Here is a 72,089-nt window from a genome sequence, read left to right on the forward strand (position 1 = left end):
ATTACTTTCAAAAACATATAACACCGATGGAAAGAACAATCAAATTCCATAAAAAAAATTCATATCAGCTGCAAAACTAAATTAAAGGGTACGCAGTTAATCAGAGAACAAACAAATAAGAATAGAAAGAACAACAAAGATGAGGCAATAAGAATCAGGTAAACGATGAGACAATAATAAGGAATGTATATATACTTGCACATTTAGGTAATTGGGTTGGTTTAGTGTTGTTATTCTCATATACAATTGTATAGTTCGCGAACAAATCAAATACTTATAACGGAGTTAGGATATATTATTTATTATAGTTATAATTATTTAGCATTATTTATTTTGATGAGGTGCTTTGCGAATGTTGGACGCTCTGTAATCGCTCAAAAAATGTTTACTTAAATAATATAGATAGATAGATATATATATATAGGATCACATCACCATCATCTTTCGATGTCGGACAATTTTACTATTTATATGTAGTATATTCACCACACCTACGTTATTTTTCAATGTGGGATAAAACATACTAAAAATTACACAATTTTACATACTAAGAACTTTTAATATGTGCAAATAATATGAAATCTATACTCTAATGATAGCATTTTTTACCACGAAGCTAATTATATTATTTTAATAATTTTTTTAACGATACTTTTTTGCCAAGTGAAATGTAAAAGTTTGATATAAAAATTGGAAATATCACTTGAATATAATTTAGGAAATATATATATTATAATAATTAAAAGATTCTCCACTTTATTTTTTACATCAAAAATTATTATTTATGATACTTTCCTAAATTAATTTTTGATGATGTGGACGCTCTTACATCGTTCGAAAAAACTCTCTTTTATATGATTACATGTAATAATACTCTAAGGTCCTTATTCTTTTGTAGTTAATTTTACTGAACTGAATTGAACATATATGAGTTTAACTCTTCTGAGCTGAACATATAAAAGCTAAACTTAACTTATAGGAAAGATTAACTTTTACGAATTGAAATTATAGAAACTAAACTGGATTTATAGGAGCTTAATTTATAGAAAAATGTGTATGAATTCAGCTTAACGTTTATAAACTAAACTTATAAGAGCTGCACTAAACTATTTATGAATTGAAGTAATATATCCTTTTTAACCGTAGTAAAAAAAAAAGAAGGTGTGTGTGTTAACAAATCAATCAAGACCATCAAGTACACATGAATTGAAGTAATACCCTCTTTAACCAACTTTGTATTCTATAAGCTTATATCAACTTTAATAACTGATTCATTTATTATATTATATGACCGTCGTATGGTGTAATCACTTAAAAATGACCATATAATTGTAAAATGTGATCATTTTATGAAGTTTTTAATTTTTAACCTAAAATGGTCACTTTTTATTATAAAATTATCAATTTGTAACACCATATACTGATTGCACCCAACAACCACGATAACTCGTTATTAGAGAACACCCAAAAGCGATGTGCATTATATTATGCATTGTTGTCTTTATACATCTATCCCCTTCTCTGATTTTTGCCACCCGTATTTAGCTAAAATTGTGATGATATCAGGATATTTCAATTTAAATAATTGATGTAATCGCATGTCCGGGTAAAATTAATTGTACTTTGTTACTTGATTTTATATCAGAATGATTTAATACTATTACCTAGTATGTCTTGGCAATGTAAAAGAAAAGAAAAAAGCTCTTAAAAAGTCCTCGTGGGATTCCAACACGTGAAGTTAAGAAAAGAGGCAAAATTATGCTATTTTACCAAACTCAATTATATAGGTTTCAATTAAATTTAAGGAATGGAGAGAGAAAGCTCTTCCTTCTCTCTAGGTTTTCTGGGTTTTTAGAGTTTCTCTTTTCTGTAAATGGCAAGGAGGAAAATCATCAAAAATCCGAGTAAACCAAAGAAATCAAAAGCAAAAACTAGACTTTCTTTTAGCAATTGTTCAGATTTAAACTTAGACATGGAATCTTCAAGTACACCGACTGAATCCGAGCAAGTTCTTCCTAATACTGTTCCTGAGGGTGATATCACGAATGATGCAGAACCTGTGGTACCAGAACCCGTGGTTCCAGGTACTGCAGATGCTAAGACGACAAAATCTGTGGGAGAAATAGTGGGCATACCAGTTCTGAATCTCAATGTCATTGTTGAAGATGCTCAAACTGATTTTGAAGAGGAAATTGAGGCTGATGAAGAAGGTTGGACGAAAGTTGGTAAGTCTCGTTCCCCCTCCTCTTCGCATAAATCTGATGCTGGTATGTTATAATTGTTTCTTGAGGATGTCCTTCCTGAGTTGGAATATTGGTCTACAACAGTGGTATGTTATGTTCTAGGGGGGAATCCTCCATGGGAGTTGTTGTCGGGGTTTGTTAATCGAATTTGGGGGCAATACAAATATGATAAAATCTCTTTTTTACCCAATGGTGCTTTTCTGGTGCATTTCCCTACCTTGGAATGTAGGAACCTGGTTCTTCAACAAGGCTTCCCCATGTTTGACAATAAATCACTTATTGTCAAACCTTGGTATGAGAATTGTAGCATGGCTAAGGAGAGAGTTAAATTTGTTCCCATTTGTATAAGGTTATGTGGATTGGGACTCAAATTTTGGAGTGCTTCTAGCCTGGGAAAATTAGCCTCTTTGATTGGCAAATTCAAGAGGTGTGATGAAGCTACTATGGACAAAACTAGGCTAGGGTATGCCAGAATTATGGTTGAGGTTGAAGTTGGACAATCATTTCCTGAGAGGATTTTTTTCAAAGATGAGAAAGGAGAAGAAATTTGTGTCCCTATTGAATATGAATGGAAACCAGTCATTTGTTCCTTATGCAAGGGGATAGGATATGATCAGGTGGCATGTAAGAAGAAACAAGAACCCATGATCCCACCTAAACAGCAACAAGTATGGAGACCAGTAGTAAAACCAGTTGTTGTGCAACCTAGAGCTTCTACAGCTGCTAGTGCTGAAGTTCCTGCTACTATGGTGCAACCTAGTGTTCCTATAGCTGCTCATACTGTAGTTCCTGTTACTGCTGTGCACTCTAGGGTTCCTGCTACTCCTTTTTTTTCTCCTGTCACTGTGGTTACTAAAATGGTAAGTCAAGAGCATCATCCTTCCACGTCTCGGGATGTACCTAATTCTCCTACCTATGCTGAAGCTCTTACAAGTCCTACAAAAAATTGGATGGGAGACTGGATAAGCAACCTATGATTAATAATGGATAATATAGGTAGCTGGAATGTGAGGGGTATGAATAAGCTTAATAAGAAATTAGAAATAAGAAGGTTTCTCCATACTAATAATGTTGGCTTATTTGGCTTAGTTGAGACTAAAATAAAAACTCATGATTGTTCTGGAGTATTGAATACCTTAGGCCAGCATTGGAGTGGGGTAAGCAATATACAGTTTAATCCTGGGGGTAGGATTTTACACATTTGGATTCCGCAAATTTTTTCTGTTACTATTAATACAGTGTCTGATCAACTTATTTCTGCCAGTCACTGAGATTGCTTCTGGTGATAAGTTTATGTTTACTGTGGTTTATGGTTCTAATGAGGAGGAGGAGAGGTTAAATCTTTGGAAGGATCTTAAAAGAATCAAGGATAATTGGAATGGTCCTTGGTGTGTATGTGGTGATTTTAATAATTTGTTGGATTTTAATGAAAGAATAGGCAGACCAGTTCATTGGAATGAGATTATTGGTTTCAAAGACTGTGTTGACTATTGTGAGATCATGGATATCAAGGCTCAGGGTGCCTATTTCACTTGGAATAATAAACAAGAGCCTGCATCAAGGGTTTTCTCTCGTTTGGACAGATTTATGGTTAATGAGGATTGGATGCACTTGTATCCTGATGCTTATGGTTTCTTCTTGCCTGAAGGATTGTTTGACCACAACCCTTGTATCTGTTATAGGAGAGTGGTTAGACAAAAACGACCTCATTTTAGATATTTTAATATGTGGGGATCTGATCCACATTTTAAAGATATCATTCATCATCACTGGCACAAGAAAGTCACTGGATCATGGATGTTTCAAGTTGTATCTAAATTAAGAAGTCTGAAACAGCCTCTGAAAGAACTCAACAGGAACAGATATTCTGATATTGAAAAAGTTGTGGGGGTTGCAAAGATCCAACTTGATGATTTACAAATTCAGTTTCAAAATGATCCTGGTAACACTATGCTCATGGAGGCTGAGTCTGGTACTGCAGATATTTATAGATCTCTAGCCAAAGCTCATTTTAGTTTTCTTAGTCAGAAATCTAAAGTGGATTGGGTTAGTAAGGGGGATGAAAACACCAGGTTTTTTCACAATCAAATTCGAGCTAGACAAGTTCAAAACAAAATTCTTCATATCAAAGATAAAGATGGTATCCTGCATTCTGATCCTGATGGTATTGAACATGCTTTTCTAGCCTACTATAATGTATTGCTAGGTTCTAATGGTGTCACTCTACCTGTTCACAAACCTATTGTTAGAACTGGCCCTTTGATTAATGATCAACTTAAAGATATCCTTTACAAGTCAGTCACCCCTGATGAGATCAAGAGTATCATGTTCTCTATTCCTGCTTCTAAATCTCCAGGACCAGATGGCTTCACTAGCCAATTTTACAAGGATTCCTGGGAAATTATAGGCAAGGATGTCACTGGAGCTATTTTGGATTTTCTGTCAACTGGTAATCTTCTGAAACAGGTGAATACTACAACTTTGACTCTCATTCCAAAAACTAAGAATCCTGTCAGTGTACTGTAGTATAGACCTATTGTCTGCTGTAATACACTCTTTAAGTGAATAGCTAAAATATTGTGTGCTAGACTGAGTGAGGTACTTCCCCAAATTGTTGATAGGAGTCAAGGGGGGTTTATCAAGGGGAGGAATATTGTGGATAATGTATTAATTTGCCAAGACCTTGTTAGACTCTACAACAGGAAAGCTGCATCTCCTAGGTGCCTGATTAAAATTGATCTAAGGAAGGCATATGATACAGTTGAGTGGAACTTCATCCATCAAATTTTGATTTACCTAAAATTTCCTCCTGATTTTATCCATCTCATTATGGTTTGTGTCTCTAGTCCCTCTTACACCCTCAATATTAATGGGCAATCTTTTTGTTTCTTTCATGGCAAAAGAGGTTTAAGGCAAGGGGATCCTCTGCCCCCCCCCCCCCTTTTATTTACTCTCTGTATGGAATATTTATCTAGGATCCTCAATGTGGTAGCTCAGCAGGAAGGAGTTAGATATCATCCCATGTGTGGTAAGATTAAGCTCAATCATCTCTTGTTTGAGGATGATCTTCTAATGTTTTGTAAGGGCAGTGCTTCTTCTATTATGTGGCTTCTAAGGGGCTTTTCTACTTTCTCCTCTACCTCTGGATTTCACCTTAATAAAGACAAGACTAATATATATTTCAATGGTGTTAAAGGAGATCTTATAGAAGAAATCATCAGTATCTCAGGGTTTAGAGTGGGTTCCCTCCCTTTCAAATATCTTGGAGTGCCCATTTCGTCCAAAAAACTTACTAAGTTTGAAGGGAGCAAGCTGATAGAAAGGATAGTGGCAAAAATCAGATCTTTAGGTACAAGGCAACTTTCCTATGCAGGCAAATTGATTCTAGTGAAGTCTGTTTTATCTACTATGCATTCATATTGGGCTTCTATCTTCCTCCTTCCATCTGGTATTATGAGTAAAGTGGAGGCTATTTGTAGGAACTTTTTATGGGGGGGGGGGGGGGGGTAAAGATGCTTACCTTAGAGCCCCAAATGTAGCTTGGGAGAAATGTTGTATCCCAAAAGAGGAAGGGGGACTGGGTATTCTGAATGCTAAATTATGGAACAAAGCTTTGTTGGGAAAGTATAATAGTTGGTTAGCCACAAAGCAAGATCATTTGTGGGTAAAATGGGTTAATCATGTTTATATGAAAGGTTGTGCCTGGTCTGACTATAAAGCTCCTCTGGACTGCAGTTGGTCATGGAAGAAAATAGTTCAGATCAAGGATTTGTTGAAGTCTGGTTACTGTAATAATGTGTGGCAGCATAGACCTTCCTCTTACACTATTGCTTCAGGCTATCAATGGCTCAAGGGATCTAGGTCTAAGGTCCCTTGGAGATTCATTTGTTGGAATCCCCTCAATGTACCTAGGACATCCTTTATCTACTGGGCAAGCTTGCATAAGCGTCTCCTCACCAGAGATAGGCTGGTTAAAATGGGGGTTTGTCATGATGTGCTCTGCTGTTTGTGTGAAATGGAGCCTGTGACACATGACCATCTTTTTTATGGATGTAAATTTACTAAGAGATGTATGGAATTAATGAAACTGAAGCTTCGAGTCAGATTTCCAGATCATGATATGGTCAGGTGGTTCTCAGCTAGAACACGGCTAAGTGTTTTGCAGAAGCTACTTACATGTGCTTGCTATGTTGGCCTCATTTATGCTGTCTGGTCTGCTAGGAACAAAGCAAGGATTCATCAACAGGTTATTCATCCCACTATACTTGTTCAACAAATTTGGAAGGAAGTTAAGGAACGTTGGAAAATTAGGAACAAGAGACTACTCAAACCTCATGATCAACAATGGATTATTTCTATTTCTTAGCTATGGTTTGTTAGATAGTCGTTTTGTTGTAATCTGTGTAGATGGCTGATGGTTGTATAAGTTGTTCCAAAACATTGTATACCTCTATTTTTTTATTTATATATACTTACCCTTCACCACAAAAAAAAAAAAAAAAAAAAAAAAAAATTATATAGGTTTCTGATTTGGGGGGCTCAATCACATCTCTTGAAACCCGCTTTGGATTTGCCAATGCTACCTCTTTGTATATTTCATATGTAGTTCTTTCAGACTTCAATACTATCTTTCTTTCATTTAAATTGAGTATCAAAACTAAATAAAATAACTGTAAAAGTTTATATATGGCTAGTATCATATATTCATACTCCCTCCATCTCCGGCAATAGTTCACAATTGCTTTATTTTCCCCTCACAAAATAAAGCAAATGTAAACTATTCATTGGGGTAAAGGAGTATACATTATGGATTAACCAAAACTTAAAAGAGATGATAATAGATAATGTTGGCCAAAATATTCAAAACATTCACGGAACACTTCTTGTTTTTTGTTTTCGAAGGAGCAGGTTGAGCAAAACAATGGTTATACACCGAAAAGAAGTGAACTTAGCATCTGGTTGGTTTAGCAGTCTAGGATTGATTTCTGATGCAATAACATATTATCTTGATTTCCAAAACTAACTTGGTACGAAGTATAAGTTGGCTCGTAATAAAATATTATCTTCTCTAAATTATAATCAATTGAACATATCTGATTATTATTTCTAAAATAAAATTAATTTTTACTAAAAAATTATTTTGGGTAGCTTGTTTGAAGGTATTTCGTGAAAGTCAGGCTCTCTATAATTGTTTGAAAAATTCATAAGAATAAATTAGTGCTAGTATTGTATCGTATTTACTATAAAAAATTCTCTTATCATTAATTTATAATGTAAACAAAAATTCATAATGTCCCTAAATAACAATTATGAACTACGGGATAAAATAATGTAAATGATCAAATATCTTAGAATACAAATTCAGAATAAAGATTCTTAAAGATGAATACTCTGATCAAGTAGTTATAATGAAGAAAAGAAATCATGATTAAACTTATTCACGAAAAATAAAATTAAACGTAAGTATGAATGCCTTCTGAAGCAAGTCCACTTAACCTGTTGCATGGCTTAAGATATTGCACTTATCCTAGATGATTGGCCGGCAAATTCAATTATTATCAAAAGGGGATTAGTCAACCAGATTGCAACGATAATGAAAATTAAGATAACTATGAATCAGTTGATAACGTACCACAAACATGAGATTTGTAGGGGCCGGGATTAATTGCATAAATTGTAGATATAAAAGAAGAGTATTAATAGTTAGAGTAATTAACTTCTTGATGATATGGAAGTTATACTCCTTATTCTAGAAAAATTTCTCATCTAATTAGTTCCTTCTCAGTTCCATCTCATCTAATACAAAGGGAATTGGATGAGACCAAGATTATACTTCACAGAACGATTAATAGCGTGCTTGAACAAGGCGAGAAATTGGACAGTTTGGTGGAAAAGAGTGCAGATCTCAATAGGCAATCACGGTTATTCTACAAGCAGGCGTAGAAGACCAACTCATGCAGTCATGCTGTACAATATAATCCTAATATTTCTAATACGTACTCTAATAGATTACCAGTCCCGGTTTCTTTCTCTGAATGCCTTACCTAGCATTGGTTAGTTTACAGAAGACGTTATTCATTGATACACATAATCAGTCGCATTGGGAGCCATTCATTATCCAAAACACTCGAAATCAATGAAAACTCCATTCTGTATTTACTGACATGATTGCATTGTGCTTTGTTATACTTGCATGCATGAATCACATAAGAAATCATAGAGAAAGAATGACTTGAACACGTACAAATTTTCCTTTTATATATGTATCAATTCTTCTATTCCTACCCAAACTGTATGTACTCACGATGGCAATTTGAGTCAAACTCAAACTCTTAATATTGAGTTCAACAACTACTTGTCGACTTGCGTGCATGATAATTGATAAACATGAATTGAGTCAAACTCAAACTCTCAATATTCTATCAGATCATCGGTAGCTTAAGTTTTATTTATCCATCTAATTTTAATCATTTGAAAAAACTTAGGTAGTTAAAAATAATTGGAGTCTCTATAATCGCTCGAAAAAAGCACAATCACAGCACATCATCGGCGACTGTTACAAATGACGAAGCCAGACTAACTAATCTACACTAAGTTTTGATGTATCTACACTAATATTTGATGTATCTAGCCACATATTTAATGTATCTTAACATAGATACACAAAATTAGTTATTACGTACAACAAAATTGATCTGAGATACATTAATATATAAACATGATTTGGTGTATCTAACCAACTCTGATGAATCTGATGGTGGTGACGGAGAGATAACCACCGTCGTCTGGGCCGGAGGAAGGGGAATCGACACCAAAGATTCATGAATCAGAAATGTCGGGATCGATGGTGCTCAATGGTGTCGCCATATTTGAGATGACGGGGTGCTCGCCGGTGGCTTCACGTTTCTAGTGATTGCCGGCGGTAACGACGACGAGCGATGGATGGTAGTTGATGGAGATGACAGATATGGTGAGTTATCGTGTTTGTGCTAAATAGAAATGAGAGGAGAGAGATTGTGGGTTGGGCTTTTTTTATTTAAGTTTGGTGGGTATGTCGTGCGTTATTATTTAGTCAGTTTGGTGTGTAGCTTTGTTCTCACCGAATGATCGTTCTCACCGGATCTTGACTATATATATATATATATAGTCGGGATCCGGTGAGAACTCCTAAATATTTGAGGATTGAGGATTAGTGAATACAATATCACAGGTTCTTCAATACAATATCACGAAAAATCTGACCTTTGCCAAAAAAAATTTCTTTTTTTTTAAAAAAAAAATACAGTTTTTTTTTTTGCACAGATGTTTTTTTTGTGATATTTTATCGAATAACCTGTGATATTGTATTGAAGAACCTCTGATATTGTAACGACATCCTCAATCCTCAAAAAGAGAGTGTATCCTCACATGATCCCATTCCTATATATATATATATATATATATATATATATATATATATATATATATATATATATATATATATATATATATATATATATATATATATATCGAGATCCTAGGTGAGAACCACTAACATAATGAGAACCGTGAGAACCCTCACTAAATCTCCACCAAAACTTGTTTCGAAAGTTTTGATGGATCATTTAGCATTAGTTTAGTTTATTCAAACATATTCTTTAGTATAACTAAACAAAATTTATCGATTTTATTAACAAAATATAAACTTAATATATAAAAATACAATTAGGTATATTAAAACGGCTATAAATGCACGAAAACGAATTCTAGGTGCATGAAATATTACATGCATAAAAATGATTACTAGGTTCATGAAAATAACTGGTTCTAGATGCACGAAAACGAGTTCTAGGTGCCTGAAAATTGTTAGATACTTGAAAATGAGTAATATGTGCATGAAAATTAATAAAACGTATTTCACCTCGATTTCCGTCAATAGTTTAATAATTTTTGGACCAAGAAATATGTTTTCTAGCCATAAACTTCTATGCCGAATCCAAATATGTCATTATTTTTCCTAAAAATATTCCGTAAGGTGGAGTTCTCATGGTTCTCATTATATTGGTGGTTCTCACTGGATCCCAAATATATATATATATATATATATATATATATATATATATATATATATATATATATATATATATATATATATATATATATATATATATATATATATATTTCAATTTTAATTATTATTATCTCATTATTATTTGCAATATTCTTTTTGTTATATTGTTTTCTCCCTCTTATGTTTGATCATTATTATTATAAAAATTTTATAGTTTGACTCCATTTTTTTTGTTCTAACATCACTTTTATTTTTTCCCTGAATTAAACATTGTCTCATCAAGATAATAATTATACACTATGGCGGTCGACCTAGGAACTAATCTACCTTCTTCCTCTAACCTTCTTTTCCACCTTGAGAAGAGAAGGTATATAGTAATATAGTGTTCTTCATTATCATATGCTTAATATAGTTTATTGTAGTGTTTAATTTGATTGTAATTTGTCATTGTTAAAAATGTGCTTATTTGTTTTATCTGATGGAGAGTCGAGGTTTACGGTAAGGCTTTGGTCTCTATATTATCGGAGTAGATGATCAGGCCTTATTATGTTCACAAGTTTGAGGTGTAGCACTATAATGTATGCGAAAAGCCGAGCATGAGATTGACAAGGATTTAAAAATTGAATATACATTTAGAAAAAGAGATCTATGTTACTATAAAATATTTTATACAAAATAGTGTGATTATTTAGGGAAAAAAAGATGCAAGAAAACAAAATAAAATCATATAATCAACCACTCAATAAATATGAGATAAACACAAAGATTGAGTTCTGAGGGTGAATTGATGATTTTTTTTTATGATTTTTAGGAATCTATTAGGGACCAATGAGATAATAATCGTATAAAATACCCCTTGATTTAAATTCTATGATAAGATCGAATAAAATTGACTAATATTTAAAAGTTATAATGAAATGATATCATTTACTTCCTCCATTCAACTCCACTCTATCTATTTCACTTTTGTACACTATTCACAATTGTGTATTCAATTTCGATTTTCTCTCGATACGTAAGTGGAAATATATTCATGTGGGATCTTGTTTGATTCGTCTTTCGATTAAATTAAAAATATCTAACTTTTTATAATTTTTGCAAATACGTAGCTAATGATATTTAGCGCGTAAAACACGCGTTGGCAAACGTGAAAAAAGAAAGTGGTAGAGTGGAGTTGAATGGGGGAAGTAAGAAATTGTTCTTAAGTAAATAGCCCGTCATTCATTATATATATATATATATATATATATATATATATATATATATATATATATATATATATATATATATATATATATATATATATATATATATATATAGGCGGGATCTCGTGAGTTTAGTTCTTACGGCGAGTTGTGAGTTTAGAAAATCTCAACCATTAGATAAGTAGAAATACACGGCTGAGATGAAAACAAAACACGCGTTCCCTCTTCTACTCCTCTTATGTTTACTCCTCTCTTCTCCATAAACGTAACTCCCTGTCAAAAAAATCCCCAAAAAACTTTCAGATTTCAACAATGGCGATCTAATTTAATAAACCTAACTCCTTGTCGGCATCGGTAATATTAAACTAAGAAAACTGAATATTGATTCTTCCCTTTCTTCTTCACCTTCCGAACAACAACCAATTCACCATTACAATAATCCAGATCATTATCACCACTACATTTATCTTCTTCTTGAACACGATCAATCGGCCCAAACAAAAATTGATTAAACCGAATAGCGGTTTATATCCTAGAAGACTCCGAAAGAGCACGAATAAGAAATTTGTGCTCATCTTCCGATGTGTTTAAGAATCGTCTCAATAAGCATTTTTGATGTTGATGATAATTCTCTCTCCTCTTTCAGGTATCTTCTGCTGATTTTTGTTTGATTGTTTGTTTGATTTAATTTTTATTGTGTATGATGATGGTTTCTGGAATTTTGATGTTATTTTATGATTTGTGAAAGTTGGAAATATGTGTTCTTTTTTAGTTGACGAGACGATTTTCATCACGGGTTATTCAGAAAACAGTCTCTGATGAGTGTTGTCATTACATGGGTAAGGTTTCAGACCAACGATTTCTTTAGCTTTCTTAGACCAAGGAAAGCTAAGAAAATGATCCCGTTTCATCTCTTCATTGTATTCACCAAAATAGGTCGGGTGGTATGTGACATAATACCAAGCTGATGCTTTTGCATACATTCCTCATCGCCTGAAACTTACTCATTCTCTCGCTCGTTGAACCATGTTCGAGCAACTTTCCTCAAGGACTTCACAGCCATAGTAACTGCTTCACTGTCTTTCCTCTTATCAAAGGACTTGGACATCATCATTATATTTCCACTCATAATCTCGGCTTCAGTTTTGATCCCATAATAATCCATCAGCTGCCCAAGCCTGCGGTCATAATTATTTTTATAATATTAGGCATCGGAAACATAATCCTCAAAACCATCATACTCCATTTCTTCATCATAAGCTCAGATAGCAATTTCCCGGGTGAACTGTCTTATGGAGGGTGCCCGAGGTGATTTTCCTGCCACTTCCCTAAACAGCTTTCCGATCACATTGTTGGAAACATAGGTCGGTTTGTCGTGCTTTTCCATGAAATTAGTGAAAACTCTGACATAGAGAGACTGTGGAATAATTGCAGGCACTCGAGCCTAGATAAGGCCGAAAAGATTGCTCGATGTAGAGTTTTTAAGCACTAGACTTGAAGAATAGTCCTGGATACCCTTAACCCAACCCAAAACCTTAGAGGTCAGAGAACAGAGAGTTCTTGTGATCGAAAACATCAAAAATATCAGTATGGGCGCTGACAGAAAAAAGTTCAAATTAGGAGCTACTCTCAACCTAGAAAAAAGAGAACGGCTGTTCATCTAAGATTCTCGGAGACTTGCTTCTTTTTCTGGGGAGTTATAGGAATTGAATGCAATGATGCAAGTAGTGAAAAGGGTTACCCTATAGACTGTAGATATCTTTTGCTGTACAACATACCGATTTTTTCCTCCAAACCAACCCAGTCATAACAAGAGGTAATAATCCTAAATCTATATTCTACTAATATATCGAGATTATGCCAAACAAATTCTTTTGTTTTTCATTTAATTTCTTAGACTTTAGTATTCGGAGCTTATGTTATGTATCAGTATGAGAGTCCACCAATGCTAGTGTTCTCAGATAAGCTCCTTTCTTTAGATTTGAGTTAGCTTCGTGCGTATATGGCATAATAAATATTAGCTTCAACAGATGTCATTATCTTATGCTTGAGTTTAGAGCTTATTGTATTTTGTAATATTATGTAGGTTCTTATTTGTTTGGTAGATTTTCAGTTATGTATACTAAAGACATTCTGCTTTATATGCAGAACTTCAGAACTTGTATCCAATGGTGATTTGCGATATTTGATCGACAGTTTGGATGAGAAAGTGAGCGAGACTGAGACATGGGAAAATGTCATTGAGAAAAGTAACAGGATCCGGCGCAAGTGAATGAGAATGTTAATGCAACTGTCAATGGGAATGGGAATGTTAATGTCATGTGTCGGTTATGCTTCTTTGGTGAAATGGAAGGCAACGAGAGAGCAAAGAAAATGCTTCCTTGCTAAAAAAAACCTCTATGTTGAGACCAAGTAGAGTAAAAATCATAGTAAAAAAACTTAAAGTGACACCGGAATAAATCACAATAACACCAGAATAACAATACAGGCAGAATAACAATACAGGCAGAATAACAACACAATAACACGTGGTTAAAAAAGAGAAAATCAAAGTAGTAAAAAAAACCATAGTGACTCCGGAATAACATCACAATAACAGCAGAATAACAATACACCAGAATAGTAGAACAATAACATGTGGTAAAAAAAGAGTAAAAAAATCAAAGTTGTAAAAAAAATTAAAGTGACACTGGTATAACATCACAATAACACCAGAATAACAGCACAATAACATGCGGTAAAAAAAGAGAAAAAAAATCAAAGTAGTAAAAAAAAAATCAAAGTGACACCGGAATAACATCACAATAACAGCAGAATAACAGTAGAATAACAACACAATAACACGTGGTAAAAAAAACAAAGTCGTAAAAGAAATCAAAGGGGCACCAGAATAACATTACAATAACACCAGAATAACAGCACAATAACATGCGGTAAAAATAAGAGTAAAAAAATCAAAGTAGTAAAAAAAATCAAAGTAGTAAAAAAATCAAAGTGACACTGGAATAACATCACAATAACAGCAGAATAACAGCACAATAATACGTGGTAAAAAAAAAAGGAAAAACAAATCAAAGTCGTAAAAAAATCAAAGTGACAGCAGAATTACATCACAATAACAGCGGAATAACAATAAGAGCACAATAACATGTGGTAAAAAAAAAGAGGAAAAAAATTCAAAGTCGTAAAAAAAATCAAAGTAAAAAAAAAACACAATAACAGCATAATAACACGAGCTAAAAAAAAAATAAGAGTAAAAAAAATTTCAAGTAAAAAAAAAAATCTAATACAAAAAGAAAAAAAAAAGGTAATATAATGAGAAAATTAGAGAAAAACATAAGAGAAAAAAATCAAAGTTGTAAAAAAAAAACATAATAACACGAGGTAAAAAAAAGAGATAAAAAAATTAAAGTAAAAAAAAAAGAGTAGCACTAGAAAAAAGAGAAAATAAGTAAATGACAATAATTTTATATGACAGGTAAGATTAGATCAAGCACAAACTCACAACTCACCATAAGAACCAAAACTCACAAGAACCTATCTCTCTCTCTCTCTCTCTCTCTCTCTCTCTCTCTCTCTCTCTCTCTCTCTCTCTCTCTCTCTCTCTCTCTATATATATATATATATATATATATATATATATATATATATATATATATATATATATATATATATATAGGGGCGGGGTCAGGTGCGAACTAAAGTACGATACGAACCGTACGAACTAATAAATTAAAGACATTCTCAAGCTGGCCTTCTTATTTCTCTACCCAAAAACACAATTCGACATCCTCCCTCTCACAAACGCTCAACTTCCATCGCCTCTCACACTTCCATCGTAGGCGCCGCTTCCACCGCTCCCGCTACTTCTACCGTCGGCCGCCACTTCTACCGCCGCTTCTACCGCCCTTCCCAAGAACAGATTTCAGTCTATTATAGAAAATAGTTTAGCATCAATTCTTACTCTTCAGACATCTCTTACTTTTCAAACAATTAGAAAGTTAGGTTATAATCAAAATTAGAAAGTTAGGATTCAATTACGATTTTTAAATATGTTTATTTTTTATCAAATTTAATGTAATTTTGTGATAAATCATGGTGTTTTAAGTGAGAAATTAGGTTATAATTGAAAAAATTAGGATTTTTAAAATCTTAATTTTTGATTTTTATTTGGTGTGTAATTGATTTTTATAAATCAATTTGAAACCTAGGAATAAATACCATGTGTTTTCAGACGGTAGCTGAATCATATGTGAGTGTTTAGTCACATGATAGGATTTTTGACAAGATAAGGATGTGAGAATTTTGGGTTGCCTCATATCTTCAGACAAAAAAGGAAGGAGAAGAGATGGAGGTTCTGAATTAAGCGAAGAAAGTCGAAAAAACACTTCAAATTTGAGGAAATTACAGGAGACTAAGCTTAGAGAAGCTCTTGAAGATGCTTCTGAAGATGGGTCTCTTCTTAAATCCACATTAGATAATGATAATGAGGGTAATCCTAACAAAGATGAGGGTTTGGGTCGATCTCGGTCGCTTGCTAGGCTTCAAGCCCTTAAGGAATTCCTCAGAGCTACTGCTTTGGCTGCTGAGCGCACTTTCGAGTCCGAAGACGCCATCCCTGCTCTTAATGAGGCCTTTTTTAAGTTTGGATGAGTATGGGCACCTTACTGGTCCTGGTGCTAAGGTGTGTCTTGATTACTCTGGATTCGGGATTTTTTCATATCTTCAGACCTTATATTATTGGGATACTTCCAGTTTTAGTTTGTCTGAAATGTCTGCTAATTTGAGTAATCATGTACTGTATGGTGCTGCTGAAAAAGGGACTGTTGAGCATATGATATTAAGGCTAGAATTATGGATTATTTGAATATACCTGAGAATGAGTATGGCATTGTTTTTACTATTGGGTGGTTATTGACTTGTGTATTTGGTTTGACTGTTTGATAGGTTTCAGTGGAATAAGGAGAGTGAGTGAGCATTCTATATATAGATGGACAAGCGCGTGGATATATAGATGAACTTGAGTGAGCGAGCATTCTATATCATTATCATAATTACATCCTCGTTTAATCTCTAATCATAGGTATATTGTATTTAATTTTTACTCTACTCTTTTTCTATTTCTATTTTTCCCAAAAATATTTCTTGCGTTTCTCTGATTTCGTTGAGGCGATATCGGATTTCTGTCTGTGTAGCTGAATATATCGAAATTTGAGTGTGTAATTTTTCAATTTTTTAGTGAATTTACTCTTATGAGTTATGATTATTAGTTTTATTTTTAGCTATAGGTCAAGGCGTTAAGCTTGTACTTTTGAGGAATTATTAAAGCCAAATAATCCTTGCTTAGTTTTAGGTTAAGGTGTATCTTGTAGATAAGACACGGGTAAAGAGATACGGAGTACACTATTATACTATTCTCTCCATCCCAATTTTATTGCCCCTTTTTCTCAAAATTTATCCCAAAATAATTGTCCCATGGATTGATCGTACCTCTATGGATATCGATTCACGAGACAACAACATTATATGACCAAAAGTAAAAGAGTTCATCAGTTTTTTGCGTGTGTGCCACATTATATACTCATTTTTTCCGCGAACCTCATTTTTCAAAACAAACTGTCTGCTATAATGGGTTTCACACCTGACAAATAAACACTGATATTAAGCCGATGCTTGCCTTTTTCCTTGTCATTTTTTACCCAATTCTTGGAAATTTCCTTGTTCCTTATATTAAATAAACCGTGATATATATTAAGCCAGGAGTGATACCATTCAATCTATGTATGATTAGAGATTAAACGAGGAGGTATTATGATAAGGATATAGAATGCTCACTCACTCAGGTTGATCTATATTGCACTACCTATCAAACATTCAAACTTTATGAGCTTTTATCATTTGATGTTGGAGTCTATCAATGTGTTTGTTACGGAGTTATGACAGTAGATAATACATAATTTGTACTTTGTGGCTGAAAATGCACGGTTTTAATTGATAACATGTGGTGTGGTTTTGTATGTTGATTTGGTTAACAACTTGGGAAAACTTGCATGGCCTGGAACCAAGAAATTCACGGAGGCATTGCAAACTGGAGCAGATGTGAGTATGATACTATGATCGGCCAATTTGGTGTCGGGTTTTACTCCGCTTTCTTGGTTGCTGAGAAGTTTATTGTCACCATCAAGCACAATGATGACAAGCAGTATGTCTGGAAGTCACAAGCTGATAGTTACTCAGGCAGTTGAGTAAGCTGGAGATTATGGGCAAACCAGCATGTGACCAATTGGGAACCCAAAATTGTAGCATGTTGCGGAGTAAAGGCCAATTGGGAACCAAAAATTGCAGAGGGGATTGCTGCTAGATGTGGTGTGCATGTGGCGAAGACTCGAGAAGTGGATGAACTTACCACAAGATACTTCTTAGAAATGCTCCATGTGGAATTCAAATTTTGTTGTGCCTCTTTGATTATGCTAATCGCAGAGTACTTTCAGTTCTTTGGCCAAGATTGTTGCATCATAGTAAAATACACCTCCCAACAGCGGTATTAAGATCAACAACATTATTTTAGAGTATAATGTATCTCTTATTTTTGTCTATTGCTTTCGTTGAAATGAGTAAGCGGTAGTATTTCAGTTGATGGCTGATGTAATGAGGATAAGCTTGTACAACATTATCGCTTTGCTTCAAGGATTAAGGATATTGTGAAAAAGGTGGTCTTTAAAATACTTCAAGCTCATAGAATTCATTTCCCATCTACAATGAAGGTGAGTTTGTATTCTATCACTGGTGTCTTAAAATTTCCACCATCATATCCTCAAATAAAGTTTATATTTATCAACTAAGTTCCAGGATTTTAAAACTATTGCGCTTTTTCTGCCACTGATGCCCATGGAGCTTGATCAACGATATTATAGTTGAATCATCCCATCTACAATGAAAGTTAGTTTGTATTTGTAACAGCAAATTTTGTATCGCAAAATAAATGTAATACAAAATAGGAAACAAATGAATTTTTATTAATATCAGAAAGTTTATGTGTACAATCTCTAATGTATCCTCTAATTCTAAATGCCGTAGTAGATCACGTAAACGCTGTCTGTAGTAGAGGCGCGAACGTTGTATTTGAATGACACCTGTAGAGGTTGTATGCACTCTGTAGGAGGTGTCGATTTGTATTCTTGAGAGAGTCACTGCGACTTGTTCTCTCTTGAATGTTGTAGCTTGAACTTGAATTTCTTGGGCAGGCGGCACAGTTTTGGTGTGCTTGTTGACTGCTTGCAGAGGGAATTTATAGAGCTTTTGTGTCTTCTTCTCTCTGAAATTTATGATTATGATTTCTCTAACTTTGAAATGAATGGGAATAGCTCTATTTATAGAGTTTCAATTTCCCTTGGTGGACTTTGGCATTCACAGGCCCATTTATGGGTTTATTAGTGAATTTGGCCCAAATTTGATCTTTTTCGGGTCTAATGATCCAGATAACCCGTTTTGTAATCCGAGTTGATCCGTATTTCATTTAATCGGGGCAAATTAATTAAATTGAGCTAAAATTTAATATTAACTCAGATTCAATTGATTTATTTTATTTATTCGGCACTTTAATAAATTTTCAGTGCCTACAAATTGCCCCCGCGGGACCTTATCACGTACACCTTCTTTTGGTGTCTTGACGTGGCAGAGTCTCGATCCATTTGCTTTGACTTGGAAGTCGGACGAGCACCCTAACTTGTCGCGAATGGAGCTCCACTTGACTTGACTTGAAAGTCGATGCGTACCAAAACTTGTCGTAAAGGTAGCCTTTTGACGTCACCCTGTCATTTTTAGACTTGGCGGTTGACATATATTTTTTTTTGTTTGACTTGAAAGGCAAGGCGTACCCAAACTTGTCATAAAGGTAGCCCTTTTGACGTCACCCTGTCATTTTCTGATTTGGCAGATGACATATTTTTTTGTTTGGTGGCATCTCAACTTGTCATCGAGATAGTCCATTTTTCTAACAATGTCACCCTGTCATTATCTAACTTCGCAAGTGAATTTTTTGTTTGACTTGAAAGTCGAGGTATACCCAAATTTGTCGTATTAGTGGCCCAGTTTTTTTTTGTAATGTCACTCTGTTGACTTGGCAAATGGCCACCTCACGTAAGATCTCCATGATCAAATTATCTTGCACATGCACTTCCATAATCCATGCGGTTAAACTTCGATTTTTTGACAAATAGGAAACCTAGACTTCCCGTTTAAGGCAATTACATGACATATTGATTAACATATACAAGAAGTCAATAATCAATAGGTTTCCAAATTTTTTTTTTAAAATATTGCGGCTGTCGATCTTTTTTAGCATTAGGGTTGGAGATCAAGCAATACCTATATATACTCGACAGCCATACCTCCGTACTCATCCCTGCCATAACCTTTGAGCTTTTGACTTCCTCTTGACTCTTGCACAGATATCTGAAGGTAAGCACATCTGTATAAATCTTGTTGTATTTGCATGAATGAGCACCATGTGTGCATAAATCTTCCTCAACACCCTTGTCTAAGTATTAGCAACCGACTTTATTTTTTTTTCTTTATTAAGATTCGGTTTCGCTAATTTTGAGTAGTAAACGGTGCCATGGGTTGTGGTTTTACGATATACTGACGATATTGTCAACCAAATTTCTTAACGCAGATAACTTCCCCTCCTGTATTTTCGACTTTTGCGATGATTCGAATTAAGATTTACTGAGGTACTTTTATCTCTTGCACTTCGACGACCTATCCCCATTGTTTCGAACCCGTTTTTCTACTGCTCGTGTATTAATGATTCATTTGCACTTGTGAGCACAAAATTGGACATGTATCACTAAACACATGGTAATTTTGATTATAAATACCGTCTGTTCAACTGATTATCAGCTTTATTGTCCCTTTTTTTTAAAAATACCTGTTTGGGCTAAAAATAGTGTAATAAAGAAAGCCCACTTAGTAAAGTAAAGATTATAAAGAAGAGGGAAGGAGGATGGGAGCCCGCGGTCAGGAAAAGGGGAGATGGGCTGGAGAAGGATCAAGAGCCCACCGTGGGAGGTGCCCGCGTTAAGGAAAAGGGTGTTAGGGAGAAGTTAGGGAGAAGTCAGGGAGAAGTTAGGGAGATCGGGGAGAATTGGTAAGGGAATTCGGATTTGGAAAGAAGTCCTTATGGAAGTAATATTCCCTTTCCATATTCAAGGTAGGACATATCTAGGGTTCTCACCCTATAAATAGCAAAGGAAGAAAATCAAGAAGGGTATTCATTCACTCATCCATATATTCATTCAAGATTATATTCAAGACAACCACATCACGGCATACCATTCACAAATATACTCCATACGAGATCTTGCTGACCTGATACCTAACGCCAGCAAGATTAGCATAAACGTTATCATTTTAATCATCCTCCTATTCATATAGTGCAATACTTGGCAGGGTACCGTCCCTCCCGCGGTTGTTCCCACATTGGGTTTTCCGCGTCACCAAAATCTTACGTGTCAATTTACATTGCGCACTTTATTTCTCGTTTACTTATTGACATATAAATCATCATACAATCAACCAACTAATATAGACTACATTGACCCTAAATCGACTTAGGTAAAAAAGACCTAAACAGTTTGGCGCCCACCGTGGGGCATTGTGGTCGTCAATCGTTGATATTCTGAATATACAATGGAAAAGCAAGTATCCGAAGCCATGTCGGGAGCGGCGACCATCGCCACCACCATCGTCTACCCAAAGTCCAACATCGACGGTGGCCACGCAGGCTCCCGGACATACCCCAAGAATCATACCGACAACAAAAGCCTCTCTACCTCCCAGACCCCCGTTGTCTCGGCCCGACTGATCGACGAAGGAACATCAAGCTCGGGCGTCACTCCGCCGCCTGGTCCCCACGCAGATTACGTTCACGGCGTGGAAAATCTTCAGAAAGCTATAGAAAACATGAGAGAATGTCAAAGGAGAGCAGATGCCGAGGTAAGAAGGAGAGACAGAGAGCTCTGGGCATAAATTGATCTCCCTCAAGTGAATCCGGACTCCGAAAGAAACAAGACAGTGAAGGAAGATTTCCTTTGGTAGATCCGACGCAAGGAGTGGCAAAGCGGCGGCGGATACCAAATGAAATAATTACAAGATTGGATTTGGCTACGACACCATCAGATGGAAGGATAACCCCACGAGGGTTAGGATACCTCACGCCAGATAGCTGGCAGCCAGCCAGCTGCGTAGGGATACAAATAGGTGGCCTCCCCGTTAGCCGTCCTGCAGCAATCGATCAGACACCTGTAGCAGGATCCGAGTCAAACCACCAAGTGAACTGGAAGCAGGGGACAATCGTTACCGCAACCCCCCTGGCTGCCGGCGCTTATCAGAACCTTCAAGAAACCGGATCAGGAGGAAATATGCAGACAGCTGACAGGAGGACCCCAGATTCAGCCAATATAACTAATCAGCAGTACTTAGAACTAAAGGAGATGCTAAGTAGGGTTCCAGGGCTACCACCCCCACTCGAGAAAGCAGCTCTAGACAGTTATGCCGACTCGCCATTCGTGGACACCATATCCGTCACAGCCATGCCAAAGGGGTTCACAAACCCAAATATGCCTCTCTTCGACGGCACAGCAGACCCCTTTGATCATATCAGCCAGTATAAACAGAAAATGATGACGGTAACAGCCATAGGAGAAGTTAAGGAAGCCTGCATGTGCAAAGGATTCGGTCCACCCTAACAGACCAAGACTTGATGGTTTGTAAGCCTGCCAAACAGTCGATATCTACATTTGCTTTGAATTGGTAAACGCATTTACTCAACGATTCGCGGCAAAGAAAAGCCACGAAGCACGCAGGGACCCGTACGAGAATCGTCCGGGGGCGGAGAGAGCATTGGAGAATACAATACCAGTTTAACAATGAGAAGGTAGCGATGACGAGAGTGTGATATCTCAATAGCAGTAGAAGCCTTCAGAAGAGGCCTCCACCATGACTCTGATCTATACAAGCAGCTGACTATACATCCTTGCCATAGTTTCGAAACAGTGCAGGAGAAGGCAGCTGCCGCGATCAAACTGGAGGGAGATATCCTAGCCAGAGCCAGCTTACAGAGCACGCCAAGTATTTCTAGTACTTCAGCCGTGGAGAAATCAGGAAGAAAGCAAACCACCAACAAGAAGGACGAGAGATACATGCCATATGGGAGGGGAGTCAACAGAATCGAGGAAAACCAACTACTCCCCACCTTGGCAGAATATGGGTTCACTACAGGTATCGGAGGAATCTTGAAGGCACTTAGAGAGATGGGAGACGGAGTCAGGTGGCCTAACCCACCAGTAGGAGAGCAAGCCTGGAGAAAGGATAGCAAGAAGAAGTGCGAATTTCACCGTGATATTGGGCACAATACTGAGGACTGCTATACATTGAGAAGAGAGATCAAGCGCCTGTACGAACAAGGAAAGCCGAGCCACCCGTTACCACGTGGGGGCAAGCGGCGGGATAAGGTAGGCTCCGCCAAGCCGACGCACCCACCCACATGCACTAAAATTATAAACGTGATAACAGCGGCTCAAACTTAAGCGGCCCGACATACTCAAAGCACTAAAAGGCATGCCACCGAGACCAAAGGAGACAGACCAGCCAATTCTTGCGAGAATATCTCACGGTGATCTCGCGGCGAGTCGGCTTCGATGAGGGAGATGCATACGATGAAAGAGAACACCATGATGCACTTATTATCACCTTGTCAATGGCCAACTGCACAGTAAGAAAGGTCTTGGTAGATACAGGAAGCTCGGTCAACTTAATCATGCTGAAAACCATAGAAAACATGGGATTCAGCGAGAAGGATTTACAGAAGAAGACTATTCCGCTAGTAGGCTTCAGCGGGGAAATAGCCAGCTCGCTAGGTGAGATAGTCATCCCAACCTATGTGGGAGGAGTCAACAAGCAAGTCAGGTACCTGGTTATAGATGGCCCCTCTACTTACAACGTCATCCTAGGAAGACCATGGCTGCACCAGATGAAATCAGTCCCTTCAACATATCACTAGTGCGTAAAGTTCCCCGCCCCATGGGGAGTAGAAACGATAAGAGGAGACCAGGAGGAAGCTAGAGGTTGCTACATGAAGGCACTCAAGGGCACTGCCAGCCCTCCCGCATAGCAATTACAGAAGCGGCCTATCCAGGACGAATACATCGAGCCCCCAGCAGAAGAGTTGGACCAGATTAACCTGGATAAGTTGCACCTAGAGAGAACCGTACTCATTGGAGCAGGATGTACAGGGAGCTTACGACAACAGCTAGTCAAATTCTTACAAGATAACATGGATTGCTTTGCATGGTCACACGATGATATGGTAGGCATAGATCCATCCATCATAACACACAAGCTTAGCGTGGACCCAAAGTGTAAACCCATCCAAAGAGAGAAGGAGAAAGTTTGCGCAGATAGAAATAAGGTAATCAACCGGGAAGTAGACATCACTTGGCAAAGAAAGAAGATAAGAGAAGTGAAATACCCTGAATGGTTGTCTAATGTAGTGGTGGTGCCTAAAAAGAATGGGAAGTGGAGAGTATGTGTGGACTTCACGATCTCAACAAAGCGTGTCCCAAAGATCCATTCCCGCCGCCTCATATTGATGCAATGGTAGATGCAACACCGGACACGAGATGCTAACATTTACGGACGCATGGAGTGGATACAATCGGATCAAGATAGATCCTGCAGATCGGAGAAGACAAAGATTTATGTCCGAGAAAGGAATATATTGCTACAACGTCATGCCATTCGGCCTAAAGAACGCAGGCTCCACGTATCAAAGGCTGGTTAACCGCATGTTCAAAGAGCAAATAGGAAGAACCATGGAGGTGAACATTGATGACATGGTGATGAAGTCAGAAAAAGCCAAAGATCATATGCGGCATCTAGCGAAAACATTCAAAGACCCTCGGGGAATACAAGATGAAACTAAACCCATCTAAATGCACCTTCGGGGTATCTTCTGGCAATTTCTTGGGCTATATTGTGACTCAAAGAGGAATAGAAGCCAGATCGAGCGATCAAAGCTATCTTACACTGAATCACCCGAGAAGCCTAAAGATGTTCGAGAGATTAGCTGGAAAGGTAGCGACCCAACGGTTCATTTCAAGATCTTCGGACAAATGCGGGCTATTTTACGACGTGCTAAGGAAAAGCCGAAGTTTGAGTGGACCGCCGAACACGAGCAAGCCTTCGAGAGACCTGAAGCACTATCTCGCAGACCCGCCACCGCTTTGTCAAAACCAAAGCCAGGAGAACCATTATTCCTATACCTAGCCGTCACGAAGTAGCAAGTGAGTGCTATCCTGGTCGAGAGCAAGAAAAGGAACAGAAGCGATACTACGTGAGCAAGTCTCTGCTGCCGGCAGAGACCAGGTACACATCCCTTGAAAAGTTAGTACTAGCATTGGTAGTAGCATCTCGCAAATCGCTTCCCTATTTTGAGTCACACATCATACATGTTGTGACAAACTACCCGCTAAAAGCTATCATGAGGAAGCCTGAACTATCAGGAAGAATGTCTAAATGGTCAGTACACCTCAGTGGATACGTTATCCAATACGACCCTAGAACAGTAATTAAATCACAGGCACTGGCCGACTTCGTGTCGACTTCGGTCCGGCCATCCAGAATCGCGGTACCGAGATCCTTACTTTAGAAGGAAGTAAGCGAGACGAGGTCCGCGGATGCATATCGACGGAGCCTCCAACCAAAGGGGGCAGGTGTAGGATTAATTCTGCGATCACCACGGGGAGATCGATAGCACAAGTCGTAAGATGTGAATTGAAGGCAACCAACAATGAAACGGAATACGAAGCCTTGATATTGGGAATGAAGCTAGCTCGGAGCTAGGGGTCGACACCGCTCATATCCGGTGACTCTTTGTTAATAGTCAACCACGTGAATGATGAGTTTATAGCCGAGATTCAAGATGATTGCATACCTGAAAGTAGCAAAGGAATTAAAACAAAAATTCGAAACTTGCAAGCTTAAACAGTTCCCCGAGACCGAACGTGGAAGCAGACGCCCTAGCAACCCCGGGGGCAACATTCAAACCAACGAGCTATCCAAAGATTACAATAGCACATATGCGGAACCTTCTATCCGAAGGCGGCGAAATAGACAGAGGTGAACTGGAGGATCCACAAAGCAAAAAGGAAATCCAGCGATTCTGAGAGGAAGGTGAGAGCTCTCGCAAACAGCAAAAGGCGCGACCAAGTAGCCGACCAAACAGACGATCGACCGCGCACACCTTACCTAGATCGGGCTGCGCCATAACAAGCTACCAGACGATAAGAAGGAAGTGAGAGCTTTTAAAATAAAGGCTTCCGTGTTCATACTCATTGATGATACACTATACGAAAATCGCTAGCGGTCCCTACCTACGGTGCCGGACAAGGAAGAAGCACTGAGACGTGTTTGCATGCTCTCTACAATGGCGAATGTGGAAACCATGCGGGGGCGAGTCCTGCAAATAAAGCCCTCGAGACAGGGATACTATTGGCCTACAATGAAGGCGAGATGCGATGAGAGTACGCACGAAAATGTGACGCTTTGCCGGTGCTCGACCAATGATTCACCGGCCAATGAGAACCTCTCGCACCCTATTATTTCTCCCTGACCATTCATGGCATGGGGCATGGACATAGTAGGCCCTCTACCACGGGCCACAGGAAACAGAACCCGGATGCTAGCAATGACAGATTACTTCTCCAAGTGGATAGAAGCAGAAGCATTCACGGAAGTAAAGGACAAACAGGTCATCTCATTCATAAAATGAAACATCATCTGCAGATTTGGTATCCCATCAGAAATCATATGTGACAATGGCTCACAATTCATCTCAAACGATCTTGAAGGATCTTGTGCCGGGTGGAACATCACCTTAAAAAAGTCGGCACCAGACTCCAAAGTCCAATGGACAAGATGAATCCAAAGAATAAAATCATTATGGACAATCGAGAAGGAGGTTGCGGAGTTAGGAGGAAAGTGGGCGGATGAATGCCACTAGTATTGTGGTCGGACAAACAACACCAAAGATAGCAACAGTCAAACACCCTTGACTGGTGTTTGGCGCGGAAGCGTCATTCCATCGAAGTTCTAGTTCTCACTCACGGTATGAAAATATGACGAGGGAACCGAACTATGCGAGAGATGACCAAGCCTGGACACAATTGACGAGTTGCGAGCAAGCGCAAAAATCCGTCTGGGCCGCCTACAAAGAGTCGGTGGCCGGGAGTTATAACAAGAACGTAAAAATCGGGCTCCGGAGGTAGGAGACCTGGTTCTCCGAGAAGTGTTCCAAAACACCAAGAATCGAAAAGCAAGCAAATTCGCCTACAAATGGGAAGGACCATACCAGGTAGAAGGAGTTGTTGGCCATGGTGCATACAGACTGATGACTATGGACGGTCAAATCATTCAACGCCCATGGAACATACTTCACCTGAAGAGATATTAATTTTAATAATAAGTAGACTCTAGTTTTCAGAATAGTGTACTATGAGAAGTCAAATCATTTTTAAAGATAAAATAAAAAAAAATTCGGTAGTAGGGCATACGCGCCACTCTTATTTCTGGTGTCTTTAGTTGTTTTTTTTAACTTTAAATTACTATTGGATGGTGTGGTCTGGCAGCGTCCTGGGACCACAATTGCTCTGGTACTCCATGAGATGGCGACAGGTACTTCACACCATTCTGATAGATTTTTCTATTTTTAGGCTTCTCTAAGTACATCACTTTGAATTCTGGTATCTATGGTACTTTGAAAGGATGTCTAGCAGAACTGTCAACTGCCAACGCGGGGTGACAAGGCACATGGCACTCCAACATGCCTAACCTACTTTCTCCACAAGGAGCACCCTCACTGTGTGATGTGGAACATACGAAAGGGAGCCTGGCGACAACCGAATACGCTTATCCGGCTACTCCCGATACCACCCCTAGACGTAGCTCGCACTAATCGCACTTAATCGGGGCCCCACATGCATGCAAAAACGAACATGGAACGTAGGGATATCTGCGCTACCAGAATCCCGCAGCGTCTCCATTTGGTCCTAGAATGACGATAAACTTGCCTCAATGACGCCACTGGCGGCATAAAACGAGACGAACACACCTTGCGTCATGAACAAGGTTAAGTAGTCCACAAATCGCAGATATACGCCTAAATCGGCCAACGGGTGACACGGCACACTAGCTTAGCTTGTCCGGATCGGTCTTTTCAGTCGGCAGCCGGTGGTCTAAATTAGCCCCTGGTTGACACGGCCACTCCTCCTTACATTGCGGATACGCCTAAATCACCATCAGTGACACGGCGGCTAGCCGAGTCGAATGTTAGCCTTCTCAGGGTGACAAGACTCGCCTAAATCAGTTAAGCAGACTAACACGGCACAGACTTCCTAAAAACAGGGAGAATAAACAACAAACACACGATATGTAAACTAAAACCTTTCCAAACTATGACAAGGGGCATTTCAAAATATGGCCAAAATACGGCTCCAAGTTTAAACCGCCACCCTGGCGGAGCAAGCACAAAAACAAGTTTAAAAACTTACAAGGTCTGCCACCTCTGGGCCAGACTGCCAAAAAGTTTATCAAAACATAAAAACTGAATTGTCGATCACATTAATGACCTCCACCTCTGGTACCTCCTCGCCCGCGACCACTCATTTCGATTCGCACCGGCTTGCATATCCTCGCCGCCATAGCTCCCGAGCTCCGTCGCAGATCCTGGGACATTCCAAAGATCACCCCCAAAGACCGCTCGGCCAACGCAGAGAATTCACCTCACCAACCTCGGGCATCGACGCTCAAATCGGGTTGGGTGGGGTAAAGCATCTCCAAATGCTTCTCCTCTTCCTCTATGGCCTCTGGGTAGGAGCCTCCTTGAGTGCAAGACGCATTCGCCGATATTTCCACCCGGGTGGCATATGCAACAACGTTGGTGGCCAGGAGATCGGCTCGGTGATCTTCTCCTCGATCGCCCGGAGAGTCGAGAAAAGTCGCACACCGCCTCGGGTTCGAGCCACCGATCGCTCCCTCCTTCAACTTCTTCATGGTGACAAAGAAGCTCGGTCTTGACTCCACTACACGCTCCTTCAGATCGCCCGCTCATCGTGCCGGATCTGCAACCGTTTCCTTCGACTCCCGGTTCTTGGCGCTGGTAGCACGACCGGTGGTCCGCACTATGTTGATCATCTTCCTGTGTAGAGAGTGTAGATCAAGAGTCCGGGGCATAGGTAATCGGAAGTCGGCAAAAAGAGTTGGGAGGCGCGAATTTAAGCAAGAAACAGGCAGACATACAGGTAGAAAATGAAGAATATTTACCATGAAGGCGTTGTGCACGTCATTTTCAGTCATCTCCTCTGGGGAGAACTCCGAAAACGTTTCCTCAATAGGAGGGAAGAGCAGTTGATCGATCTCCGGCTAGTACGGCACCTTGTCCACATTCCCAAAGCCTTCTGGGAAATGAGCAATGATGCCCCACTAGTAGAAGCACGGGGACTGGCAGGAGGAGTAGGCGGATGGCGAGATAACGGATCGACCTCCAGAGGCACGCGAGCAGCAGAACTAGAAACTGCAGGAGGAGTCTGAAAAGAGGCGGCAGGAGCACTCCTCTTAGAGGCAGAGGCCACATCAGGGCTGGCAGAAGGTCTCTTTCTTTTACAACTTTGGAGGATGAGTTCCAGTTGATCGACTTTTGAACCTGCAAGCATACACAATCTCAGACGACAGAATGCTTAAAACATCAGCAGCAACGGCCTGCAAACAGAAGTGGTTACAAAAACCTTACCAGAAGACATGTTGTGGGCTGATTGAGGAGGATTGGAGGAAGAAGCAGGTGAAAAACCGGAAGCGTGTCCGGGAATTTTCTCTCGGACTCGGAAATACTGAATATCTTGCTGCAAGCAGGGATCTTGGCGCCGATACGGGTGAGGTCACAGGGGCCTGCACGAAGACGGTGAAGTAAGCTAGTAAGCAGCGAGATAAAACAAATCAGGTAGCAGGAAAGCTACTTACTCGAGGTCAGAACCCATTTCTCGAAAATATAATCGGCAGGAGGCTGGATGGAGTCCTTCCTCACATTTCTCGATATTTTGACACATGTTTGAAGGGAGCCTCTCCACGGCCCCGGAAGGAGAATTGACCCCTGCCCAGGGACCTGATGTTGTACATATAGGCCAGATCGCCCAGAGTGACGGCTTTGCCAGTATTCTGACCAGCGGCCAGAGAGTAGAGAAGAACTCTCCAAATGGCGGTAGAGATTTGTGCCATGGCGAAATTGTTGGTAAAAATTAAATCTTGGACGAGTTTAGGGAAAGGAAAACGAAGGCCATATCTAAACGGGTACAAGTAGAAGCAAACCCACCCCGGACGGAGGGCGTCAGCTTTCTGTCCCGGTTTAGGGACGGCGATCTCAACCCCATCACCAAGATCAAGTAAGTTCTTGATCGTCGGAATGTCGGCCGGAGTTAGGGCGGAGTCACAATCGTGTGGGTGTTTGAAAAGTCCCCGAGAAGGGAAAGTAGGGTCAAGATTACGGTCGGAGGGCGTCGAGGTTGACGAAGACTCACGAGTTTTGCCCATAATGGAGAGAGAAAATGAAGATTAAAAGGAGGGAAGGAGATAGATTACCTGGTGATGAAGACGGGAAAGGGAACAGTGAAGCCGATGAAGATTAAAGAGAAGAAGATTGAGGGTTTGAGAGAAGAGAGTTTTTTGAAATGATTTGGAGTGATTAATGAGAGTGGAAGAGAGACGTTGGGGTTATAAAGAGGAGAGAGGGAGTTGGGTGCGGAGAAAGAGGAGAAAGGCGGCTTGCATGGGAAGGAGTAAAAAGGCGGCGTAGGTTTTAAACATTTAGTTACGTAAATTCCTTGTTCGATACTAGAAAGCGTACTTCACAAGAAATTTGGGGCAAACTGTTTGGGCTAAAAATAGCGTAATAAAGAAAGCCCACTTAGTAAAGTAAAGATTATAAAGAAGAGGGAAGGAGGATGGGAGCCCGCGGTCAGGAAAAGGGGAGATGGGCTTGAGAAATATCAAGAGCCCACCGTGGGAGGTGCCCGCGTTAAGGAAAAGGGTGTCAGGGAGAAGTTAGGGAGAAGTCAGGGAGAAGTTAGGGAGATCGGGGAGAATTGGTAAGGGAATTCGGATTTGGAAAGAAGTCCTTATGGAAGTAATATTCCCTTTCCATATTCAAGGTAGGACATATCTAGGGTTCTCACCCTATAAATAGCAAAGGAAGGAAATCAAGAAGGGTATTCATTCACTCATCCATATATTCATTCAAGATTATATTCAAGACAACCACATCACGGCATACCATTCACAAATATACTCCATACGAGATCTTGCAGGCCTGATACCTAACGCCAGCAAGATTAGCATAAACGTTATCATTGTAATCACGTGGATTTATTCCGGTCGGATCATTTCGATTCTGTTTTGGAGTATCATGCAATGTACCCGATTCGTCGACCGCTTGAAGATGTGGAAATTACTCCGGTCGGATCATTTCGATTCTTCCTTGGAGCTATCATGCAATGTACCCGATTCGTCGACCGCTTGAAGATTTGGAAATTACTCCGGTCGGATCATTTCGATTCTCCCTTGAAGCTATCATGCAATGTACCCGATTCGTCGACCGCATGAAGATTTAGAAGAATGTCACCTGCATTTTGACTTTCATTATACATTTAGTGACTTGTTTCCTCTTTATTTGCAGGTAACAATGGTACATCTCGAGGAGCTACGCCAAAACAGTGTCACTTATCTCTCTCTGGTCGATGAAGAGAATGATGCTCCTGCTTCTAGAACTTGCTTGATCAACCGCGAGTCCTTGCGCGACTTAGATGGTTCTGAGGCAAGCCTTGTTAGCAAGAAATTTTTTGAAAAAGATATGTCAAAGAAACTGGAGACTGAGCTGCCAGACACGTTTGCTAATCATATTTTGAAGAGTACTTTTGAAGCGAAAAGTGATTCCTCTAATTATTTCTCCTTGCTTGGCCGAGATATCATATCAGGTTGTGCGAAGTGGAGTGGCAACTATGTGAAGATGTATGGCGGATTCTCTTATATTGAAGGTTACTGGGAATGGACCGAAGACGTGTTATCCCGCTACAGCGACATTTTGGTATCTGCTTCTATTGATTCCGCAGTCTATGCTTCTTTATACACATACAATAAGGATGCACGCATCATACGCGCCTTTTGCGAGTGTTGGTGTCATACTACCAATACGCTTCACACCAAAGAGGGCGAGCTATCAATTTCTTTATGGGATCTTCAAAAACTAGGTGGCTTGCCTATTAATGGGGAAATTTATGATGAAATAGTCCAGCAAATAAAAATATTCATGCAGAGAGATGGTCAAGGCAATAGACTTGTTCCAGGGGCCTGTAGTTATTTATTCACTGCCTTTCGCCGTCTTGTGAGACGAGCAAAAAATGAACGCAAGGTCACAGCGGAGGATTGGATCAGGTTTTGGTGGAAGAGAGCGATTACTTATAAATCTCCTAATACTAAAGCACGAAAGACCAGCGGCCTTCCAAAGAAAACATAAAATCCTAGCGGAGAACTTCCGACGTGCCCAAACGGAATGGGCCCCTGCAGAGCAAGCTATGTTTCATAAGGTTGGCGTCAACAAGTCTTATAGGGACAGAGTCTATTTAGCTGCGTTTCTGTCATGTTGGTTGTACGTTTTCGTTCTTCCTGAGAGTGAAGAAAGAAAAATCAGGCCATGTACTTTTGAGATAGCTAGTTTGCTGGCTGAGGGGAATACATTCAGCCTAGCTATCCCCGTTCTGGCGACCATTTATCGAGGCTTAAATGAGATGGTCAAATGTTCAAGCCCCGCATTCTCTAGATCATACTTCCCGGCTCATTATCTATATGGTTGGCTTGCACACTATTTTTCTGCTTACCACAAAATGCAGTCACCTCCTCCGGGTCCGTCCATGGTTGCTTATTTTGGCGTTCAAGGAGCCAAAGCTTACACGGATGATGAAGCGCGTGACCTTATTTATGGTGGTCGAGAAGTGAACGCAAACTGTTTCATATTACACCCAAACAAGGTTGAAGTTCTCCGTGACGATGACAACCATGATTCCATAAAGTTTGGTTATCATGTCTCTCTCCGTTCTTCATATTTACTGTTGTAACGGAGGCGTCCCGTTACCCAAACAGTTAATTGATAAGGCGATAAGAATAATAAATAACGAATGTAAATAAAGTTGACACAAAGATTTACGTGGTTCACCAGTAAAATAACTGGCTACGTTCACCCTGCGAGGAGATCAAATTTCACTATAGTGGAGAAAATAGTACAGCAGTAGACCGGTACACACACGCTCAATATGAGCCAAAAGTATACCCTATTCTACCAACAAATATAGTAGTCTCAAAGGAACAAAAGAGACTAACCCAATAAGACGAAGGACAAATAATCTTGAGGCCTACCAAGATCTGAACAAACTCCTCCGATCTTCAAAGACAGATGAACACCAATAATGGAGCCTGGAACAAAGTGAGTTTTCTTCTTCAGAAACAACCTCACAAATCGACCCTCTTTATTGTGCTCTCAAATCTCTCTCTTAAGTAACCTAGAACAAAACTTGGGTCTTTATATATTTATTCCACCCAAGATAAAATATCTAGACCAATTAAGAATAAACTATAGGAAATTAAATAATTAATTTCCTAAAACCAATACATACCCGTAAGACTTGAACCACCTAACAAACAAAGGCATGAGACTTTACAAAGAAGTCAACTTGACAAACTAATTATGGAAAAGTCAAATTTAGCCATTATGTTCCTAAACCAATGTCATGCGTAACAACATTAATAGGTCCCAAAACCTCAGTACCTAAACACAGGAAGATACGCGACTTGCATAGGAAAACTCACGACCCACTTTCCACTCGGAAAAATCCCCTTTTTCTTTGTTTTATCCGTCTTCGACACAAATTCAAGGCATTAATTCCTAATAAATCTCCACCTTGACTTGAATTACCCAAAAAATGAACCAAATCCAAACCAGCTTTAACAGAGTCGATTCTCAAGTCACTACCTGTCCCAATAGTTGATACCCGTCGTTGTGAGCACCAAAAATAAAATTTATAATCTCCTATTAAAACTAACCTAGGCTAGTGGTAACAGGGTCGAACCACAAGGAGGCGAATGTAATTTCTAATTGTCTAATTTAGTCTAAGGTAACGAAAGTGGGGGTTGATTTGATTTGGTCTATACTAACAGCAGTAAAAGACAATAAACTAAATAAACGGATAAAACAGATAAAAGAGGGGGTACTAGGATGGTCGGCTCACTATAGTTTCGGCGGCAGCAAACTAAGTCGGTCTAAATCAAACACAAGAGGCGGGAAACAAGAGGTCCTCTCGGTCCACTCTTGACAGATAGCATCTTTCGATCTCGCTATAAGTCCCTAATATCACTAATACTAACTTTCGTCCTGAAAAGTGACTAACGGTCTAAACTTTACCTATCTTTCGATCTCAGCATAGTTTAGTCATTTTAATTGGTGATCTAACAACTGTCCCTATCTTTCGATCTAATGGGTCAGTCAAATATTACGTATTCAACTAGTCGCATGCATTCGATTCGTCAAACACAACATTTAAATCAATTAAAACGAGGGTAAACCCCACGTGGTCGATCGATCGACCAGGTATGGCGATCGATCGACCGACACGCGATCGAAAGCGTATTCATTCTATTGCCGCCTACACTATAATTCCCCTACATCCTAGCACAAATTATTTAGCTACTCATACTAAGGGTGATAACAACAATAAAACCAATAAAATAGACAGAAGAATTCATGCTTGAAATTATAGAACAAACAATTAACATAAACGATGAATCGGTTTTCGGAAATTAACTAACAATTCTATCCTACAAAGCGATAATAAAGCAAACTGAATTATTAGCAGAAGAATACCGATTGGAATTGCAGCAAGAGATCCAGAAACCGAATGCAAAAGTAATTGTACGAAATAGTATTAAAAACCCTAATTATTGAATGTTGGAAATAAAACTAAAGAACCAGTAAAAACTGAATGATTAATCTGATGTTCTAGGTTACGTTATATAGAAAATATACGTAACACTTATTATCAAAACCTAAACACAATGGGCTTGAGTTTCCTCGATCTTTTAATTCTCGCAGGGATAGCGGCTTGTCGATCGACTAATAGTGGCGGTCGATCGATCGAGTGAGTGATGTCGATAGCTTCGAACCCGCAGTTGGTCGATCGATGAAGGTGGTGGTCGATCGACTGAAGTAGCTGACACTTGACTTCCAATTTCTCGTGTATTTGTCTTTTGGGCCTTGAATTGCACACAAAGCTCGTTCCTTAAGTGAATACTTCACGTCAAAATGCAATGCAAGACACTCGGGGATGGATTTAGCTAAATTTCCGTTGAATTCTTCACATTTCTGCAATAATGTACAAAAACACAAAAGTAGACGGAAATAGGGGAAATGGTAGCTTAAACTACACAAATGAGCTCTGAAATGCGTGGAAAATAGGATGTAAAACATCATATAAAAGACACGCATCAATAGTCTCCACTGACTTGAACACAACCCACAAAATGGACAAGCGAACTAAGTGTGCAACAAATGTGACCAATATACGAAGTACCCAATGTAGCAAGCTGAAACTACCAATTGTACTAAGTACCCAATATATCTTCATACCAATAGGAAGGCCAAATGTAGCAAACTCCGAAGAGGACAAAAGCTACCAAACGCCAACACAAATATATGAGATACCCAAATGTCACTATGATGGAACGGTGTACCAAAACAACACACACAAGATCTCCAAGACAAAATCTCCTCCAAATTACATGGCCAAATGTACCGTCGTACGAAGCTGTCCCAAAAAGAACACAAATGCCACGAACAAAACAAAAGTCTCACTTGAGTATACTAGGTGTCATGACCACCACAAAAATGCCTACACCAAGGCAACAAAACTCAAGTCGAAACCAAACAAAAGCAAACATTCTAAGTGAGCACAAATTACCTCCATCAAAGGTACACATTGTTAGACTAGCAAGTCCAACCCAAAAGCTCCAAAGAATAAACTCCCGTCGAAGTTTCAAAATGACCCCTTGTGAGGTCCAAAACGGCTCTCTTTCAAGAGCCACAAATAGCTCCACCTGGAGCCCTAAACCGCCCCACCTCTTGGGGCGCAGACCGCCTCATTGAGGCGCAGAGACAAAAGTAGATAGCTTGTCTTGAGAACCTTGTAGCTTGACCTGTACCGAAATAGACTCCACCTTACTGTCAAGACTACCATTCTCACTAAAGCTATCCAGACCCGAATTATCCAGAATATCACCAAGTGACCCAAACTGGATGTGCTTCAAAGTATCGTTCACATATCCAACTTGCACATGCCCCAACTTAGACTCGAGAGAGACAGAAGAACGATTACCTGATGCTCCAACAGTCAGCACAGTGCCTTGAAGGACATAAATAGTGATGCGTGTCATTTATATGATGTTTTACACCCTATTTTACACGCATTTCAGAGCTCAATTGTGTAGTTTAAGGCTACTATTTGACCCGTTTCGTCTACTTTCGTATTTTATTGTAATATTGCAGATTTATGCGGAAATGAGTAGATAATTGAGCTAAATCCGTCCCCGAGTATCCTGCATTGCATTTGACGTGAAGTATTTACTCAAGGAACGAGCTTGGTGCGCATTTTGAGGCCCGAAAGACAAATCCACGAGAGGTTAGAAGTCAAGTATCAGCTACCTCGATCGATCGACCGTTGTCCTTAGTCGATCGAACAGCCTACGACTTCCAGGAACTACTGTACACTGCAGTCCAGTCGATCCACCGCTACCTTTGGTCGATCGACCAAGCCGCTATCTCAGACGTGAATTAAAAGATCGAGGAATAGCAAGCCCATAGTAGTTAGGTTTTGGCAATAAGAACTATGTTGTATTCTATATAACGTATGCTAGGTTTGGAGAACAGGGATTCAGTTTTTATCAGTTTTATGATCAGAAATTCTTTAGGCTTCATAGCTTAGAATAATTTCCTTCAATAAAGTTCTTTCGCATTCGGTTTGATCTTTCCTCTACAATTCCTATACGCGGTATTCTTCTGTTCTGATATTTCGTTTTATTACTTTCATTCGTAGTATAGAATTGCTAAGATAGATCCCCCAAAGCCAATTTATTGTTCTATGTTAATCGTTCGTTTAATCAATTTAATCATGAATTCAGTAGTTAATTTCGTTAATTTTATTGTTGTTATCATTCCTAGTATGAGTAGCTAATTTCATCGTGGTAGGATGTAGGGAACCGTATGATTAGGCGGCATTAGATTGTAGACCACGATCGCACGCCGATCGATCGACTGGTTCCTAGTCGATCGATCGCCATGTGAGCTGTATTTCGTTTTAATTGTTTTAATTGTTATTTTTGACGAATCGAATGCATGCGACTAGTTGAATGCTTATTATATGACTGACCCATTAGATCGAAAGATAGGGAAAGTTGTTAGACTACCAATTAAAATGACTAAACTATGCTAAGATCGAAAGATAGGTAAAGTTTAGAATCTTTAGTCACTTTTCGGACGAGAGTCGATTAGTGATATTAGGGACCCGTAGCGAGATCGAAAGATGCTACTTGTTAAGAGTGGACCGAGAGGACCTCTTGTTTTCCCGACTCACGTGATTTATTTTAGACCTACCTAGTGCTTTGCCGAAACTACAAGAACCGACCATCTTAGTACCCTTTTTATATTTGATTTTATACATTTCTTTAGTTTATCATTCATCAGTTATAGACCAATTCAGTCAAACCCCCACATCATTGTTACCTTGGACTGAATTTAGACAACTAATAATTACATCTGCCTCTCTGTGATTCGACCCTGTTACCACTAGCTTCTGTTAGTTTTAATAGGTTTATAAATATTATTTTTTGTACTCACAACGACGGGTATCAAATAGTTCCTTCCTTAACACCCCTCCAAGTAACAGAAGAACCCTTACCAACGCACAACGATCCACCATCACCTTGAAAACCGTAGCCCTGATCAACTAACATCCCAAGTGATACAAGATTTCACTTCAAACGTGGAACATGCCTAACACCTTCTAGAAAGATAACAACACCATCACATGTCCTAACCCGAATAGTACCAACTCCAAGCACCTCACAGATAGACCCGTCACCCATGGCAACATTGACCCCATGTGAAGCTTCATAAGAAGTAAACCATTCCCTAAAAGGACACATATGATAAACGCATCCCGTATCCAAAATCCAACTATCCAAAGAACGTGGAACAACATCAACAAAGAGAGCATAATCTTCCTCAGAATCATATTTGGCAACCTTTTGTGCAACAGCAGAAACACCAGCTTCCTTCAACTTAGGACACTGATTTTTCCAATGACCGGGTTCCTTACAGTAATTACAGACATTCATACGAGGACCCTTAGACTTGGTTTTACCCTTACTCGAACCCTCCGAATTCACAACAAGCCCTACAGGACTACTGTCTACAACACCACCTGACGCTACTCGGTGCAAATCCCTAGTGTGAAGCGCTGACCTCACCTCCTCTAGGGTCAAAGAATCTTTACCAACAACAAACGACTCCACAAAAGTCTCAAACGAATTTGGCAAAGAAACTAACAAAATTAAGGCAGCATCCTCATCATCTACCTTAACATCTAAATTACGTAAATCAAGTAAAATAGAGTTAAGACCGTCTAGATGGTCCTTGAGAGACATACCTTCTTGCATACGAAGACCAAACAAACGTTGCTTAAGAAACAACTAGTTGGTTAGAGTCTTTGTCATATACAAAGATTCCAACTTCAACCACAAACCTATAGCAGTTTCCTCATCGGCAACCTCAACCATAACGTGATCAGATAAACATAATAGAATTAAAGAATGAGCCTTCTCCTCCAAGACTACATCTGCATCTGTCTTTGCTGTCTTTGCTGCATCAGACGAACTACCTGCTGAATTTGCCTTTGAGATAACAGACTAGACGCCTTGCTGTATAAGCAAAGCTCTCATCTTTAACTGCCATAGCCCAAAACTATTTCTTCCAGTGAACTTTTCAACATTCAAAACATTCGTTCCCGACATCTTTTCACCTGAAAATCAAGAAACCCAAATAACGCCTAAAAGACAACTAACGCGGAAGCATATCCCAAATCAGAACCTTAGCTTTGGTGCCAATTGTTGTAACGGAGGCGTCCCGTTACCCAAACAGTTAATTGATAAGGCGATAAGAACAATAAATAACGAATGTAAATAAAGTTGACACAAAGATTTACGTGGTTCACCAGTAAAATAACTGGCTACGTTCACCCTGTGAGGAGATCAAATTTCACTATAGTGGAGAAAATAGTACAGCAGTAGACCGGTACACACGCGCTCAATATGAGCCAAAAGTATACCCTATTCTACCAACAAATATAGTAGTCTCAAAGGAACAAAAGAGACTACCCCAATAAGACGAAGGACAAATAATCTTGAGGCCTACCAAGATCTGAACAAACTCCTCCGATCTTCAAAGACAGATGAACACCAATAATGGAGCCCGGAACAAACTGAGTTTTCTTCTTCAGAAGGAACCTCACAAATCGACCCTCTTTATTGTGCTCTCAAATCTCTCTCTTAATTAACCTAGAACAAAACTTGGGTCTTTATATATTTATTCCACCCAAGATAAAATATCTAGACCAATTAAGAATAAACTATAGGAAATTAAATAATTAATTTCCTAAAACCAATACATACCCGTAAGACTTGAACCACCTAACAAACAAAGGCATGAGACTTTACAAAGAAGTCAACTTGACAAACTAATTATGGAAAAGTCAAATCTAGCCATTATGTTCCTAAACCAATGTCATGCGTAACAACATTAATAGGTCCCAAAACCTCAGTACCTAAACACAGGAAGATACGCGACTTGCATAGGAAAACTCACGACCCACTTTCCACTCGGAAAAATCCCCTTTGTCTTTAATTTATCCGTCTTCGACATAAATTCAAGGCATTAATTCCTAAAATTTACCTTTTCGTCTGGGTGAATCATTTTATCTAGAGCCGTATAATCCTCACCGATTTAGCAGACAATTAGGCTTTTGTCAAGACGTTCCTGATATGTTAGCTCGTGCTTCGAGTCAACGTAGAGTCAGCAGCCACAAGGCATTGAAGTTTTGGCAACTTTTATTATTCTCGAAAAGTTACTCTATAGTGGTCCTTTCTAGTTCTTCAATCCGTTGGTATGAACGTTCCACCACTAAATTTAGAGAATGGTGGGAGACTGCCGGTATAGGTGAGCTTCGAAAGGACATAAAAAAATTTCTACTCACCTCCTGTCCAGGGAAAGAAGGGAGTGATCCACACGTGGACAAGGAAGGCCCCTGCGGCAAACGTACTTTGAAATCACGCCACAATGAAAAATGTAAAAAGACAAGTATCCGTGCCAGGGATGGATACCATAGTGATGCAGCATCTGATGTTGATCCGAAGCACGGACGTGGCAAGAAAAGGAAAGCACATGTCATAGATACGAATGATGATGAAGTGATATTTGCCGGGGTTTCTAGTGCTTCACGTGTGCCCTCTCTATCACTGGTACGTTTTTTTTTTTTTTTTTTTTGAAACAAACTAATTAACTTGTATCTTTGACAGCAAGGTGACGTGGCTTTGGAGGTGGGAGTGTCAACTGCAGCTTGCGATTATCCTGGATTAGATTTAGATCCTCCTACTCGAGAGTACGTGCCTCGAAAGGGGAAAGAACTTTCCAAGTTTAAAAAGATATCATCTTCCAGTGATGCTCACGAGTTTGGTTCTCGAGAAGGTCATACAGGGAGTTCCGTTGTGGGTGCCAGCGAAACGTCAGTGTTACGCTCTCTTATTCCTATCACCATGGTCTCACCTTGCAATCTGAGGACGGGATCGACTCCTTCGAAGTTTGTGAATGTCCTTGATCCTCCTGAAGCTTCGTTTCGTCCATTTTCACCTTATGAGGGGATATTCACGAAGGCCTTGCGTGGTGTAGCTACTGTGTTTACGACAAAATTGAAGAATGCAGACTTTTCAGAAGTGGAAGTAGTGGCAGCGAAGGTTAAGGCATATTATGCGGGTATACGGCAGCTCAAAGGCGATCCTACCCTGTTGGAACAACAAGTTAACTCTTACGTAGGTGCCGTCAATGATTACCTTGTACTTCAGCAGCTTGCAGCCGAACGTCATCACCCTGAATCTTTGGAGTGGGATAAGCTTCAGCAACACCAGAAACTTGAAGAAGTGAAGGCACATCATAGTAAAGTACAAGAAGACCTTGAAGCAGAATCTCTTCGACTGTCAGATACTCAGAAGAAGATAACTAGCCTTGTAGCTGAGCTGAAACAGGCGCAGGAAATGGAAACTGAGTTACAGCAAAGTATAGCAGCTAAAGTTGGAACCCTGACCGACTTGGAGTCACAGGTTGAGACTACGGAAAAGACTTTGAAAGAGCTTGAGGCTACCCCTGTTCTGAGTACCGAAAAGGAGGCTTCAATTGAAGAACAAAGGGCGTCTCATGAGCAAATGCCTGCTTCAATTTACTTTGATCCATAGATTTTAGGCTTAGACTACTATTACTATGTAACTTGATCGTTATCTCTTTTATTGCAGACCTGCGTGTGATTGTTTCATTTTAGCTCATTTTTCGTTGATCTTCACATTTATATTGTCCATGATGTGAATTTGATTTCACCGTTCAGAGTTTAGGCTTTTGCAGGCCAGGAGCATTTTTTATTTGTTTTATTTTGGTGTGGCTGCACTTGAACAAAGTGTTTGTCCAAATTGCCTACGTACTCACAAAGCTGACAGGGGTGACAACTTGCAAGATCAAGCCAACGTAGTTCATAAAGAGGGATGATGTTTGTTTGGAAGTGTGGCTGCACTTGAGCTACATGTTCACCCAAGCTGCCTACGTACTTGTAAAGCACGAAGCACTTTACCAGATCAAGCCGACGTAATTCATAAAAGGGAAGGACATTTTTTTTTTTTGGTATGCAGTTTAACCTCTTACTTAGGAGCTTTGGTGTGCAGTTTAAGCTCTTTCTTAGGAGCCTTGGTGTGCAGTTTAAGCTCTTGCTTATGAGCCTTGGTGTGCAGTTTAAGCTCTTGCTTAGGAGCCTTGGTGTGCAGTTTAAGCTCTTGCTTAGGAGCCTTCATTGTTGAGCCTCAAGAATAGTAGCGCTTCAAGAATTTTTCGTTGATTGGACCGACACGCACACCGTCTTCATCAACAATCTTATAAGCACCATTTGTGTAGACCTCGTATACCACGTATGGACCATCCCACTTAGAGGTGAATTTACCAACTGGCTTGTGAGAGGTGATGATTGGCCTTCGTACTGCAAGGGCGAGGTCTCCTACTTGGAAAGAACGAGGGCGCACCATTTTGTTGAATGCGCGTGACAACCTCGCTTGATAGCATTGGAGCTTTTGTTGGGCCTCTAATCTTTTTTCGTCGAGAAACTCTAACTCTGCTAATCGCAACTTGTCATTCTCATCATCTGTGAGTCCCCCCTGAATAGCAACGCGTAAGTAAGGGATCTGCAACTCCAAAGGTAACACGGCCTCCACTCCATACACCAACGCGTACGGGTTGTCTGAGTAGGTGTTTTGTATGTGGTAAGGTATGCCCATAACGCCTCACCAATTCTTTCATGCCGATCTCGCTTTGACTTTGCTACTAATTTTCTCAACAAGTTACAAAGAGTTTTATTGAAGGCTGCAGCCAAACCATTTGCAGAGGCATTGTACATGGATTACTTGTATTGTTTGAACTTGAATTTTTTTCCCAGTCTTATCATCAGATGGTTGAAAAATTGTTTACCAATGTCAGTTGTGATACGTTGAGGTACACCGTATTTGTAGATGATTTGGGTTCTAATGAAGTCCACAACATTTTCTTTCTTCACTTCCCGTAGTGTGATGGCTTCTGCCCATTTTGAGAAGTAGTCAGTGGCAGCGAGGATATACTCGTGTCCATTTGAGGCCTTTGGAGTAAGAGGTCCCACAACATCAAGTCCCCAAGCTTCAAAGGGCCATGAAGAAACAGTAGGATACAACGGCTCCGGCGGTTGGTGTATGAAGTTTGCGTAAAACTGACAGGGTTCACATTTTTTCGCAAAGTCCATACTTTCTTGTACCATGGTTGGCCAGTAATACCCCATTCTCTTTACGCGATCATGAAGTTTTGGCCCAGATTGATGAGCGCTACAAATTCCAGAGTGAGCTTCATGTATTGCTTCAACAACTTCGTCCTTGCTTAGACACCTCAACCATTGGCCTGAGAAAGAACGTCTGTAGAGCATCCTTTTATAGTGAATAAACTTTGGAGCACGTCGACGTATCTTAACCTTGTGTCTGGGATCATCAGGTAATTTTTGGTGGTCCAAGAAATCAATGATAGGTTGACGCCAATCATCTTCATCAGCTGTGTAGACGCATATCATGTTGGTTGTGTCTATATTTTCTTCTCCTTCAAGCAAAGATACTGTCCAGCGGTTGCAGACTGGGACTTGCATAGACTCTTCTGCCCCCAGTACCAAAGTGGCTGCAAGATTAGCAAGCGCGTCAGCCAACTTATTGGCACTCCTTGGTACATGACTAACATGGATGTCGTCAAGCTGATTCAGTAGTTTTAATACCCGTTGATGGTAGGGAATCAAGTCTTCCTTTTCACTTTATATTCACCAAGGACTTGGTTGACCACTAACTCTAAGTCTCTGTAGATGTCCATATCCCTGACGCCTATTTCAATCAAAATTTGAAGGCCGAGTATAAGAGCTTGGTATTCTGCCATATTATTCGTGCACAACTGAGTAAGTGTAAAGGCATATGGCTTGAGATAATTTTGTGGAGTTACAAACACAACTCCAGCTCCAGCTCCATCTTGCCTTGCAGCACCATCAAAGTACATCTGCCATAGAGGTAGAACGTCCACATAGAAAATTTCTTCTCCTGGGAGGTCATCTGAAATTTCCCACTCTGCTGGCACTGGATGATCAGCAATGAAGTCGGCGATAGCTTGACCTTTCACAGCCTTTTGAGGCACGAACACCAAGTCATACTGCTTAAGCAACATTGCCCATTTCGCAAGTCTTCCAGACAAGACTGGTCTTAAGAGTATGTACTTGATTGGATCGGCTTTTGAGACCACATGTATGGTATGCGCCTGCATGTAGTGCCTCAACTTCTGGATGGGAAACACCAAAGCAAGACATATCTTCTCTATAGGCGCGTAATTCAACTCAGCTCCAACTAAGGTACGACTCAGGTAGTAGAGTGCTCTCTCCTTGCGGTCTTCAATTTCTTGAGCACACATTGCCCCTGGTGAGCGTTCTTGTCTTTTGAATATAGAGGACAAGTGGCCTTCCTGGAATTGGTGCCCCCAGCACTGGCGCGTTGGCCAAGTACTTCTTGATGCTATCAAAAGCATTTTTGCATTTTTCATCCCATTGAAATGGAGCATCCTTTTTCATGAGATGGCTAAATGGCTGGCAACGCCCGGCTAAGTTAGAGATGAACCTTCGGATGTATACCAAATGTCCTTGCAATCCGCGCAACTCTTTCAATGTCTTTGGTTCCGACATTTCTTTGATAGCTTTGATTTTTGTTTGGTCAATTTCAATGCCTCTATGCCTGACCACAAAACCTAAGAACTTCCCAGATGTGACTCCAAATGCGCACTTGAGTGGATTCATCTTGAGTTGACATTTTCTAAGTCTTTCAAAGACGGTTCGAAGGTCTTTGATATGGTCTTCTCTTTTCTTTGATTTGACAACCACGTCATCAATATAACACTATTGTTTTATGCAGCATGTCATCAAAGATCTTTTGCATTGCGCGTTGGTACGTAGCGCCAGCATTCTTCAATCCAAACGGCATGACTGTGTAGCAAAAGATCCCTTTTGGGGTTCGAAAACCTGTTGCTTCTTGATCTTCAGGTGCCATATGTATTTGATTATAACCAGCAGTACAATCCATGAATGAGAGGGCTTCATGACCAGTGGTTGCGTCAATCATCAACTCTGTAACTGGCAAAGAGAAGTCATACTTCGGGCATGCATCATTAAGGTCTCTGAAGTCGACACATATCGCGATTGTCCATTCTTCTTTCGATCGGGACAATGTTTGCTATCCAGGTAGAATATTTGACTTCTCGAATGAAACCTGCTTCAATGAGTTTATTGACTTCCTTTTCAATTTCAGGTACAAGCTCCGGCCTGAAACGATGTTTAGGTTGCTTTTTGGGATTGGTGCCTTTCTTGATTGCTAGACGATGAACTGCAATTTTTGGGCTAAGTCCAGGCATCTCCTTATAGCTCCAAGCGAAGACATCCTTGTATTCGACCAACAAATTGTAGTACTCCTCTTCTTCTTCCTTAGTCAGAAGAGCACTGACATAAATGGGGCGAGGATCTTCAGTAGTTCCCAAATTGAGTTCCTTGAGTTCGTCCACAGTCGATTACCCCCCGTCTTCAAGTGTTTCAGGGGCCTCATCGGCCTCAACTTCTTCATTCTCGTCAGGTATCTCTTCTACTGTGATGTGATATGACGACGTTGTAAATTCTAAATCTCCTGGCTTCTTTACACCATAAGGACGTGAAGATGAAGGAATAGGCTCAACATTTTTTGACTGGCCTGTGAGAACTAGTACGCGCCTCCTTGCTTTGAGTGGCTCATGCTGGATGATATCCACTACTTGCATACGCTTCATGCGAGATGGTATTACGCTTCTCAAGTCATCGCTTACTCTTACTTCTTCTTCATTTTGTGTTGTAGAAGTTGAGAGAGGACGACCCTCACCGCTATTCTTCTTGGGAGCCCCTAGTCGACTGAAGACTGTCTTTGATGGACCGCCCAAGCGTTCATGTATTGCACCCTTCTTGTTTTTGCGCAACGAAAGTGTTGATACTTTGACTTTACTTTCTCCTTGATTGCCAAGCCTGGTATAGACAGAAATGTGTTTGGTTGAAGCACTTGGTCTCCCTAGCCTTGCAGATATAGAAGGACGACACTTCTCTGCAGGTGGACTTATTCGATCGAAGACTGGAGATGGATGCATCTTTTCCTCTCCTTCATTTTCTTCGACCTCTTCTACTGTGATGTGCTAAGAAGACGCAGTAGCCCCTTTTCTACGAGCACCAATCTTCACAGGCGCAGTAGACTCATATCCGAGCCCGGCCCTGGTCACAATTAAGCTCCCATCTTGCTTGAACACTTCATGTTGCGCATTGTTAAGATCGTACGGCTCAACTTCTATAACTTCGCCGAGAGGAGTCGGATTTGTAAAGTCATATCCAGCCTTCGCAAGTAGCTTGTAAGCATTGGAATCAAATATCCCCTTGTTTTCCTCACTTGATGATTGACTGGCTGAACAGACGAAACCATTTGGAGAAGGTCTCACAATCTCCGTTTGAGATGAACTTGGTAGAGGTGTAACGACTTTGGCCACCCATTCCTGCTTGAACACCATACTTGACTTTTTATCCTTAGGCTCTATCTTTGGTGTTAGACACTCTGCAAAAGAACTCTCCTCATCTTTGCGGCGAGACTTTGGGATGTAGCGTAATACTGGTGGTGTAGTTTTCTGCGGTGTCTCTTGCTTCTTGGGTGACGCAACAGGAGTAGCTGTTTTGCTGGCCTTGTCTACATCTTTCTTAACATCATTTTCTTTAGCAAGACTTGCAGCACTATCTTCTTTGATGATGTTCTTTTCTTGCTTACCCCTTTTTCCTGTTGAAGAGATGGTGGTTGGCATGAACTCACTGGAAGTACCATTCTCTTCAAAGAATTTTGCATCAGCGAAGAAAGAGTCGACCTTAGAGAAGGGTTTGGCATCTCCGTCTATCTTCCTTTCACCACCACGATAATATTTCAAGCATTGATGGAGGGTTGAGCCGACAACTCCGTTTTCGTGCTTCCAAGGTCGTCCCAGCAATAGTTTGAACGACGTCTTGCCATCCATGACATGGAACAATGTGTCGGAAGAAAGATCGCCCATGGTAAGGTTCACGCGGATCATGCCAACTGCACGCTCCCCATTCAAGTTGAAACCATGAATCATTGTTCGACTACTGGAGAGTTCGTCCATCGTGATCCCTAATTCGTTCACGGTTGCTTTTGGCATGAGATTGACTCCTGATCCTCCATCTATTAAGATACGATTGACCTTTTGACCCCGGATGTACCCAGACACATAAAGTGGCCTGTTGTGAGGTTTGGATCCAAGGAGTAAATCCTCATATGCAAAACTCAAGGCTGTGTTGCAGAAGACACATCCAGTTGATTGCTCAATAGGCTCAATTTGTTCTTTCATCTTGCCCGCATACAAATCGGACTTCTCAAGTCCTTGAATTATCAGCTGACGCTTCTCTTTAGGTAGATGAAAGATTTGCTTCCATCCCATGTTTGTAGGAAGGGCGTCAAGAGCAGCCACTATTTCGTTCTCCTTTTCAGAACGCAATTGTTGTGGTAATACCGCATCATCTGGGCCTCCTTCCTCTATCTTATTTTTATCATCACCACCTTCCGTAGCTGAGACGGTGCGCACGGTAACCTTGTTTAAGAAGTCTTGTGGGAAAAGTTCTTTTAAGGTGACGGGACTCGGTGGTTCTTGCTCAAGTATATCGATAGGCAAGACATGTGGTTTGACCACTGTTTTGGACTTTCTCTTTCCCTTCGTCTTGCGAGATTTCGTCCTTTTTTATAGTTTTATTCGACGATGAACAGGTTGCGATGTCTGTCTTGTTTGTTTCTTTGACTTCTTGCGCGTAACCAAAGTCCAACCTTCATTGTCATCTTCATGCTTCTTTTTCTCATTCTTATCCTGAGGAGGTAGTCTTTCTTCCAATGACGTTGGAGGTAGTGATGACAATGACCCTTAGATCCGTAATGCCACAGGCTCAAAACTCCCGAACTGCAACATATACACACACTGTCCTTGTCGTATAATTGGCTCGTCAGGTTGCTCCAAGACTACAGTAGTTTGATTTGTGGTTACTGTGTCATCCAAGTCAAGAATGATCTTCCCTTCCTTGGAGAGCTGCATGATCTTCTCCTTGAGTGTTATACACTTTTCAATAGGGTGACTCACCAGCCTGTGATAACGACAGTAGTTGGGAGCGTTTGTCTTGTTTGCTTGCTCAGGGCGCTTGGACTCTGGAAATTGTATAATCTTTTTTTCTAAGAGGTCATGGAGCATTCCAGACAAGTCAGAATCTGGGAATGGGTATTTCTTAGCCTGCAACTCTTTCAATGTAGGCTTGTCTCGTTGGTAGTTGTAAGAGAATGACTCTTTCTTCTTTTCATACATAGGCTTTGACGATATTTTCACAGGTGCACTACTGGTTTCGACAACCATTGTTTCCTTTGTCGACGATTTGGAGTTCTTATCCGTTTTCTTGAACTCCTTCTTTTCACTTGGCACCTTAGAAGAACTTGGTCGAGCACTACCATGTTCTTTGATTGTGATCTCCATGTCATGGGCGTGGGTAGCCAGGTCTTGGAAGCTCTTTGGCATGATCCCTTTCAGGATGTAAAGAATGTCCCATTTCATCCCGTTGACGCACATTTTAACTGCCGACGCTTCACTTAAGCGATCCTTGCATTCCAGACTCAGCGCACGCCACCTGTTGATGTAATCGACGATAGGCTCATCTTGCCATTGAGTTGTCTTTGTCAATTCGCTCATCCGACGACACGTCCTGGTGTCTTTGTAGAATCTGTTGAGGAATTCATCTTCCATGTGACCCCGGTGTCAATTGACTCGAGTCCAGATCGTGTACCCGGTCGAACGCGATCCCTTTGAGCGAACGAACGAATCGCTTCACCAAATGATCACCTTCTTTCCAAATTGTTGCATGTCTCGACGAAGTGGACGATGTGTTGCTTTGGGTTCCCCTTCCCGTCGAACTGTTGAAATTTTGGAGGCTGATAGCCAGATGGCATGCGCAGACTGTCAATCCTCTTAGTGTAAGGCTTGATGTAGCGTCCACTACTTGTCGAGCTATCATCCAACTGACACTTGATCGTCTTGGCTATTAACTCCTGCAGCTTCTCTTCAGTGAAGTTGTTGATCTCATTCTTTGGCTTTTCCCTATCCTCGCCAACTTCTCTATCGCTATCAGCATCCCTATCAGTGTCACCATGCTCGTTCTCGGCCTCACGGAGCGCCACCACCTCTTTTTGGAGCTCATCAATTTTTTTGTTCTTTTCTTCATTCTCCTTCATCATCTTCTCAAGGAGATCATTCATTTTCTGCATTCGATCCTCAAGAGTATCGCCACTTATCACCATGACTGAAGCAACGTTAGGAGTTGAGGTTTCTTTCTTCTTTGGCGACGCTTTGGGTTTGCAAGGAGAAGCCTTCTTGTCAACCTTAACACTTCTAGTCTCCTCGCGTGAAGGAGGAGAGGCGGCCAGGAGCGCTGTATAAGCAGCAGCTATGGAGGCGACAGAGAACTTGCACGGCCTAGTTGGGACGTGTGTAGAGCGTAGACTGGCAGTAACAGCATTAACAGAAGCCTTCTTCGCCATTCCTCTTGTGGAGATGCCAACTGACTGCGTAGCAGGGGAGGTAGCAGCAATGGGGGGTACCATGCAGGATATCTGCGTAGGTCTTCTTGGATGGACTGGAGGAGGTGCTTTGCTTGGTAAACATCTTCTTGTTTTGGTAGACTTGAATAAAACAGCAATAGAGATGAGAGGTAGAGATGTTCACGTCTGGTTCACCAAAATTTGTAACAACAAATTTTGTATCGCAAAATAAATGTAATACAAAATAGGAAACAAATGAATTTTTATTAATATCAGAAAGTTTATGTGTACAATCTCTAATGTATCCGCTTATTCTAAATGCCGTAGTAGATCACGTAAACGCTGTATGTAGTAGAGGCGTGAACGTTGTATTTGAATGACACCTGTAGAGGTTTTATGCACTCTGTAGGAGGTGTCGATTTGTATTCTTGAGAGGGTCACTGCGATTTGTTCTCTCTTGAATGTTGTAGCTTGAACTTGAATTTCATGGGCAGGCGGCACAGTTTTGGTGTGCTTGTTGACTGCTTGCAGAGGGAATTTATAGAGCTTTTGTGTCTTCTTCTCTCTGAAATTTATGATTATGATTTCTCTAACTTTGAAATGAATGGGAATAACTCTATTTATAGAGTTTCAATTTCCCTTGGTGGACTTTGGCATTCACAGGCCCATTTATGGGTTTATTAGTGAATTTGGCCCAAATATGATCTTTTTCGGGTCTAATGATCCAGATAACCCATTTTGTAATCCGAGTTGATCCGTATTTCATTTAATCGGGGCAAATTAATTAAATTGAGCTAAAATTTAATATTAACTCAGATTCAATTGATTTATTTTATTTATTCGGCACTTTAATAAATTTTCAGTGCCTACAGTATTCTATCACTGCTTGTTCACTTGTTGCAGTAACATTTTTGATAAAATGAGTTCATCGAACAAGAACAAAGCTTCAATCTTAAAACAATTATTGCACGATTATTGTATTTTGTATATAGCATAAGATATTTAGTACTCCCTCCCACGAACAAGTACTATTCAAAAAAAAATGTACGATTTATTGAGTTTAAATATAAATAATAAGGATCGCGTATAATGATATATAATTAGCAACATATGTGTATTAAACAAGGTACATGATTATATCTAGCAAGGTAAAGAAGTGTATCTAGCTTTCTATAGATGTGTATCTAGTAAGGTAAATGAGTGTATCTAGCCAAGTAAATGAGTGTAGGTAAATGAGTGTATCTAGCAAGGTAAATGAGTGTATCTAGCTTATTTGAGATGTGTATCTAGCGAGATAAATAAGTGTATCTAGTAAGGTAAAAGAGTGTATCTAGGAAGGTAAAAGAGCATATCTACCTTGTGAAAGATGTGTATCTAGTAAGGTAGATCTATGTATCTAGCAATGTAAAGGAGTGTATCTAGGAAGGTAAAAGAGCATATCTACCTTATGAAAGAGCATAACTTAAAGGCGTGTATCTAGCTTGCCGTAGATGTGTATCTAGCAAGGTAAAAGAGTATATCTAGCAAGGTAAAGGTACGTATCTAGCAACTTAAATAAATGTATCTAGTTAGCTAAAGGTATGTATCTAGCAACTTAAAGAATGTATCTAGCAAGGTAAATGAGTGTATCTAGCTTGCCATAGATGTGTATCTAGCAAGGTAAAAGAGTGTATCTATTTTTTGCTGATGATAGTATTCTTTTTATCAAAGCACATCTTGAGGAATGCTCGAAAATAGCTAACATTATTAGCCAATATGAAAGAGCATCGGGACAGAAAATTAATTTTGATAAATCGGAAATGGTTTTTAGCAAGAAAGTTGGGAATCCTTTGAGGGAAGCAATAAAGTCATTGTTGGGTGTCCGAGATGTAAATAAGCATGAAAAATACCTCGGATTACCTACTATCATTGGACGGTCAAAGAAAATGCTCTTCACATGTCTTAAAGAGAGGGTATGGAAGAAGGTGAATGGGTGGAAAGAAAAGCTACTATCTAAACCCGGGAAGGAGGTCCTTATCAAAGCGGTCGCACAAGCAATTCCGACATATATGATGAGTCTTTTTGCCATTCCGGAGGGCGTCATTGATGAAATTCATACGGTCTTAGCAAGGTTTTGGTGGGGCTCGACTGACACTCAACGAAAGTTGCATTGGTTGCGCTGGGAGCGGTTGTGTGAGCCGAAGGCAAGTGGGGGAATGGGCTTTCGGGATTTGCGTGTATTTAATCAAGCTCTTTTAGCAAAGCAAGTGTAGCGGTTGTTGCTGGTACCGGATTCTCTCGTTGGGCGTGTCCTTAAGGCCCGCTATTTTAAAAATGACTCCATATTGGAGGCGAGGAGGGGCTATGATCCTAGCTTTACGTGGCAGAGCTTATGGGGGGCTAAATCGCTTCTTTTGGAAGGGTTGAAATGGAGAGTGGGGAATGGGGCGAGTATAAGAGTATGGGATGATGCTTGGCTACCGGGTGATGACGCTAGTAAGGTTCCTATGCCTAACTTAGAGGCCGACCCGAATTTGCGTGTGTCTGATTTGATTGATATGGATAATGCTTGCTGGAATATGGAGTTAGTAAGGGATATAATGGTGAATGATGATGCAAAGCTTATTCAGAAAATCCCGTTGAGTAGTAGGCTACCTTGTGATGAATTGTTTTGGTGGCCTTCGACAGACGGATGTTACACTGTGAAGTCTGGGTATTGGTTGGGGAGGCGTAGTACGGGTGTGGTGAATGGTCGTAGTGATAATTCGTCTATTTGGAAAATTATTTGGAAGTTTAAGGTGCCTCCTAAACTTATTCATTTTATTTGGAGAATTTGCACTAATACGCTACCCGTGAGAAAGAGGTTATTTAGTCGTCATTGCTCCCCTACACCAGCGTGTAATTTCTGTCCCCTCGATGAATGTTGTGACCATGCTATTTTTGGTTGTGAATGGGCGAGAAGGATGTGGGCTGATAGCGGCTTTGGTGATCTGGTTATGGCTGCCCCGAATGACATTTGTGAGGATCGTATGGTGTGGGTATTGCAGCAGCTTGATGAGTTTGATAGGGGTCGTTTTCTTGCTATGATGTGGGCACTTTGGACTATAAGAAACCAAAGGCTATTTGAAGAATCACAGCCTCCTGTAGAAATAGTGTGCTCGGGTATGGTGAAAATGGTGACTGAGTACCAAGGATTTGCAGACCGGGTGTATAATAATCCACGGATGAATTCGGAGGTGGATGGATGTTCTTGGTCTCCTCCTCAACATGGCCATGTTAAGGTTAATGTGGATGCTCACTTGGCCACAAATGGGGTGGTGGGTCTAGGAGCTATTGCGAGGGATGCTGAGGGGAGGGTACTCTGGTTGGGATGTAAGCGGGTGGAAGCGGGATGGGAGGTGGAGGTGGCTGAGGCTCGGGCTCGGGCAGCTTTATTTGGTCTTGAAGTGGCGAATCGGTTGGGTATGTCGACTTTTTCCCTGGAAAGTGACTCTCTTAAGGTGGTGATGGCGGTTAGAAGACAAAGCGTGGAACGGACATCGTTTGGACTTTGCGTGGATGATTTACGAAATCTGTTGCGTTTATTTCCGTCTATTAGTTGTATTCATGTTAAACGTGGGGGTAATACTGTGGCTCATTATGTTGCTAGGTTGTCTGGGTTCGATGGTAATGAGCTTGTTCTTGTATCGGATTTCCCGCAAGTTGTTCTTTCTCTTGCGGAGATTGATCTAATATAATTCCCGTGTTTTATTTTCAAAAAAAAAAAAAGGTAAAAGAGTGTATCTAGCAAGGTAAAGGTACGTATCTATCAAATTAAATAAATGTATCTAGCTAGCTAAAGGTATGTATATCAGTATATAGCAACTTAAAGTGTGCAAGGTTGGATTAGGGGCGGGGGTGGACCGCTAAATTCAACCCTAAACTCCTTCCATGATTATCGAGACGGGGTCAAAGACAAGACATATGACTTAGACGGAGGAGTAATCAATGTATCTTATGTTATGTTATCAAAAATGTATCTACACTATAAATTGATTTATCTTTTAATGGTGCCAGAATATTAATTCGCATAATAATTTTAGGGACTTGCTAAATCCCGCACAACAATTTACTTAATCCCGCACATTTTTGCCTTTTATTCCGAATGTGCCCCTCTCATTACTCAACTTACCAACAGAGAAACAAGGAGGAGAAATAAGAGAATGAAAAAACAAAAGCAATAAACGTATAAAATACCCATCCCCAACCCCTGACAACCTTTCCCCACCACCATCCCAGCGCCGCCGACCACCGCTCCTCACCGCCTAGCGCCGAGCAGTCATCCATGGTTCTCCCCCCGCGCCGACTAGCCATCCTTGCTTCTCTCCCCGCGCCGACGACCCCCTTCCCGCACCTACAACCTGCAGCAACCACAACAACACTACCACTACAACCATCACTCGACGCTCTCCCTCCGACCACCCTAGTCCAGACCGACGACCCCACAACCATCCCTTCAACAACCCAACTCAATCAAAATTCTAATTGTAAAAATCCCCATTTTTAATCAAAAAAACATCAACTAAATCGATTAAAAGATGGGGCATAATAAAATTGTTGGTAAAACGGCGAGATTAAGTTTTAATGATGTGCGAATTGCATTCCATGTCGAACGATTAACTGATTAATTAGGTTTAGAGAGAAGTTAGAACAGTTTTTTTAATTTTTTTTTAAGATGAAGGGCAATTATGGAAGATTATGGCAATATGTGCGGGATTGAGTAAAATGATGTGCGGGATTTAGCAATTGCGTATTTATTCTGATGATACTGAACATTACATAAAAATCAAACTGATGATACTGAACATTACATAAAAATCAAACTGATGAGATCATTATATATTATTCTCTCACATTGTCCGACTAAAATGCAACTGTTAGAACATCATTTATAAGTTTCCAATTAGCTTGATTTAATGGACACTGGATTTAATATGGCATTAGTCAGACTCAATAAATACATTTCTGCACACGCCTTCCTGTTGTGGCTCCGCTTTTCCGTCTGTTGAAACCTTGGTTGGTAAGGTGACATTATTTCCCCATTTATTGCCGGTTTTTCCCACCCACCACCACTAACCTGCACTCAAAAACACAACTTGCGTACAGGTGACCAATTATCCCCACGGGCAGCATCTCAATCCGACGACCAGCAACAGCACAAACACCGAAATCGCCCCACACTTTTTATCTGACCTTCCTTCATCTCACTTCCGTTACCCGTTCACTGCCCTTACCCTCCTCAATAAACAACACGTCCTCCACGCCACCCTCCAAAACAATGCACCAGGCTGCACGCTTCCGTCACCACTTCAGACAACGATCTAGGAGTTCAATGGTACACTAGTATAGCCAAGTTCCACCTATTTATAAGCCAAATTCGAAATATAAAACCTAGATCAAGGAAAACGAGGTACGAATTCAAAAACCTAACTACTCCGATGGTTGTTCACGGTTCATCGGCCGACAAAGGAATCTTCGAAGAAGGGAGATGAAATGACAAAGTGAAAAGTGATCGGAGAGATCGTTGACGGCGTCGGTATAGTCGCCGGAGTCTGTGGCTGTTGCTAGTGATTCGTCAACATGGATGCTGCTCGCCGGAGGTGGCAACCGTGGAAAATGCGGATGAGAGAAGTAAGAAAAGAGGTTATTATTTTTTCTTAGGCTTTGGAAATGTTTGGGCTTTATTTTTAGTCAGGGACGTTGTTTGGGCTGAAAAAGAAGTATGACTTTTTTAGTTAGTTCGTACAGTTCGTATTGAACAATAGGTTCGCACGAGATCTTATTTCTATATATATATATATATATATAGTGTCAAGTTCAAATAAGTCCCTTATATATTTTGAGTCCATAAGTCCCTCCCACAACCCTTGGATCATGCATGGTGGAAGGTTGAGATTTAAAGCAAGAAACACACTTAACACTAATTAATTTACTTCTCTCTCTAGTTTTAGTAATACATTCACTAATTCATTATCATACACAATTAACACCACCTTTTGTCTTATACTTCTAAGTTTGTGAAAATTTTGTTAACATTTTTCCTGTTTCGGTTTTTTCATTTTTTTTTTCGAGACAAGTTTTCGACATTTTAGGATTTTACGAGTGTAATTCTAACAGCAAAAAGTGTAATTTTAAGGAATATTTTCGAGAATTTAGCGTTTTACAAGTTTAACTTCAATCTTTTCCGAGTGATTTTAACGAATAATATTTTGAATTTTTGTAATTTTATCACAAGTTATTGTAATTTAGCATTATACGAGTGTTATTTTAATGACAAAAAGTGTTATTTTAGTCCAAGTAAGTGTAATTTCAAATCAATGAGATTGTTATTTTTAGTCGAGGAGAATGTAATTTTAGTCCGAAAAAGTGTAATTTTAGTCCATAAAAGTATAATTTCAAATCCAATGAGAATGTAATTTTAGTCCATTGAGAGTGTAACATTAGTCCAATGAGAATATGAGAATATGACCAAGTCCATGGAGAGTGTAACATTAGTCCAATAGTAGTAAGTGTAATTCTAGCGAGAAAAGTGTAATTTTAATGAAAAAAGTGTTATTCTAGCGAGAAAAAGTATAATTTTAACAGAAAAAAGTGTAATTTTAGCGGAGAAAAGTGTAATTTTAACGAAAAAAAAAGTGTAATTAACAACAACAAAAGTGTAATTTTAGCGAGAAAAAGTGTTATTCTAAGAAAAAAAGTATAATTTTAACGAGAAAAAATGTAATTTTAATGAAGATGTGTAATTTTAACAGAAAAAGTGTAATTCTAACAGAAAAAAGTGTAATTCTAACAACAAAAAGTGTAATTTTAGCCGAAAAAAGTGTTATTCTAGCAAAAAAAAGTATAATTTTAACAGAACAAAGTGTAATTTTAATGAAGAAAAGTGTAATTTTAACAGAAAAAAGTGTAATTCTAACAGAAAAAAGTGTAATCCTAACAACAAAAAGTGTAATTTTAGCCGAAAAAAGTTTTATTCTAGCAGAAAAAAGTTTAATTTTAACAGAAAAAAGTGTAATTTTAATGAGGAAAAGTGTAATTTTAACAGAAAAAAGTGTAATTCTAACAACAAAAAGTGTAATTTTAACTTTAATAAATATAAAACAATAATAATCCACAAAGTGAGATGTAAGACTAATTTTTAAATATAAAAAAATAGCATTATTTTCAGATCTGAAAAGGGAAGTGCCCAAAAAAAGAATGGAACGTGGCAGTGTTGGGTATTGTAATATTTAGGATTGGAGTCCTTCAACACAACCATTCTCTAAAAAAGGTTAAAAAAGAAATCTAGAACTTACTCGTATAAAACAAAACAAACAAAAAAAAACAAAAAAAACACTCTTTATACCCTACACTAATGACTAAGAAGCAGCTCTCGCATAAAATTAAGAAGAAAGGCCACATGTGCTAATGCATATAAAACAAGAAAGATAGAAAAATGGGAAAAAAGACTGGCCACAAGAAACTCTTTACATCTATATTTACGGTTTAATCACTGCCAACCACCATAATCCCAAAAATTTTTTAAAAAAAAAGATACAAAAATGGGAAGAAGATAAGGCGGGCAGCCTTGGTAGAGGAGGGTGTGTGTGCGGTGTCGGGGGTGTCACAGGCGGCAGATCTGGGGTTAGAAGAGGCGGGGTGACAGGCGGCAGTAGGGGAAGGTGGTGGATGGAGGAGATGAGAAGGTGGCGGCTGTTGTGGGTGGGCGTGGGTGGTGAGTGTGGCTGTGAGTAGGTGAGGGTGGGTGTGGCTGTTGTGGGTCGGATCTGAAGTGGTGGGTGGGCGTGGGTAGGTGTGGCTGTAAGTAGGTGAGGGTAGGTGTGGGTGTGGCTGTGAGTTGGTGAGGGTGGGTGGTGTCGGGATGGAGGGTGAGGGGTGAGGGTGGTGGTCGGTAGTGGGGCCGGTGGGGGTGGGAGAGAGAGGAAGATGGAGAGAATTGTTTTGATTTTTCAGATTTTGAATTTTTTTGGTTTTTGAGAAATGAGAGATTTTTGAGATAAAATATGAGGGAAATTGTGTGGATGAGAGATAAGTAGGTGGGAGGAAAATGTATATATATTGAATTAGTGATTAATTAGAATTAATTAGTATGGGTAGTGAGAGAGTGGTTTAATTAGCTTAAATCTCCTTTTTTTCTTGTGTAAATCTCAGCCATCCTTTTCCCTCATCCAAGGGCTCTAAGTAGAACTTATGGACTCACATGTAAGAGGTGGACTTACATGATCCTAACACTAGACGAGATCTCGTGAGTTTGGTTCTTATGGTGAGTTGTGAGTTTGGAAAATCTCAACCATTAGATGATACCAAATAGATGGGTGAGATCTTATACCGACACAAAGAACATAAAACTGGTAAATTTTCTATAATCAACCTTTTGTGAGATGATCGATTAAGACCGACACCATGGATGCTAACCTCACTCTCTGAACTCCAAAACCACCATTACCATAACCACCCCATCAAACAAACGTTGTTTCTCTCAAACCGACCATGCACTAAGCCATCACCACCGAAAGGTCCGCCATTGCTCCGAAAACTTTCGACGCTTCATCATCTGCAGCGCTTTTATGATGATGAACAGTAAGTAATTGCTCACTTCTCTTTTAAAATTCATTTGTTTATATGAATCGAATTTAATTGGTTTACCTCCTTTTCCACGTCATTGCTCATGATTCAAATCGTTTCGATTTCTAATTATGTGTGATGTTTGAAAAGAGTTCAAAAGAGATAGCAATGGATAGAAATATAGAATTAGGAAGATTATGTGTACGATGCTCCTGCTGACATTGGAACTGGTCAAAATCCAAACAAGGTATGTACGATGTCATTTTTATATATTTGTTAATTAATGTTTTGGTTCTTAGGATAATTTAGAAAAAAATGATTATACACGTCGTCTAATTAATAATTGTTTCCTTTTTGCAGGTGTACGCTACTATTGGCGATAGATCCGTCATTGATAATTTGACATTCGACCAAATTCAACAGATTTTGAGCAAAAGCTCAGCATATTCTCATGACATAGACTTTGTTTATCGGACTAAAGTCGAAGCCCAAATCAGAAGCAATGAGGAGAATGCAGAGGTGGCCAATGTCGTAGGCACTTTCAGCCTTATATGAAAATTATCAAAAAGACGGGGGCCAGTTAGCTATTAATCTAGCAATTATATGCTAGCTTTTACTTAATTATAGCAATAACTAAATAATCATGCTTCTGGCCCTCCTCTTGTATTATTGCTTTGCTTAAAAATGGTGGTGGTCACGCATAATTAGAAAAGATTGGCTGACTTGGTTCCGATTGCTATCTCTTTTGTTGAAAAGATTTCTAATTTGGACGAAATTAGTAAAACTTAGGCGATATAATAAATCAAGGATACGATTGGCTGACTTGGTTCCGATTCCGAGTTTAAAAATGGTGGTGGTCATGCTCAAGGATACGATTGGCTGATTTCGTTCCGATTCCGAGTTTAAAAATGGTGGCGGTCGTGCCGTGTGTTGCTGGCGGTCGTGCCGTGTGTTGCTGGCGGTCGTGGTGACTAGCTTGACTCTGGTACCGAGATGGTTGTTGCTTGATTGCTAGTGTGACTGATGTTGAGTGAATGAGGGATTGGTGTTTGAGTTTGTTTAACTGTTTGTTGATGCAGCCTTAAAGAAGAGATGACCCTTATTTCGGGTTGTAGAGTTGAGTTGCAGAACAAGTACAAGAGAAGGAGGCCGTGAAACTAGGTTACTTATTTTCTCTTCTTTATGTTTATTTAATTGTGAATTCTGGGTTTTATAGTTTGTTATGTGTTTCCTATTATGAACCAGCAAATTGGTGATGATTGGCTTAAAATGAAATGCGGCGTATTAGTACGCTGTACACGATTAGTGATTATTAGTGATCGGTGGAATTGGCATTGCTTGACTGAGAATTATGTTATGTATAACTCTTTACGTTGTGTACGTTATAACGGTTGTATATCCATCCGCTCCTCAGGAATGCTCTTTGCTGCAACATGCTTACAAAAAAGTAATCTGTTTTTGGACATCTTGGATTTTAGGATGATTAGAGTTTTGCAATTTATCATATTTGAGCAGTTTGCTGAAAAATCAATTGATAAGAGTAGTCATCTTTATACATTCAAGTAAATAGGCTACTTAGCTGATGAATCCCTAATAAATCAGTAAATTATTTTTATTAGTGTTCACCTTATTTGTTGTTACCTATATTCTTTTATATATGTGTGACATACTGACATCATTCGGTTGCTATGATTTTTGCAGCTGCCTTTGCTCAAGATTTATTTGTGTTTGTTGATGCCGGCTGATGTTGGATGAATGAGCGGTTGGTGTTTGAGGGGGTATTTTCTTATGGTGAGTTGATTATATGTAATGTAATCAATATATATAAAGGAGAAAGCATGCTAGCTTTTGGGATGATTATTTTTCGTGTCAACTTTCACCAATTAGCAAGTAGGATATCAGGCCTTATTGGTATTTCAGATGTTTTATATTGGCTATGTGCATAATACTTGCACACATGAATACATGATACTCAAACGGTAAGAATAACAATAATCAAACGGTAAGCATAATATCACAATAACACCGAACACCACAATAACATAAGAATAACACTACAATACCACCACAATAACACTACTATAATAGCACAATAACATGGGAAAAAAAAATGAGAAAAAAATCAAAGTAGTAAAAAAAGACAAAGTGACACTGGAATAACATCACAAAAACAATACAACCAGAATAACAGCACAATAACACATAGTAAAAAAAGAGAAAAAATTAAAGTAGTAAAAAAATTAAAGTGACACCGGAATAACATCACAATAACACCAGAATAACATCACAATAACACGGGGTAAAAAAAGAGTAAAAAAATTCAAAAGTAGTAAAAAAAATCAAAGTGACACCGGAATAACATCACAATAACACCTGAATAACAATACCACCAGAATAACAACACAATAACACGGGGTAAAAAAAAGAGTAAAAAAATCAAGGAGTAAAAAAAATCAAAGTGACACCGGAATAATATAACAATAACACCAGAATAACAATACCACCAGAATAACAGCACAATAACACGTGGTAAAAAAAAAGAGAAAAAATCAAAGTAGTAAAAAAAATCAAAGTGACACCGGAATAACATCACAATAACACCAGAATAACAGTACAATAACATGCGGTAAAAAAAAGAGTAAAATAATTTAAGTAGTAAAAAAAATCAAAGTAGTAAAAAAATCAAAGTGACACCGTAATAACATCACAATAATAGCAGAATAAAAGTAGAATAACAGCACAATAACACGTGGTAAAGAAAAATAGGAAAAAAAATCAGAGTCGTAAAAAAACTCAAAGTAACAGCAGAATAACATCACAATAACAGCGGAATAACAATAACATCACAATAACATGTGGTAAAAAAAAGAAAAGAAAAATCAAAGTCGTAAAAAAATCAAAGTATAAAAAAAAACACAATAACAGCATAATAACACGAGGTAAAGAAAAAGAGTACAAAAAATTCAAGTACAAAAAAAATCTAGTAAAAAAAGAAAAAGAAAAAAAGGTAACATAATGAGAAAATTAGAGAAAAACATAAGAGAAAAAAAAAATCCAAGTTGTAAAAAACATAATAACACAAGGTAAAAAAAAAGAGATAACAAAACTTAAAGTAAAAAAAAGAGTAGCACTAGAAAATAAGTAAATGACAGTGATTTTATATGACATGTAAGATTAGATCTTGACCATTCATCTCTAATATAATCTTGTGACTGAGATTTCCAAGCACAAAACTCACAACTCACTATAAGAAACAAAACTCACAAGAACGAGCTAACTCTCTATATATATATATATATATATATATATATATATATATATATAGAGGCGGGATCCGGTGAGGACGGCTAAATATTTGAGGATTGAGGACGGAATGAAATAACATAGATTACTCAATAGAATAACACGCGCAAAATCAAAACACAAAACCAAAAACTGCGTTGAAAAAAATATAAAAAAAACATTTCATTTTTCTACTCCTCTTTCTCGCTCTAGAATTGAAGAAAAAACTAAGGAAATGACGGATTAAATTGGTGAATCAATCAAAATTACGAAGCAATAAGAATCATTGTTCGATATAACCGTGTTTTTCTTTGAATTCAGGTACAATTTTTTCTATTACCTTTCCTATTTTTTCAATTTAGCATTGTTTTGGGGAAATAATTCATAAAAATGATTAACTGTTCAATACATTTCGTATTATTACTTATATTTCGTACAATGTTTGCTCTAATCCTTCAAATTTTTTAAATTTAGCTATATTATTGGGAAATTAGGGTTTAAGATAGGTGGAGATGGATGGAATCTGGAGAATTAATTAGGGAATTCCATAGTTTAGAGACGTATTTGACGCGAATTAGGGTTTTGGATGGTAATCTTGACAGGATATTGGTATGTACAATGAAAGGGAGATTTGTGGTCGCATTACAGTTTTTAGGAGTCGCCACAGATAATAGATGAAGAACACGAGAAACACGTAGCTTTTTATGCATTGTGAGATTGTATTATGTAAAGTGTGATATTGTAACTAAAATCAAACATTAGGTGAGCAAGACTATGACGAAATATTGTATTGAAATATAAAAATAGTTGTGATATTGTATTGGATATATTGTGATATTGTATTTGTAGACATGTGATATTGTAATACTTTAAAAGCAATCAAAATGACGGAGATTATTTGGAAAAAGTTTGATATTGTATTGAATCACTTGTGTTATTGTAATGTAAAGCATGTGATACTATGATGCTGAGAGAGCAAACATTAGTCTACCTTAACTGACAGTAGTTAAGACTAACAGAATGACGCATTTCAGACTATCAGAATGACGCATTTCTTGTTTTTCCTTTTTGTTCTCGGTTGATCTATATAATTTTAGGATCTGATGATGACGAAAAGAGGATTGATTTTTTTACTATTGTTTTTGTTTTGCTCAAATTAATTACTGTGTTTTTTCATATGATTGAAGAAAATTAATAAAGAGGTTACTTTTCAAGGCTAATAGCAAAAGAGATTGTGAGAGTGAGAATCCAAAATATGGATGATGAGGGTGATTTTCAGAATCATAACAATCGTTGTTAGTAATGGGGAGAGTTTTTGTTCTGGGTTAACAAATTGTTGGTATGTGAAGTAGAGTGTGATTTCACCAAACATGAGTTGAACCAATGCTTAGTTCCACGATTGCAAAGAATATATGTTCAAGGATTGGTTACATTTGAAAATAGTATAACCCGTGCTGATGAACTATCTTAAGAAATCGTGAATTTGGTGGATGATATGTCACAAGGTTATGTGTTTCCTAAATCTTGTCTCCGTTGAGTGTAGTTGATACTGTTTCTTAAAATGTTCGGTTTTAATTTTGTTTATAGCAGACTACACTAATGACTAAAAGGAATGTATACATGGAGATTATACTCTCATTGAAGATGCAGATGACTCGTCGTTGGGACTGTATCATAAGCCTCTCCCATGTTTTGGCTGTGGATTTGGCTGGTTCTCGTAAGTTCCCATTTTTCTTCTATTATTTCTTGCCTACACCCTGGCCTTCTCTCCTAAAATAAAATACATTACTTCTTTGCAGTGTTCTTCTTTGCTTTGTTTTCCATTGATTTGGTACTATGCAACAATCCTCTATTTTAGAAATTACTACTATAGAGATCCTAGGGAACGGACTGGACTGGCTGCTTGTGTTGTCGTTCTAAGTACTTTTGTATCTAAGAAACCTATGATGTCGTATTCGTCGAGTCAAGATTATATTTTTTTTTTTGGACAAGAGTATATAAGAAACCTATGAATCTATGATGTTAAGATATTTAGAGTGTTCTGCCATCAATTTAGCAACTTTTCTTATACTTTGTGGCTACATTTGATAAATCCCTCATCATACAAGCCTATTAGCTCAATCGGTAGAGCATTGTGCAATGTGCAAAGAATGTGGGTTCAAGTCCCACATAGGCTATTGAAATTATATCACTTATGTCCAAAAGTACGCATTTATATAACTAGAATCATGCACCTTTGGAATTAGAATGAGCACATCTACTAATCTACCATAGCAAATTTATACAACTATAACAACTCGACAATATAGTTACCCCATTACACCATTAGAGAGATATCGTGAGAATTCTAGTGTACCCTAGTTAAACTATTAGAGTTACACAATTTCACCATTAAATAAACACATATTCACAACCACACAATTAGAGTAACACAATTACATCATTAGAATACCACGGTTATAATGTTAAAGTAGCACATGTTTACAATCAAGTCATTAGAATAACACAATTATATCATTAGAATATCACTCTTATACTATTAGAATAGCGCACGCTTACATTCACGTCATTAGAGTAACACAATTATATAACTAGAATATCACCGTTATACAGTTAGAATAACGCATGTTTACAATCACGTCATTAGAGTAACACAATTATATCATTAGAATATCATTGTTATACTGTTAGAATTACGCATGTTTACAATCATGTCATAGAGTAACACTATTATATCATTAGAATAACACACTTGTGATATTAAAGTAACTTACTTGGACCGTTACAATAACACGTGCTCACAGCACCTACGCCATTATAGTAACACCCGTTCATAAATTAACAATCTAATTCTATTAAAATAACATGGTAATAGCACTACAATAACATGGGAATACTATTAGAATAACACACTTAGACCATCATTAAAGAGCTTAGACGCAAAATGAAAGATCATCTGACACGATATCATATGCTTATGGTATTAGCCTATGTAGGATTCGAACCTACATATTTGTGTGACCACACAACGCTCTTCCACTTGAGCTAATAGGCTTCGATAAATCACATTTAGTAAAGGACATAATTAGATTCTCGGGTTGGGTAATCTGACACGATACTTATGAATTTATATTGTTATAAAACGAAAGTAAAGTTGCTCTAATGGGATAGAATAAGGTTCACGTAATAGTGACCTTAGTAAGTTTTCCCTAAAGTCCTAAATCATAATTCTCCAAGAAAAGACCGACAAGATCCATGTAATACCAACTTTTCTTTTAGTTTAACTCAATTAGCTACATAAATACTAACTTTCAAGTCAAAAACTCGCAAAAAATTTCATAGGTCGTCGAGGTCAATAACCCCACTAACACAATTAAATCAGTTTTATGCAAATATTTTGAAACATATTCAATTAGAATACTTACATCTTCAAAGAAAGATTAGCGTAAGACGAGTACTTTGTATAAGTTAGCTTCCTTTTTTTATAATTTCACCATTAGTATCGTCTAATGTGACCATTTTTATCGAGCTAGCGGTCATTAATGTCATGACACTGAGAACACCCATGTATCTGTGTTCTCTATCATTACTCAGCTTCTATCACTAACACTTCACACCCCAAAACCATACTACCCACCTTTAACGACAAAAAGAACTATCTCAAACACAAATTCAAGAAAATGACAGAGTTCAAATATAAGCTAACACATTATGTAAGACATCATAATATCCAGTATCTTCAAACCAAATCATGTAGGATTTATTGTTATTATTCCAAAAGTTGGTTATGTGTACAAGTTGATCCTACTGCCAAGAAGCAATCAATACATAACTTACGATTCCACAAAGCTTACCACAGTTATAAACTAGCGACTAAAAGATTCAACAACTTCAATCAAATAAGGTATAAAAGCAAGCAAAGACCATGACAATTTTTGCATCATACATTAATTAGGCTACTCAAATCATACAAAACGGTACATCGTACTCGATTGCCTTAAGAAGTTTAAAAGAAAAATTAAATTAGTCATAACCCGAACATAACCATAGCATAATAACATGTATTTGTACAATATATTCAGTGAGAACTCAAATCCACTAAAAATAATCGATTCTCATACTTGTTTTCATTTTGTTTTATGATGAATTTAATCGTTTGTAACATAGAAATCATGAAAGCTGACTGTAAAACTAAGAATCGAAACTAGAAAATAATATCAATAACTTACGATTAAACAAAGGTAATTACAAATAATAAAATTCAAAAGAAAATCAGAAATAAAATCAGAAAATGAAAAAGACACTAAAAACATACCTGATATTGTGATTTTAAAGAGTAGAAAATGTTCGTCAATAGATAATCGTAGAAGATGAGTGGACGAAAAATCATGAGAACAACAATCATGGAGAATAGAGAGCAAATCACAGTAAAACAAACCCTAATTAAAGATAGCAGTTATGTGAAGAACTTCTAGAGAGAGAAACTAAATGATAAAAAGAGGAAGACAGACTTCGAGGATGATAATCGTAGTAGATGAAAACACAAACAATAAGAAGAATGATAATGGTGTAAAGATGAAGTTGGCGACAAAATTGGGGGAAATTCAAAGTATTTGGCTGAAGAGAGATGTTAGAGAGAGAAACACAATAATAGATAATGCCGAAAAAGAGCTGCAATGGACATTTAAATTCAAAAGCAGAATGACAGATGTACCCTTAATGAGATGAGCGCGGTTGATGGCCATTGGATCTCTTAATCTAACGGCATACACTAATCCTCAATCCTCAAATATATGAGGTATACTCATATGATCCTATTCCTATATATATATATATATATATATCATATAAAATCACTGTCATTTACTTATTATTTTTTTTTTCTAGCGCTACTTTTTTTTTTTACTTTAATTTTTTTTCTCTCTTTTTTTACCTCGTGTTATTATGCTTTTTTTTTATAATTTTGATTTTTTTTCCTCTTATGTTTTTCTCTAATTTTCTCATTATGTTATCTTTTTTTCTTTTTCTTTTTGTACCAGATTTTTTTTACTTGAATTTTTTTTTACTCTTTTTTTTACCTCACGTTATTATGCTATTAATGCGTTTTTTTTACTTTGATTTTTTTTTACGACTTTAATTTTTTTTTTCTCTTTTTTTTATTACCACATGTTATTGTGATGTTATCGTTATTCCGCTGTTATTGTTATGTTATTCTGCTGTTACTTTGATTTTTTTTACGACTTTGATTTTTTTCTCTTTTTTTACACCACATGTTATTGTGTTGTTATTGTTATTCCGCTGTTATTGTGATGTTATTCTGCTGTTACTTTGATTTTTTTTACGAATGAGATTTTTTTTTTACCACGTGTTATTGTGCTGTTATTCTACAGTTATTCTGCTGTTTTTATGATGTTATTGCGGTGTCACTTTGATTTTTTTACTACTTTGATTCTTTTACTCTCTTTTTTACCGCATGTTATTGTGCTGTTATTCCGCTGTTAATGTAATGCTATTCTGCTGTTATTTTGATTTTTTTTTACGAATTTGATTTTTTTTCTTTTTTTTACCACGTGTTATCGTGCTGTTATTCTACTGTTATTCTGCTGTTATTGTGATGTTATTCCGGTGTCACATTGATTTTTTTTACTACTTTGATTTTTTACTCTTTTTTACCACGTGTTATTGTGTTTCGTAGAATCGGTATTGGTTTTTGTTAGTTTGATTTTACAGGTACCAAAAAGAATAAGACGAGGTTCGAGATAGAAATTGGGTCAACGCAAATTAAACGAGACAAGTCAATGGAGTAGTTGAGGTCACTTGAGCGTGAAAATAATTTGTCAGCTATTTTCAAGATTCCTTGCATCACCATCTTCATCATTTAATTTTCCTTCATAAAACCATATCAAGGCAACAATCATGCTGCCCAAATCACCAGCTCCTTCGTCAAATTCGACTGAATCGAACCCGTTTGCGCTGCCTAATTAATCGACCAACCACCTGCTACTTCCCATATTCTCTCCGTCGAACCACCGTGGCAGCATCCAGAACGCCACCTTCACTCGACCTTAGACCAGCCACCGAACCCATCTCTGGCAGCAGACAATCAGCAGGAGCAGCGACGGCATAATGTAAAACACACAATAAGAAAAAGAGGCGGCTGAAGCCTTTACACAGATGTATGACTAGGGAATGGTTTTACCCTTAAGATCGTCGCACTCAGGCAGTTTACACTCAGACTTGGTTGAACCTGTGGTAGCAGGACTAGTCCTACAATCTTGGAAGTTTAAAAATGAGACGGGATTTCATAGAGAAATGACCTTCGCGTTACTGGTCATGAAATTAACGAATAGATTTCTCTGAACAATCGTAATTGAGAAATTGGTTATCATTATAACTGGTCAAATCTCTAAGGTATTTGGGAAAATACCGCTTAACCGCTGTGGCAATAGTGGAGCAATTTTGGGGTGGCTTTGATTTAATGCCACATTTTTTGGCGACCTCTTGGTTACTTAGAAGCTTTATGCCGTCTTCGATTGATTTATCCATCTGAAGAATCTTGAGACTCCTTAAGCTTCAAAACCTCCCGAACCCATCGTCACCAATTCAGCAGCCTACAAACCTCGTAATCGCCGGCATTCAACTCCACAAACCTCGTACTCGCCGGCCGATCCCCAATCCTCCACATATACCTCCATTTAGGATTCGCACCCTTAGGCATAATTGGCTTACTCTCCTCCCCCATACCCTCCAACTTCTCTTGCATCTCCGCATCAACCAAACTACGCGGAACTTCAACTCCCTCGGGAGTCACACCAACCTGATAATGCAATTCGGGCCGTTCCTGCATTCGTTTAAATTCCTGCATTGGAGATGGTGATAGTTGAGCAATAATAGATGAAAGAGAATATAAATTGATGAATTGATTATTAATTGCTAATTGTAGAAATTGAGAAGCTGCTACTTTATTTTCCCCAAATGCTAGGGTTGTGTTAATGTATTTCTTTGGCTGGAATGGAGGAGTAAAGAGGACGAACGAGATTTTGTTGAGCTTTGATTGTTTTTTTATTTCATCTTAGCTGTTGTTTTCCTTTAATCAAATGGTCTTGATTTTTCAAACTCACAACTCACCGTAGTTAAAAACTCACGAGATCCCGCCTATATATATATATATATATATATATATATATATATATATATATATATATATATATATATATATATATATAAAAAGGAGGATCTCATAAGTCCACTTAGGTACTTTGAGTCCGTAACTCCTCATATGAGCCTTTGGATGAAGGAGATAGATGGATAAGATGAACTCCCAAAAAAGGTGTTTAAGAGCCTAATTTAACTCACTTTCTCCTCCCTCACTAATCCACCCTAATTAAGACAAAGTTTATGACACTTTTTTTAGTGTAACTTTAGTCTTAAATCGTGTAACTTTCTTACGAGTTTAACTTTTGGATTTTACGAGTGTAACTTTAATCAAAAATAGTACTTCCTCCATTCAACTCCACTCTACCACTTTCCTTTTTCACGTTTGTCAATGTGTATTTTACGCGCTAAATATCGTTAGTTACATATTTTCAAAAATTATAAAAGTTGGATATTTTTAATGTACTCGTAAATACGAGTCAAACAAGATCCCACATGAATATATTTCCACTTACGTATCGAGAGAAAATCGAAATGGAATACACAATTGTGAATAGTGTACAAAAGTGAAATAGGTAGAGTGGAGTTGAATGGAGGAAGAATAACTTTAAACTAAAAAATGATTTTTACGGACATTTTTGACTTTTTGTAATTTTAAGACGAGTTTACGACATTTCAATATTTTTTACGAGTGTAACTTTAGTGTTTTACAAGTGTAACTTTAATACTTAATAAGTATAACTTTAAATAAAATGTGATTTTGACGGACATTTTTTTGTCTTTTTGTAATTTTAAGACAAGTTTACGATATTCGGACATTTTTTTTGATAAGTTATTTTGACTGACATTTTTTTTTTGTCATTTTGTAATTTTAAGACAAGTTTACGATATTCGGACATTTTTTGACAAGGTATTTTGATGGACATTTTTTGTCTTTTTGTAATTTTAAGACAAGTTTACGATATTCGGACATTTTTTAACAAGTTATTTTGACGGACATTTTTTTAACTTTTCGTAATTTTAAGACAAGTCGACGACATTTCAATATTTTTTCATACTTTTTTTAATTTTAAGACAAGTTTACGACATTTGGACATTTTTTTGAGTTTTTGTAATTTAACTCACTTTGACGGATATTGTAAGACAAGTGATTTTGACGGATATTTTTTTTTTATTTTTTGTAATTTTAAGACAAGTTTACGACATTTTCAGTATTTTTAGAGTGTAACTTTAGTATGAAATAGTGTAACTTTAAAGTAAAAAGTGATTTTGAAGGATATTTTTTCGAGTTTTTGTAATTTTGAGACAAGTTTACGACATTTCATTATTTTTAGAGTGTAACTTCAGCCAAACTTATGTTACTTTAGCCAAATTTATGTAACTTTAGTCCTTTTTGATAAATTAATAAGAATATATTTAATTCTTAGACAAGTTTATATAATTTTAGTTCTACTGCTGTATTTTTAGTCCTTTTTGTATAACTTTTGTCCAAAATTGTGTAACTTTAATCCAAAATCGTATAACTTTAGTCGAAATTTAAATTCAAATTTGAAACCAACACAATAACAAGATGAGATTGAAGTTGCACATAATGTCATTAAAGTTACGCATAATGTCATTGAAATATACGGTGAAATTGCACTTATTGTCATTGAAGTTGCACATAATGCCACTAAAGTTGCGCATAACGGGCATTGAAGTTGCGCATAATGTCACTGAAGTTGCGCATAGTGACACTGAAATTGTGCATAATGGGCATTGAAGTTGCACATAATGTCATTGAAGTTGTGCATAATGTCACTGAAGGTGTGTATAATGACAGTAAAGTTGCACATAATGGGCACTGAAGTTGCACATAATGTCATTGAAGTTGCATATAATGCTACTGAAATTGCGCATCATGGGCATTGAAGTTGCACATAATGCCATTAAAGTAGCACCCAAAATAATATTAGATCTGAGTTTGAACAAAAAACAAAATCAAACAAACACCCAAAATAATATTGGAAAAAAAAATCAAACAAACAAACAACCCAAAAAATTAACAAATAGATATGAAAAACTAAAAGATAATTTGTTACTTAAAATTCAAAAGTAGATCTGAAAAATTCAATATTAACAAATGTAAATTGTCAACAAAAATTTAAAAGTAGAAAAAACCGTCTCACAACAACAACGACACACAAATACCAAAGAAATATAAAACAAGATGGTTTTTAAAACAAGACGATATTTGAAAAAAAAAAACAAGTCAAAAAAATATAATAAAGTTAAAAAAACACAATAACAAGACCAGATGTAAGTTGTACATAATGTCATTGAAGTTGTTACACAATGGACATTGAAGTTGCACATAATGACATTGAAGTTACACATAATGTGTAATAGAGTTGCATAATGGGCTAATGGCTATTGAAGTTACACATAATAGCATTGAAGTTACACATAATGTGAAATAAAGTTACACATATAGCCATTGAAGTTGCACATAATGTGCAACTTTAGTCGTATTCACAAATAGATTTGAAAAATTAAACAATACGAGATTTGAAAAAATATAAAACAAAACGATATTTAAAATACGAAACAAAGGAGATCTGAAAAAAAAATATCATAACAGAAACTAGATTTGGAAGACGATATTTGAAATATATAACAAGAAAAAAAAACCATAACAACAACACCAACATCTGAAAAATTAAAAGAAAACAAAAAAAAAATAGAAACTACCATCACTATAAAAACAACACAGCGACATCACCAACAAACATCACCATAAAAATTAGGGTTTTTCTCATTTGTACCCTTGTGTTTTTGCGTTTTCTTCGTTATACCCCTGTATTTCTGTAATCCCCATCTATACCCCTCTACTTCTCAATTATTCTCAAACATAACCTTACAATCTTTTTCCGTCATTTTGTCCATCAGTTCTTCTATCACTCATCTTCATTCTCTAGTCCCTACCATGACACCAATTCATCTCCTTCCTTCATCCTCTATATCTAATACCACATGCCCCTAACTAGAACCACGCAACAACCAATTATCCACCATAACTAATGTACCAACTTTTCCAATCTTTACACCACACCATATTTGAGTGATGTGAGACCATTTTCAATGAAACATCCGGAGTTTTTTGAAGTCTAAATTGGACGAATTTCTGGGTTCATTATGTTCCACTATATTACAAATTTGGGCCAATTTTCTGGTAGCTAAGTTTTAAATTGCATTCGAATTTCTAATCAAATTCAAGGTCCTGCTACTACTTATCTATTTGAATTAATCGTCGGATAAGGCCGTCCTATGTTGAATTTGATTTCGACTTCTGGGTTGTTATAACTTGAATTTTGCTATTTCGAGTCTTTTTGAAAATGTCGAGCCAACTTAGCGGCTTATTTAGCTCAATCATAGCGTGAAATTGGATGTTTTTCTCTGCTAAAATTTGGAGTGGTATTGAATTGGAAAAGTTGAGATTCATCCCAATTATAAAGTTGATGTTTGAATCAAGAGTGGTCTATGCCTTCCTATTGTGTTCCAGTTGCTAGTTGTGATATTGGAAATGGAACTACTCTGATTTTTTTATATGAATTTGATATCCAAATTTGCACAACCGTTAAAACTAACAGTTCAATTGACAGAAATTTCTTGTAAGGTTACAATTGAGAATAAGTGAGAAAATGTAAGGGTATATGTGGGGATTAAAAATAGGTGAGGGTACAAGTGAGAAAACGTAAAAACACGAGGGTACAAATGAGAAAAACCCTAAAAATTAAAAGAAAAAAAACAGTCCGAAAATTCAACAAACAGCACCACCACCGACATCACCAACAACCACAATAACAGCACCACCACCGACACTACACAACAACCACCACAACTGTCGCG

General features: G+C 38.3%; 1 protein-coding gene and 1 long non-coding RNA gene across 2 annotated transcripts; one reads left to right on the forward strand and one right to left on the reverse strand.

The window, feature by feature from the left end:
• Window positions 1–41,654: 41,654 nt before the first annotated feature.
• On the reverse strand, window positions 41,655–43,965 carry LOC141631243 (uncharacterized). The gene is made up of 4 exons (XM_074443940.1): window positions 43,358–43,965; window positions 42,788–43,247; window positions 41,916–42,161; window positions 41,655–41,798 (listed from the first exon to the last, which is right to left on the reverse strand). Exons 1-4 carry the CDS (start codon window positions 43,963–43,965, stop codon window positions 41,655–41,657), a joined length of 1,458 nt encoding a protein of 485 aa, XP_074300041.1.
• Window positions 43,966–57,575: 13,610 nt separating this feature from the next.
• On the forward strand, window positions 57,576–59,622 carry LOC141633804 (uncharacterized). Its single transcript, XR_012538560.1, has 5 exons — window positions 57,576–57,779; window positions 57,915–58,011; window positions 58,125–58,749; window positions 58,844–58,925; window positions 59,466–59,622. It is a non-coding gene; the product is annotated as an uncharacterized LOC141633804 (long non-coding RNA).
• The last annotated feature ends 12,467 nt before the right edge of the window (window positions 59,623–72,089 follow it).

Source organism: Silene latifolia, chromosome Y (assembly GCF_048544455.1).
Source record: "Silene latifolia isolate original U9 population chromosome Y, ASM4854445v1, whole genome shotgun sequence".
Classification (NCBI taxonomy): Eukaryota; Viridiplantae; Streptophyta; class Magnoliopsida; order Caryophyllales; family Caryophyllaceae; genus Silene; species Silene latifolia.

What these genes read in the sequence shown, in the direction of transcription:
- LOC141631243 (XM_074443940.1), bottom strand. Translation starts at nt 43,965, where the DNA reads ATGTGTGCTCAAGAAATTGAAGACCGCAAGGAGAGAGCACTCTACTAC. An exon ending in GACATCTACAGAGACTTAGA is followed by an intron (nt 43,248 to 43,357) that starts GTTAGTGGTCAA and finishes CATCCATGTTAG; the next exon opens with TCATGTACCAAGGAGTGCCA. An exon ending in GGTATTACTGGCCAACCATG is followed by an intron (nt 42,162 to 42,787) that starts GTACAAGAAAGT and finishes GTTGCTATTCAG; the next exon opens with GGGGGACTCACAGATGATGA.